The 72089-nt window shown below is 34.8% G+C and overlaps 1 protein-coding gene across 2 annotated transcripts; it reads right to left on the bottom strand.

Moving 5' to 3' along the window:
* Window positions 1–26734: 26734 nt before the first annotated feature.
* FAM174A (family with sequence similarity 174 member A) lies at window positions 26735–57480 on the bottom strand. 2 transcript variants are annotated; one of them, XM_033111288.1, is made up of 3 exons: window positions 56846–57480; window positions 41690–41824; window positions 26735–27293 (listed from the first exon to the last, which is right to left on the bottom strand). In XM_033111288.1, exons 1-3 carry the CDS (start codon window positions 57283–57285, stop codon window positions 27290–27292), a joined length of 579 nt encoding a protein of 192 aa, XP_032967179.1. In that variant the 5' UTR covers window positions 57286–57480; the 3' UTR covers window positions 26735–27289. The 2 variants fall into 2 exon arrangements, with proteins under 2 accessions (XP_032967179.1, XP_032967180.1); XM_033111289.1 differs by lacking the exon at window positions 26735–27293 and having other exon boundaries at window positions 41686–41824.
* Window positions 57481–72089: the final 14609 nt, after the last annotated feature.

The following is a 72089-nucleotide window of genomic DNA, read 5'->3' as shown; positions in this document are numbered from 1 at the left end:
TTCATTGTGACACTAAAAAAAAGAGGAAAGACAAGAAAAATTTACATTTACGTAATAGAATATGTGACAAAAATAATTACCTTACTATACAAATGTTGAAAAAATAAATGTATAATCATTATATTGACTATATTCAGGAAAAAACTGATTTCTAAAATGTACACGTTTTCTGATAAATATGAGGGGTTTTACTTATTTGTCATACTTTTTACTTTGCCAAAATGAAAGGTTATAGACTTTGCTATCTAAATTATGTAATGTTTAATACATCTTTATAGGAGACATTCCAAGTTATTTATATATTTCCCACTGGTACAGACACTGGTTCATTAAAAAAGAAAAAAGAAAAAACCTATAAAAGATGAATTAAGTGCATATGACTTGGTGAAATATTTTCAATAACAATTATAAACTAATAAAATTATATCCTAATCAAGTCACTTTTATAATCACAACTTTAAAAAATAAATTAATGTAAAAAATAAGAAAAAAAATCAATGAAATTAATGTACCACATCTGTTCAAGTGAAATTCCAGAAGGAAACTCTCGGTTTCTTCCTTTTTACTGAATTTATTTCTAATAAACAATATAACCAGAGCACCTTAAAATCTCTGGCAAATTTAAAAAGTTCTTTTATTCTGGGATGAAGAGATCATAAATCCAAGGCTCTGATGTGAAAGAGAGCATAAGTGGTCACAGTTTATTTAGCTGTAAAAGTCAAGATGCTGGTCTTTAAATAGCTTATGTAACTGGGTGGTCGCTTAGGAAGCTGCAAATATGTCATTTGCAATCTTTGCTAAGAAACTGCATGGTTTCTCCATGAGAATGTTTTTATTTTCTGTGAGAATTCTCTCTCTCTCTCTCTTTATTTATTTTTTTTATAACTTAGTGCTTTCTGATTATGATAGCTTGATAATACTCGTTTCTTCTTATAAAAATACAATGCACATATGTACATCTGCAATTTCATGAAATCTCCTTTTTCAGAAGTTATTACTGTTCCTTTCCCATGTATTTATAGAGACTGATTAGGAAAAACAGAAGAGATGACAGTTTCCTTGCTATACTCCAAATGAAGATAAATTTTCAGTAATTCTGAATAGATGTGGCAGAAGGGAACAGGGGATAGGGATAATTCAAAGAACTTTTTTTTAGGAATTTAGACATGGTGGTGCATGTAATTACATTTCAATTCAAAAAGTATGTGGAAATAATTCATGATTAGAAAAATCGTCCAAACCTATCCATCTATAGCATGTTTCAGAATGTAAAAGGTAAAGCATGAAGTGTGTGCATGTTATGTGTGTACATATGTGCTTGCAAACATATGTGCTGTATTGGGGAAGGGAGAATTCCTCCAATAGCCCTCTAGAATGCTGTTTGTCCTATATAGATAGTACACAAGTTTTTGCTCAATGTTTTAAAATGCCTGAACTGATATTTATAAGTAGATATGGCTAGAAAGGATAAGGAATACAAAAATAATTAACAAAAGTTACACTTCCAAAAATATAAAAGCATTTTTTTTTTTTTTAAACTGAGGAGCACTTTAAGCAAATGGAGTCTCCATTAGGATACAAGTGAGTTTTTAGCTCAGTATTTCTAATTCTTGGGAAATTCATTCATTCCATGGCTATTTATTTTTGAATAGTTTTTTTCTTAATTTTACAAAATGCTTTTCTGTATTGACTGAGGTAATCTTATGATTTTCCTTTTTTAAAATTAAATTTATTGGGTGACATTGGTTAGTAAAATTATATAGGTTTCAAGTGTACATTTCTATAATACATCATCTGTTAATATACATTGCATTGTGTGTTTACCATCCAGAGTGAGTGCTCCTTTCATTACCATATATTTGACCCCCTTTTCTCTCTTCTGCCATCTCTCCTCCATCCTCCCCTTCCCGTACCACTTAACTGTTGTCTGCATCTGAGATTTTGCTTGTTTGTCTTGTTCCTTTGTTGCTTTCAGTTTTATATCCCAAATATGGTGAAGCCATATGGTTCTCGACTTTTTCTGTCTGACTTATTTTGCTTAGCATGATAATCTCAAGATCCATCCATGTTGTCTCATGGCTATGTATCGAACCTGTTATATGTGCCAGACACTGCTAGGAGTGGAGGACAAAGCAATCACCAGGCAAAAAACTACGTGCAGTATACATTTCTGTGTGAGTGGTGAGAAGGAGATATGCAAGTAATATAAATAAATAAATAAATACGGAAACTAATTTTAGGCTGGGATTTAGACTGGGATTAAGCACATGAAATAAAAAAGACATGGTAATAGGGAGTAACTACTGGGCCAAGCGATGGGGAAAAATGCACAGAGAGACTTCTTTGGGGAAGTGACATTTAAATTGTACCTGAATTATGGCTGGACCTGACTAGTTACGTGACGAACCAGTGATAAGTTCTTCAGAGTGACTAACTTGCCAAAGGCCAACCACTCTGTTAGAATAAAGCCTAAACTCAAACTTAGACTTTCTCACTAGGTTACTCTTCTCAGCAGAAAACGTTTCTATAGACATACTTACATCCTATTCAAAAATTTCACATTCCTTGTCCTTTCTCTGTTCTCCTCACCTCTTAGTGTTGGAATGCTCCCAGACTTCGTCTTTGAAACTTCTCTCTTCTCCACTTATGCTATACTTACGCCCTTGGCCATCATGTTTCACCTCATGTTTTACGCACCAACTTCAGGATGATGACTTCTTAATGTATCTCTACAGTCCGGACCTTTTTCTGATTTTCAGACTTACATTCCTGATTGTGCACTTAGTAAGAGTGATGTCTCACAGACGTATCAAACTTAGAGTTTGAATTGAAATAGTGTTAGTCCTCCTTCAAAACCACTTTATCTTAGTTAAATGCAATTCAATTCTCCCATTTGCTAAAGTAAAAGAAAAAAGAAAAAAAATGGAGTTATTCTTGATTCCTCCCTTTCTTTTATAAACTGTCTCCGCTGAGAAAATTCTGTTAGCTATAGTTTAAAAAATTGTTCAGAACTTCATAACCAGGTAATATCATCAGATATATTTTCCAGTTTTAGCTATGTGTATTATGCTGCTTCACATATTGATGATTTTCTAGTTCTAAAATTGAATTTTTTTTCATTCCTATCAGTTCCATTTTCTTTCAAACTTGCCCATACAATTTTATTAATCATTTATTTCTTGCTTACCTTTGTGATTGTCTTTTTTTTTAATTTTTATTATTTTATACAAAGCCTCCAAAGTCCTCTAAATTACTTTTTGGTCAGCTCTTAGTCATCTAAATGATACTTTACTTATGTTGACTGTTACACATGTTGCCTTAACAATTCTTATATTTTATCTTTGATTGTGAGTTCATTGTTTTGTTTTAATCAATGGGAGTCCTGTAGGCCAAAATTGGGAAAACTTTTCTTAAGGTCTGATTCTGCTTCTTTGGGTAGCTGGAAAGCACCACCCAGATGGGTGGCCTTAACCATTTTCAGGTGAGCAATTTCACTAAGTCACAGCCTCCGTTCCTCCACCTCGATTCTGGCCCAAAGCTCCAGTATTCAGACAATTTTTCTGCTACTGCTATCCATCATGCCTCCACTTGCTGCCTGCATTTCCAACAGCAATTTACTTGTCCTGTTTTCTTATTTGTTTGGGAGGGGTTATCTTTGGAGATGCTGACTTGGAGTAATGACTACCTCATATGAGTTGTTTTGAAGTTAGAGGGTCTTTCATACCACCAATCTACTACAGAGAGCGCCAAAAAATGTATACACATTTTAAGAAAGGAACACTGTATTAAAATTGTAATAATATATACCGATAGCAAAAGATGAATAAAAGTCATCTTTGACTTTTGTAATTACAAGAGGTGCTCAACGTGGTTACCATCAGCGTTCAGACACTTCTGATTACGGCGAAATACTGCTTGAGCAACGTTTGAGCAAAGTGTCCACTTGTATACCTTTTTTTGGCACCCCCAGAATAATACTGGCCAAATAAGAAAAAAATCATATTTTTTACCTTTAATTTTTTAGAAATGAATATAGAAAACCTGATATGGTTTTGTTTTTTTCCTACTGTAATTGTCAGGTTTTACTTTGTATATTTCTAGGCTATCCTTTAGGTACATAGAATTTTATGATTGATACCTTCCTTTTAACATAAGTATTTTATGTCTTAAATAGTTTTTTCATATAATGCTACTTTTATTAATCTTTGCCTGGTGAATCCTTTTCCACCTTTTTATTTTTACCCTCTTTGTATTGTTTTAATATGAATGCCCCTCTTTTAATGAGAGGATAGTTACAAAATTCCAATCTTTGTGTGTCATAAGCAGTAATTTTATTTCATTTATTTTTATTAATACTAATGTGTACTTAGTCTTACTTTTGCAATCTTTTATAAATATCATGCTGCCTTTACTTTGTTTTCCTTTTACCTTCTTGAATTCTTAAGTTCTTCCTTTCCCGCATCACTCACTATTAAGTTATAAATTCCATTTCTCACTGCATGGATTAGCCTTAAAGATTCAACAAACTTATTAACTTTATGTTTTCTCACAATGTTCAAAGCGAGCACATAAACATATTTCACCTGCTTCCCATATTCCTCCTCCTTCCATCTTCTTCTCCTTCTACACTGGCACTTACTGTGTTTAACAACTTGCTTTACCAGTTAATTTTTTCACCATTTCTCCTTGCTTTTCACTCTTCTCTTTTGGGTTCATTTTATTTCTTCCTGAAGTGCACATTTTAATAGTTTTCCCCCTAGACTTCCCACAGTTATTAAATTCCTAATCATATTTTGCTTATATTTTATTTTAGAGTAAAAGAATAGCTGGATAGAGAATCTGAGGTTTGTAACAATTTCCCCTTAGCAGTTTTAAAATATAATTCTATTGTCTTCAAACATCTTTTATTATATATGAAGTCTGCTATAATTCAATATTCTTTTGTTAATAACCATGGTGTTTGGTAGTTATGAATTTTTTCTATTTGTCCTTGATAGTAAGTAGCTGTATTAGAATGTGTGAAGTGTACATTTTATGTTTTATTCTGCATGCTTATTATTTGTTTAGTACTCTAAGCTCTCTTCAATTCTCAAAAGTTTTAGCCATTATAACTTTGAATTTTATCTCTCCCCAATTGCCTCTCTGGGCTCCCCCTAGAAATTTAATTATATACTTGTTTTCTTTTATCTCTCTGTTCTAAAATTCTGAGCAATTCTCCCAGTTTTACATTTTAGTATACTAATTATGTTTGGATGTGCTCAGTTTACTGTAGAGCTTGTCTATTAAAATTTACTACATCAACCATTATACTTTAATTGGTTAATTTTATATTAGCCTATTATTGATTAACAGCCGCATGTTTTTATTCAATAATTCATTTGAGTCTGAGATTTCTAGATAAGGATTAGCAGACTTTGGGTAAAAACAAAATGGGCCACTCCCATACATGGCTCATAAACCTCCCACCCATGTTTTCCCATGCTCTTTCCACTTTCCTGTAGCCTTCAAAATGTTGATAAGAGCAATTTTTGAAGCCAAGTATTAAAGATGGAAGAACTATCTCCATTTCCAGGTCACTGAACAACTGCATGTGTCAAAGACAGCATCAAACTAAAATTTGTACCCTGAGAAGGAAATAAAGTTCTTGTACTTTATGTCAGTAAATCATAGCCTGGAAACTCTTCTTCAATTGTTTCTCTTTCCCACCAGATCAACCCTCTCTGTGCGGTATTTTCTGAGGTCATCTCAGCATAGCCCCAGGGATGCACAGCTCAGAAATAGGTCATTAGAAAGTGTTCAGAACATTAGATGACAGTATCCTTGTCTTAAAACAAGCATATGGCTTGGCCAGAATTCACGTTGTACTGCTGTCTCTTTTAACTCCCTCTAGTACATATAAGCAGCTTATTTCTCCCACAAGTAGGCAAAACTTTACCAACTTCATTCACGTACTTAGCCTGGCTTTGTGACCCAAGTGTTTTCTGTGTTCAAATGTAAGTGCTGAAATTCTAGATGCAAATTCTGCTTCTGAGCCCAGCCATCTGTTGGGCCACAGGGCTTCATTTTCCTGTTGCGATTGCCAAAATATTTCTTGCTCATATATTATTTTTTAGCACTGTGATATTGTTTTATTATTTCATAAACTATTTCTATATGTCTAGAAGTGAAGCAGTTATCCTTGCATACTTAATCTAACAGCATAACTTCTATAATATCCTAAACTGTGAGATCTATGTATATGTACATGGAGATTTATTTTAGCATTCTTTATAAAAAATCAGAAATGAATGGCTGACAATTGGGTTTGAGTAAATAAATTACACTATTTCACAGAATGGAGTATGTGGAGTCAGTAAACATTGTGTTAAAGTATCGACAAAACTAAACGTACATTAAATCAAATTGTAAAAATAGCTGTTTATACTACATTTCATATATGTATAGTTACACATTTGCATGTTTGAGTGTGTATGTACCTATACAGCATGTTATAGTGACAGGATATAAGGTTATTTTAAATTTGTGGGCTTAGAATTTGCATCCTCCAAAATGTTTATGATGAACATTTTCTTATTTCAGAAGACAGGGTAAAAAGTTGAAATTCTAAAGGTAATACTAGACTTTTGCTGTGAAAACCGAGTTGCTGTTAACTGTCAGTGTACCTAAAAACATAATTAAGGTATCATTTAGCTTCTGATCTGTTCCTTCTATTGTTTTTCATGCAAAAATACCTTTAATTATTTACAATAATCTAGGACTAGAATCCATGGTCTTGAGCCTGCTGTTTCATCTGGAATATGTTTGACAAACATGGATTTTCTATTACGCCCCAAGAGCCAGAAAACTTGGGTTCTTTCAAGCAAAATAGTAAATTGTTAACTTCATGTTTCCATTAATGACCTGATAAATCAGCACATTCATGAAATGTGTAAAGTATACTAAGTTAGTGGTGATGTGAAAAAAGTCAGTGAATACAAAGGCAAGAAACAAATTGATAAGAAACCATCAGTAAAGAGAAAATTTGCCAACACACACTCCCTGTAAAACCCCAGGGGAAATAATGAGGTAAATGGGAGCAGTGGAGAGAAGTACCAAGAAAGAATGAGTCTGAATCTTTAAAGATGTCTTTTTGATTGTGTACATGTTTAGAAAACAAAAATTAATATAGAAATTTCTGTGTTGAAACTATGTCTTAAAAACATGCATTTGAAACAAAATCTAGGGGGCTCGTGCAATTAAAAAATTACTAGACCCAATTGCTTTTAAAGCACTATATATAATCTAAGTTCCTTGAGGGCAGGAAAAATAACTATCCTTTTTACTTTCCCATGCATCAGCCTCCTGCTCTTCATGAATAAGTGATTACTAACTCACTGACAAATTGAGTAGAATTGAATAAAGTTTCCAAAAGTAATAAGTGGTAAAAACAATTATTATAAATGTGAAAAATGACAAGGATAAATTCAGAAAACCTACCCTTTATTTGATATAAATATTTTGTTCTTTACTTAACATTTCCATATGAAACTACCCTTTAAAAATTCTTGGATTTTAGGAGATTTATCCTTGCTTTAATTTTTTCCTGTGCCATTTACTTACTCTTTCCCTTTTTAAGTCTAAGGATAGTGGGAATAGAAATGGATATTTTTGTTCAAAGCAAAGCATTTTAAAAACCCAAAGTTCATAAATAATTAATACATCTTGGCATAGAATTTAACTGATATACACAAGAGATGGCCTACTCCATGAGGCTGACTTGTCCCTAAGCTTTAAAGGCAATAACAGCTTTTGAAGCTTTTTAGAGGAAGAGAAAAAAGAAAAGAAAAGTGAACCTCTTAGTTGGGAGCAGCTATGTTTATGAACTCTGATGGTTAGCCAACAGATATTTTTGCATAAAACAAGGCCTGCTAACCATGGAAACATAAACTGAAAGGCATGTTAGTCAGCCAGCTCTGATGGTTAAACACAGCTGTAATGTAGAGTCTGACTCTAACAATAACCTTGGCAGGCTTTCATGTTGCTTTAGCTAATATACATAGGTATTCGCTCTGCAAGGGAATATCCTAAGGACTAAAAGCAAGCTGCTAGGGTAGAAAGAAAAAAGAAAGAGGACATACAGATGGCAAACAGACATATGAAAAAAAATGCTTAACATCACTAATAATTAGAGAAATGTACATGAAAACCACAATGAGATACCATCTCACCCCAATCAGAATGGCTATCATCAATAAATCAACAAACAACAAGTGCTGGCAAGGATGTGGAGAAAAGGGAACCATTGTGCACTGCTGGTGGGATTGCAGATTGGTGCAGCCACTATGGAAAACAGTACGGCGGTATCTCGAACAAAAAGTTGGAAATGGAACTACCTTATGACTCAGCAATTCCACTCTTAGGTATCTATCCAGAGAAATCCAAAATGCTAATTCGAAAAAAAAAAAAAATGTATGCACCCCTATGTTTATTGCAGCGCTATACACAATAGCCAAGACATGGAAACAACCAAAATGCCGGTGGGTAGATGACTGGATTAAGAAACTGTGGTACATTTATACAATGGAGCATTACTCGGCCCTAAAGAATGAAATCTTACCATTTGCAAAGATATGAATGGATGTAGAGAACATTATGCTAAGTGAAATAAGTCAGATGGAGAAAGACAAATACCATATAATTTCATTTATATGTGGAATCTAAAGAATAGAATAAATGAACAAACTAATCAGAAACAGTCTCAGAGATATAGAGAAAAAAATGAGGTTTGCTAGATGGGAGCGAGGGTGGGGATGAGGGAGAAGGTGAGGGGATTAGAAAGTACAATTGGTAACCACAAAATTGCCACGGGGATACGAAAGACACTTTGGGGAATATAATCAATAATGTTGTAAAGATTTTGTAGGGTATTCAATGGATACTTGTCTTATTAGGGAGACCACTTCATGGATGGTGTAGATGCCTGATCACTGCATTGCACACCTGAAGCTGAAGCTGAACAATAATGAAGGTCAACTAATTATATATATATATACATATATACATATGTATATATATATATATATGTGTGTGTATATATATATATATATATACATCCACATATATATATATGTCCATCAAATATAATATTATATTACATATATATAGTCACAGGATATGGAGTATAGCATAAGGAATAGAGTCAGCAGAACTGTAACAGCTATATACAATGTCAGAGGGGTAGTAGATTGGGGGAGGGGTTATCACTTTGTAAGGGGTATAAATGTCTAACTATTACATTGTTTTGTACACCTGAAACTAATAATAAAATTTAAAAAATAAAAAAGAAAGAAAAAAAGAAACGAACAAAAACACAATTTTGATATCCACTAAGGAAAACAATTCTTAAAGTGTCTTCCTGATATCTGTCACATCAAATATCATCGCTTACTATTTCTAATTCTCTTTAATCAATTAAAATTTTTGGATAATAACATTCATTTTTTTAAAGACAATGTATTGGTGACAAACTACAAAATAGGTAAATTAAGTCCAAAGGGATTTCTTTATATACTGCATTTTTCACAGCTGCATAAGGTAAACATTGTTCATATAGCCTATATGTTACATACTTTATATCCTTTTTAGTATATCTCATGAAATATGTATTTATTCCCTATCATTATTGACTCAGGTACCTCAAAATCTTAGCAAATTGCATTTCAGTAGATCTCAACTCTTTAAGAGTTGAAAGCTGTCTTCAAGTCCAAATTTGTAACCTATAGAAAAAATAGTTTTGGGCCCTATGGTCAATTTTTAAAAACCACATCCTATCATAATGAGATAAATATTAAAAGACCAACCAGAATTAATACCATAGTCTACCATCCTCACAGTCACAATTTCGACTATCTCACAACCCAAAGCATCTGGAAAGCTTACTTTAAATACTATTCTCAAAAGTTCTGCAATACTTTGATTTATTCAAGATCACCAACCCATGATCTTTTCACTTTCTCACAATGCACCATGACTATCATGTTTTCATTTTTCTCATATTCTAGCTTTTCTCATATTCTAGCATTGTTAATCACTTTAACTTTTTTTGCTTATCTTTATTAAATGTATTGGGGTGACATTGATTAGTAAAATTATATAGGTTTCAGATATACATTGCTATAATACCTCATCTATATATTGCATTGCATGTTCACCAGCCAGAGTTAGTTCTTCTATTACTATATTTGACCCCCTTTACCCTCTTCTATCACCCCCCACCCCCCTTACCCTCTGGTAACCACTAAACTGTTGTCTGTGTCTATTAGTTTTTGTATCTTTGTTTGTCTTTTTCTTTTGTTGCTTTCAGTTTTATATCCCACATATGAGTGAAGCCATACAGTTCTCAACTTTTCCTGTCTGATTTATTTCACTTAGCATGATAATCTCAAGATCCATTCATGTTGTTGCAAATGGCAGTATTTCATCTTATGGTAATATTCTAATATCTGTATTTATATCTACATATCTATTACTATCTATATTATATATCTATATATAATATATATAGATATATAGATATATAAAACATATAAATATTATAGATATAGATATAGATATGTAGATATATCATAATACCTTCTTTATCCAATCATCTACTGAAGGACACTTTGGTTGTTTCCATGTCTTGGCCACCATGAATAATGCTGCAATAAACATAGGGGTACATATATCTATGAATAAATGTTTCCAGATTTTGGGGGTAGGATCCAAAAGAGAGATTGGTAGGTTGTATGGTAATTATATTCTTAACCTTTTGAGGAACCTCCACAGTATTTTCCAGAGTGGCTGTACCCATTTACATTCTGACCAATAATGCATGAGGGTTCTTTTTCCTTCACAGGTTCCCCAACACTTATTAGCTGTCTTGTTGATAATATTCATTATATCAGCTGTGGTGTGCTATCTCAATTGTGGTTTTGATTTGCATTTCCCTAACAGCTACTGAAGCTGAGCATTTTTTCGTATTTCTGTTGGCTGTTTGTATGTCTTCTTGGGAGAAGTGTCTTTTCAGGTTCTCTGCCCATTTTTTAATTGGAATTTTTTGTTGTTGTTGTTGAGTTATATGAATTCTTTATATGTTTTAGATATTAGCCCCTTATCAGAGGCGTTGTTTGCAAATATCTTCTCCTATTCAGTTGATTGACTCTTTGTTTTGTTGATTTTTTTTCTTTTACATAAGCTTTTTAATTTGATATAGTCCCATTCACTTATTTTTACTCTTACTAAGAAAGCACAAGTACTAAACTTATGGACCTTGGGTTCAGAGAGGATTTTATTAATTTAATCATTTAAATTTTCACCTGCAAATACTCACAAATGCCTTATCTTCTACACTTTTGACTCATTTGGTACAAACAAGCTAAACCTATTTCTATCCAACTATCACAATGACAGCTATATCATCTGTTTTTTTTTTTTTTTTAAGATTTCCTTATCATTTTCTTAACTCTACTCTTGCTGATTACTTTATCAAATCAGATATAAAATCCCTCATTTTTTCATTACTAATTTTTCAATACTCAGTGTCTGTGTCCAACTTCTGCTTTCCAACTTCTCCTTATATCTGAAGAAAACTTTGTCCTCCTACAAAATACCAAATCCTATCCCTGAATTCTAGATCCCCATCACCCTCACTTTCTAAAGAATTTTAATTTCTTCTTGAGTCCCATCTGTTCATTCATGTTTATAGGAAAAAAAAAATGTTTTCTATATTGCTCCTACTTCGTCTTAAATTCAGTCTTCAACTTACTTTTTCTGGCTTAAGTCTCCATCATAAGGCCCCCAATAAATCTCATGTTTCTAAACTCAATATATACTTCTATGCATGTTATTAAAACTTTCAACAGTTTCTGATACAGCTGACCACTCCATCTTTCCTAAAATATTTTCCTCTCCTAGCACGGTGTCACTATTCATAGTTTTTGTCCTATTTTAGTGTTCTTTCTTTCTTCCTTCCTTTCTTTCTTTCTCTCTCCTCCATCCCTCCTTCCCTCCCTCTCTTCTCTCCTTCCCTTTATTTATTTATTTATGTTTAATTCTTTTGTGTATCCTTCTCCACTAAGCCTTTAAAATAGAAGTTTCTCAGAGCTCAGTCTGGGGCCTTCGAAATCTACCTACTCTCTCTAGGTGACGAGTGACCTCATCCATTCCATGACTTTTTTTTTTTTCAAAATCAAATCTTACACAGACACATATACATACATACATTCGTTTTCTGTGATCTGTAATATAAGCCAAGAACACTCATAATTGAGAATTCCTCACAAACTCTGTTTATTGAGGTTCCTCGGACAGTGATCTTATGACTTCTCTAAATTTATACAATCTTCTTAAGTAATTTCATCTTTTACACCATGATAAATACTGTTTTTATGTTGATAATGCACAGTTTTTTGTTTTCCTTTTTCAAATGTCCAGACATGAGTCATGAATTTAGATAGCACTGCACTTTGGTAATACTCAAATGCATTATCTCACTGCCCTTCTGTTCCTGACCCATACCCAACTGTCTACTTGCCTATCTCATTGAAATCTTAAACATGAGCAAAATGAAAATCTTGACTTGTTGATCATCCCCAGAAAATATCTCAAACCTAATCTTTAGTTAATCTTTCCTATCTCAGAATACTACACCTGACCCAATTAGTAAAGCTAGATAGCTGAGTCATTTTGACTCCTTCCTTTTCTCTATCTCCCCCATCCAATCTATCAATCAGTAGGTCCTCTTGGTTGGGTGTGTGTCTAAATTGTATCAGATACCATCCATTTAAATCCATTGCATCTACCACTTCACTCTCAGATACCACTTATTTATTTCAATATCCTCCTCACTAGTTGCTCTAATTTTTATCTTAACTCACTCCAGTCTATTCATTGTAGAGCAGCCAGAGGGATCTTTCAAAACTCAAATTAGACTACTTCCCTACTTTAAACCTTTCCATAGCTTCCCATTTGCATTTTGGTTATAATAAAACCCAAACTTCTTGCCAAGCCTTTATAGCTCTGCGTAATCTGGCCCATGTTGGCTTTCTAACTTTGCGCTCGTCTTTCCCACTAGCTCACTAAACCCCAGGCACCCTGGTGTTCTCTCAGTTTCTATAACTGTTCAAATTAGTTTCCATTTAGGGAACTTTGAGATTCTAATTTCCTGGAATGTTTTCTTACTGTTTTTTCACACATCTGTCTCTTTTCATTCTCCCAGGTCTCATTTAAAATCTACCTTTTTGGGGAAGCTTTCTTGAATTCTATATTAAGGAGTTTATCTTGCCCCTACCAATACTTTTCTAATATAGCAACTAGGTATTTCCTTCAGAGCACTTGTCATTAATCATTTTACCTATATTTGTGTACTGGTTTATTGCCTGTCTCTCTTATTGCAATATACTCTATGGTGGTGGAGGTCTTGTCAAGACTTTTCACCTTTATGTGCAGAAATTCACACATAGAAGGTACTTAACAAAATTTTATAGCATTAGTGACTAAATATAGACTCAGCAACATTATCCATGATCCAAAGAAAAACGTGAGGTGATAAACTTTTACAGAAGGCTTTTACAGCTCTTCCTGAAAATCCTGAGACATTTTCTAATTGCAGTGCCTTAAATTTTCATGCAAACTTTTAAAATATTTTAATACTCAGAATTATTTATATTTATTTAAGCCATGTCTCATTCTAAAAAGAAATTTCAAAACCCTTAAATACCTTTTCAAAAGAAATATAGTATACATTTCAAATTGAGAAAAAGCTAACGTAGGAGACTGTTTCCAAGTGGAGATAATATATAATAGCCGTAACTATTATATTACTTAGTGAGAATTGGCTTCATGAAGATACTATTATAATAACTATTTGCACTACTTCATATAGTTAGAACGCTAAACTTATGTTATGGGATTATCCTAATTTCTCTAAATAGGGATACTGAGATTTAGAAAACTGAATACCCAAAGCTACACAGCTGGCTACTGTAGCATGAATGTCACTGAAGTCTGAGTGCTGAGCCTACTTACTAAGTTGTAGTCGCCATTATGCTATGTTATTTCTCAACAGGAAGAGAAATATAATAAAAATTAGGTGTTGCAGATTCTAGATATCTACTTATTCAACATCCATTCTTACATCCTTTTTAGCTTGTCTTTCTGTAAAATAGAGGCTGTAAAGTTAAAAACTGCAATACCCACACTGCTTTGCAATACCAAACAGAAGTTCCTCAAAAGAACAGAGCAATATGAGTCAGCCTTTGGCAGGGAGATCTGATCTTCTGGTGTGTCTAACCACAGAGGTCTGTTTTTCTGGGTCAGTTGTAGTAGTTTCTGTTATCCAGTTCCTAGTGTCATAAGTGTTAGGTGACAAGCACGGCAACAGTACTGTTTCCCTTTCGACAGTTTTTTTCTCTGGGCCTTCTGGAGATTGTTATAAATTGTTGCCCCTTAAATTAGTGAAAATGCATTGTTCTTGCGCTTAAGTACCATGATTGATTCAGTAATTGTTACTAGACATAAGTGCTCTACATGAAAGAAACTAAAGTTTGGAATTGGCTTAATGGAGAAAGTGGCGAGATGAAAACTCAGGTCTGAGATGCTTGATACTGGAAAACTGGTCACACGGTTGTACAATGAAAAATATTTGGTCAAATCGTCACCTGATGATCTTTGTGAAGGAAACTATATACACTGACAAAAGCTGTACTGTTGGAAAAAGTGGGGACTGATCAGAATGTTGGCTAGCGCTGGCTCTATTGTCACCTTTAGGAAAATCTACAAGAGCTAGGTGAACCCAGGTAAAAGGTAGAAAGCTTGCAAACACAGATGGGAGGAAATGCCACTTTGGTAAGAGAAGTACTCTCTCCCTACAGTCTGACATCAATATTACTAGAAAATCCTCTAATTTGGAGCCTTAGAAGGTTAAAAAATAAAAATACATTTCAGACCCTAAATAGAAGCCACTGCAAGAGCAGCAAAACCAGCAACCGCAGGAAGAGATAAACTGGTAGGCAAATGCAGCCTGTCTGAAGGCAAAAATAAGATTAAGCATTTGGCCTTCCCCCAGATATATTACTTTAATTACTGCAAGGTAACAACCATTAAGTTAAGGGAGGGAGAGTAGGAAGAATGTAAATGCCTGTCAATAATGGGAATATTCCCGTTTGCGAAAACCATCCTAGGGACTGGTTTGGTAAATGAGGATTTTTGAGGAGCACACAACCATTTGACTTTCCCAGGCCACTGTTCTACCCTAGATCCTGAACTTTCCGGCCTCCCACCAGCCTTACTCCCTTCAGACTGGCTAGCCCCCACCATCCAGACTGGCATATGCCAATAACTTAATCTATCCTGTTGCTACCGCTTCTCCTGACAGGGATTTTGTACAACTGGTTTTTCTATACTGACAAAGACTTAGGCTTTGAAAGCCAGAGGGCATTCTGTCCACAACCAAGGACTTCTGTTCATTCCATAAGGGGTTTTGCCTCCAATTGCAAGTTTTACATGCCTACCTGTCCCTAGTTTCATTGTGCAACTAAATGCGTAGACAGTTTACCACACCATAGATTCTCTTAATTCAATATATTCTGCAATATCTATAAGGAAAGTAAAATAAAATGAAAATTACCCATGAAGGAAAAAAGAATATTCGAAGTTCAAAACCTTGACTAGATAAAATCTTTAGCTACAGGATACAGTGACACCTACAGGATACTGACTAGACACAAATAACCTACCAACATTCTGACGGAACTATATCATGACCAAACACCCAGTCTGGATTGCAAAATCTTGTGACTGTCATTGCTCCACTAAAAAATGTTACAAAACAGTTCTCAGGTTCCCCAACAATTGCAGGCAATTGTTTTTGAACTGTATGAGAGCCTGAAGTATCATATCTGTGCAGTATCTCAGAAGGCAGAGCCATGGACGAATGGCTGACCCAGAGCTTACTCCTCTACTAGTTCTGGGAGTCCTTGCTATTCCTGATCAGCAGGATTTGAAAATTGCTATGAATGCTATTTCTCATTTTCTTAATCCTCTCTTTTCTCAAATGGAAGTTTTCATTATAGTTAATCTATCTTTTCCAATACTGTGCTTGTTTTGGACACAGATAATTTGTCTTTTAGTTAAACTTCCAGAGAACCAGGAGCTACAAGTGGTCCTACTGGTGAGATTACCCATCATCAAGATTACACCACTTGAACTTTGAGATGTATGCAGTAACTTGAAGAGAATTTGAGATGTCTCCACTGGGGAAGGGGGGGGAAGTGGTTATATTCTACTGTTTGGAAGAATGGTGTATAAAGAATGTTAAATAGCCAAGGTATGGACAGCAGCAAATGTTAGTCTCCTACCAAATACCCATTCCCTTCTTTCTCATTAAGGGAACTCCTATTTTTTTTGTGGGTTGGCAATGAACCCAGAAAAAAAAAAAAAAAAAAAAAAAAAAAAAAAAAAAAAAAAAAACTTCCTAGTCTCTGTACTGTTGCCTTAACAAACTCAGAAAGAACTCTGACGAATGAGAAAAGTTGAAGTGTGCTCAGAATTTCTGGAAAATTTTACTTTCCTGGTGTGGTAAATAATCTCCAAAGATGGCACCACAAATTCCTTCCTTTTCTTTACATGCATGTTCCTTAACATATCAAAAAGTAGAGTCCAATTCTTTTCATGAATCTGGAAATATTTTAGTGAATTATTTGATTGTTACAATACAGCAGAAGTTATATTCAGTAACTTTTGAATCCAGGTCATAAGAAACCTTTTAGTGGCAAAAAGTTTAGTGATAACATGCTGCAGTGAAAAATGGAAAATAGTCCTAATGAACTGATATATCAGGCTAAGGAGATTTCCAGACAGAATGTTGAAAGTGTCAACTGTTTTCTGTTAGATGCATAGGATAAGATACAGATAAAGAATGAGCTTAAAAAACAAAACAAAAAACAAAACAAAGACAACAAAACAAAACAAAACAAAATATTCAGTGTTTTATAGAATTTAGAGGAAAAAGAAAAGAGGTATGGCTTATTGGGCTCAGAAGTAGAACTATTTATCATCTTCAGTCTTTCCAGGCAGCAAACAGTTTCTCAAAATGAGAAATGGCCTTAGGGCAAAACTGAAACCCAGAGTATTTCCAGTAACACACAACAGGAGGGTAAAGTTCAGTTTAATAGTGCATGTGGAACACCCATAACTGACACCTAAGAACATTTATGGCAGGGCCTCAACCAGACAAAATGGCTTCTATGAATATCTCGAGTATCTTACAGACTTTCTTAACTAGAAAATAGGGCTCCTAAGAATCTTAAGGATTTGACCCCGCACTGTGAAGACTCTCAGTGCAAAGTAGAAAGGAGCCTCTCTGGAGAAAAATAAATAAATAAATAAATAGTGGGTGTCTTTGTCTAATGAAGTAAACCCCAATAAGACTGAACTGAAAGGGATAGAGGAGGTTTAAAAAAATAAATAAATAAATAAATAAAAATAAAAAAGAGCCTCCAGGGGCTCCAACCTTTTTGAAGGCAGAAAGTAGGTGAAGAAAGCTACTCAGCAGCAAACACAGCCCATTTCTAAATGAAAAGAATATAAGAGTGAGACTGCGGAGTCAGAATCCTAGAGGGCAGAGGCAAATGACACAGAGACTCATTTTTGGGGAGTACAACTCAACTCTAATCAAGGAAACTGGTGATTTGTGCTCAGCTAGACTTCAGACTTCCTGAGGATGAGTAAACATTATGTGCCTCCTGTCAGATACTGCTCCTTTTTAAAATTGGAGGGTTTTTTTTTCAAATTTCATACTCTTGGATCACCATCGTAATATTGAATGTGTTGACCAGATACTTTATTGAGTTATTATAGCTGATAAATTGTCTCTTTAGTTCAAAAATCTCCCATTAGAGAGAAATCATGCTTGAGCAACCACATCTGAAAAATTGGATCCTCACCTTCCCTGGAACCTGATTTAAATGACGAATCCTAGCTTTTAAACAAAAGCCATAATGGAATACAATTTGGGGGACAGTGGAAAGGGATTAGTCTATTTTGCATGTAGTCTATTTTGCATACTGGTAGCCAGGGTGCAGCCTGTGGTAGGTAGACAGGCTCCAAAAATGACCACCATTGATTCTTTGCCTCCGTGTCCACATGCCGCTTTTTCACACGACAAGGTAGGTTCCTTCCCTTGAATCTGAATACATTGTAGTTATTTTCTTGACCAATAGAATGTGACAGAAACAATATTCTCAAACATCTGAGAGCAGGTCATGAAAAGCTCTGCCACTTTTATTTTCAACACTCATTCCTATGAAGTCCCCCAGCGCCATGCTGTGGGAAGCCAGTCATGTGTAGGCAATTCAACGGAGGCCCTGCCCAACAGCCGGCATCTACCCAACCACATGAGTGAGTCACTGACTTTCAGCCTCGGGAAACCTGCAGATGCCTGCAGCCCCAGACACAATCTTACTGCGATTACAGGTGTGAGCCCCAAAACAGACAGTCAGTTAGCCTAGTCAATATGCAACCATATATGATGACAATGAATTGTTTTAACCTACCAAGTTTTGAGGAAGTTTGATATGAAATGGTAGATGGCAGGAACACCTGTTATCAGGACTATTTTTCTTCTGGTCTTTTCCTTCTTCCTTTTTCAAAAAGGCATGATGCCTGCGTCTAGGACAATCATCTTAAGACGATGAAGAAATATCAAGACATTTTAAGGGACTTTGACCTTGAAGGCTTTAAACTATAAAAGAAGCACTAGCAACTGCAAACTTCCTAACTTCAAGACATTAGAAGAAATAATCTCCTCTTTGGGCTTTTGGTCACACACAACCATATAACTAAACTTATACTCCAGAGATGAGGTGGATACACAAAATGATACCATAAAGTATTGTACTTTGCTAAACGGAGGCTGCTGTTCAGCTTTGACGTTTTTTTGGGGGTGGGGTGAGCGAAAAGAATCAAATGATTAAAAAATTGCCAGAGTATAAAAGTAACAATCACACTAGTTGCTCAGTGGGAACCCAAACATTTCGGATACCAAATTGAAGTAAACATTTCTCAGAGATTCTTAAAAAAAAAAAAAAAAGATACTGTGTGCTGTAGTATACGACTTACCCACCGCTAACAAATTAAATATAACCTTATACTTCACAGCTATATATTTTATAACATCTCTCTTCAGTGAAAGCAGCATGCCAGACGGTCTAAAGCAATTCTACAAAATGAAAAGTAGTGAAGTTTTACAGCTGTTGGTAGTCTGAATTAATCAAAGAATAAAATTCAGAATATAGAAGAATTGGTGGACAGTGATTGCTATTACCAATGTTTATAAAAATTTTTTGCTAGTAAGCTTTTGATATATCTGATAAACCCAGCAGTGCAAATATTGTATATAATTAAAGATGGACTCAAATGCTGATATGGAGATGGAGTTAGCATCCTCTTATGGAAACTGAAGAGCCTAAGTAGGATATGTGCCTGGCTGGAAGACTAATTCAATCCAGAGACTGGCTGAGATAGTAGCCAGCAACACCTGGCTACTTGATTTTCTTATAGAACATTTCTGTTCATTTCACAACAAAAATGGGCATAGAGTTATGAGCCCAATAATTTTAACCTGGAAAAAAACTGGGTACTGCCAAAGTGCCCTCTTTGATTGTGTGTGTGTGTGTGTGTGTGTGTGTGTGTGAACAGAGTGTTGATTTGGATATAAGAGGTAAGGAAGATCTAAGGAAGATTCATTTCTGGCTGGTATGCTTGAATGAAGGTTGATGGCCATCACTAGTCTGGGAATAAGGCCTAGTTTGGTGAGGATGATCATTAATTTGAGGGATATATGGACCACCCATGTGTGGGTGGGAAGTATATACAGAGGTGTGGATATACAGGTCTTAAGTGTCAGAGAACATCGAAGGCAACACATGTGTGAGTGTTCTGCTGACTGGAATGGCCTTACCATTCCATTCCCTCAGCCTGACTAAACTGACAGGCTTCTTCCTACTGCAACATCCCTTGTCTTTCTTTTTTAATTGCTTACTTTTGAAAACTTGTAAATTCTGTCTGCCCCTTTGAGATGTAAATCTTTTTTTTTTTTTAACTGTAGTTTATTGGGGTGACAATTGTGAGTAAAGTTACATAGGTTTCAGGTGTACACTTCTGTATTACATCATCTATATATCACATTGTGTGTTCACCACCCAGAGTCAGTTCTCCTTCCATCATCATATATTTGATCCCTTTTACCCTCATCTACTATCCCTCTACCCCCTTACCCTCTGGTAACCACTGAATTATTGTCTGTGTCTATGAGTTTTTGTTTCTTCATTTGTTTGTTTTGTTCCTTTGTTGTTTTCAGTTTTATATACCACATGTCAGTGAAATCATATGGTTCCCGACTTTTTCTGTCTGACTTATTTCACTTAGCATAATAATCTCCAGATCCATCCATGTTGTCACAAATGGCACTATTTCATCTTTTCTTATGACAAAATAGTATTCCATTGTGTATATATACACCATATCTTCTTTATCCAATCATCTATCGAAGGATACTTTGGTTGTTTCCATGTCTTGTCCACCGTAAATAAAGCTGCAATGAACATCGGAGCACATATATCTTTACGGAAAACTGTTTTCAGATATTTTGGGTAGATACCCAGGAGAGGGATTGCTGGGCCATATTGTAATTATATTCTTAATTTTTTGAGGAACCTCCACACTGCCTTCCATAGTGGCTGCACCAATCTGCGTTCCCACCAACAGTGTATGAGGGTTCCTTTTTCTCCACAGCCTCTCCAACACTTGTTACTCTTCGTCTTGTTGATGATAGCCATTCTAACTGAGTGAGGTGATATCTCATTGTGATTTTTACTTGCATTTCTCTGATGATTAGCAATGTTAAGCATTTTTTCATATGTCTATTGGCCATTTGTATGTCCTCTTTGGAAAAATCTCTCTTCAGGTCCTCTGTGCATTTTTTAATTGGATTGTTTGGTTTTTTTTGTTGTTGAGTTGTATGAGTTCCTTATATATTTCAGATATAGCCCCTTATCGGAGGTGTTGTTTGCAAAAATCTTCTCCCATTTGGTTGGCTGCTGTTTATTTTGTAAATATTTTTAAAAACATCTTGACAGTTTTACAATCCAGGAATGTCTTTCTTAGGGACCTGGAACCATGTTTTGGAAGCATAAATGATTTTCAAGGGAGCTAGTACCCTAATCTCTCAGTTGTTATGGGAGAATAAGAGCCTAACTTTGACAGGACCAAATTGCAAAACTATCTCCTATCATAAAGATATGAAAAGTTTATTTTTCCTTTGGATCAAGACAATTAGAAAACAGAGATGGCCCTAATATCTTTTTTCCAACTAGCTCACCCCAGTACTTAAAAACCCTTCTGCTCTTTGTTACAGTGGAATTGAGGTTCAATTGAGTTCTGGCCTCCCTCCACTACTGTAATAGCCTTGAATAAACTCTTAATTGCCTGTTTAATTTTGCCTGGTGCAATTTTTGCTTTGACACTGTCTATATATAATAACTGAAGTCATGAGTAATTATTCCTAGGAAGAGATCAGAGTGTAAAGAGGAGAAACCAAAAAGTAGAGAGAGCTACAAATAGAAGAGGACAAGCAAACAAGAAGATACCAGAGAAGCCAAGGAGAGTGATTCTTTTTATAGACTATTTTGGGAAAGGCTGCCTTAGATGCTATTAAAAGTCATCCATCAGTTAATATAAATCAGTAGATGGCTGTATATAAACAGGATTATTTTGCCTTCCTGTGAAATTAGTTTTACTGAATTATAATGGAGTGTGATGTCAGGAGTTTACATTAAAAGACCTTATAAGAAAGACGTGCATGATATACTTTGTGGGTTCACTGTAAAGATGTTGAGAAAAGTGTTCACTACTGTATACCAGAGGATCTCCATTACGTTACTCCTTGAAAACCTAGTAAAAGAAATTTCCCTCTGGTCTCTGTACTAGTAATAACGGAATAACTTTGCCTCTCTCTTGAGTGACACTTATGGCACAATTAGAGCAAGTGTATGAAATTTCATAGCATAGATGTGAGACAATAAAAATCATAGTATGACTTTATTTTCCTACCTTTTATATCCCTGTGCCTCAATTTCCTCACCTCTTCAAAATGATTCTATCTGTTCATTGTATGTACATTTATAAACAACCTTATCCTTTGGAAAACAAGCTAAAATTTACATTGGTAAAATTAAATTTCCTGAACTTATATTCAATAGGCCATTCTGCTCCTACCAGTTGTTGGATTTGGGGCAAATCCTTTAGTCTTTCTCAGCCTCAGTATCCTTATTTGCAAAATGAGGATAATCATCTTTCCCTCAAAGAGTTAGTGTGAGGATTGAATGAATTAACGAATCTAAAGCATTTAGTACATCAGTGTTCAATTAGCCTGAATTATTAGTTACATGTGGAGAACATGTGAGAAAAGAAATACTGAAGATAACTAAGTTGAGGAAAATGATGGAACCAGAAAACAGCATAAGGTTAGACTCTGAAGCTCTGCTCTTAATCATGATGTGGTTAATCCTCAGACTGTCGGCAGACGATCTCATTCTGAGGTTACACCTAGGTCACTGGTGGAGCTTGTCTAACGATACACATACTTAGGCCACTCCCTATGCCGATATGATGTGAGTGTGGGAACGGCACATGTATATACTTTTTTTTTCAAATTTCCATAGCCTAGGAACCATCACATTTCCTGCAGGAAAGAAATATTTTGCTCCTCATTATGTCTTTGAAGAGTCTCTGGTCCTGCTAAGTTTCGGGTTTCAGGTCCCCAGATGTAATTGTTTTTGATAACATATAAATAAAACTGCAGATATCCAGAGTAGGTGCTTTTGCTAGGAATATCGTTAAGTATCTTGCTTGACAGGCAACTAGTTCAGGAGGAATAAACAGATCGCAGTGCATGTGAGAAATAAGCTCAATTACCCTACCCCTGTCTGTCAACGTCTATTTTACCACAGGAGTTGGGAAATACTGTCAAATAAAAATCAACATATCTTGAAAATAGAAATTGAAATCTATTGGAAAGGACAAGACAAAGAATCGGGATGATTACTTTTGGAGCCTAGCTTGCCATATTCTAAGAAAAAATTACCCGCAGTAATGTCAAGAGTTTGTATTTTCGGAAAGATTGTACCTGTTGATTTTACTTCAGATACTAGGATTTCTTAAATCCATAGCTCCATGATGTTATCGCAAATATGAGTAAGCCAAAGGCAACTAATCAAAGATCTCATGTCTGTTGTTTGGAAATCTGCAGGCTGCCTAGGCCTCCCTGACTAAATTGGTAATAGTCTACTTAAAATTTAACTGATTTATTCAGGAGAAGCTATTGGTCCGTGAGAAACTTACTAGGTAAAATATAGTTGGAAAATTGGTCTGAGGGTCCAGTTAGGAGAATGTTCAAAGAGGTATTTTTTTAAGAGGCTGGGTAGGAGGCACTATGTAACCAGTTGCAAAAAAAGGGGAAAAAAAGAAAAAAAGGTAAGACCCTGTATGGATGAACAAAAGATTCAGTGGGGAAAATGCATAAAACAAGTCTGAAGCTTAAGGGTTGCCATTGTTCCTGTTTTGGAGATAAAGGATTAAAATAAAACAAACAAACAAACAAACAAAAAACAAGCAAAAACAAAACTGTTTGAGCTGCACTCTATGTCAAGAACTTTCTTCACATAAGAGGGTGAACAGAACCAAAGGATGAAATGAACTCCTAACCCTTTTTAGGTAATAACAGCAGGTGTGGGCCTACATTGCCTCTAAAAGTACCCTGAAAGATTAAGGGAAATAACTATCAGAGATGTTTTGCTTACTTGGCTTCCAACACCTATTTGCAAAAAACTACCTAATTTTGCCTTATCCTTGGTGATACAACATGATTACTGATGGAATTTATACAATAAGAATGGAGAGAAATCCAAATAAAAACAAATATTGATATACTGAGTCAGATACAAAAATAGAGCCAGAAACTTGGCTATGGATCCTATACTGTGGTTCTACAATAAGATCTTGAAATGGAACACGCACCATTGATGGTTTCTCAACCAGCCACTCCATTAGATTATTGCACTACATTCTGCAGGAAATGTGATGGTTCCTAGTCTCTGGAAATTTAATTTCTCACCTTCTACATTTACCTCTTATCTTATAACATGCTACTGGCATGGACAGATAAAATATATTGAAAACTGTGGCTTTAAAACATTCAACTTCTGACGTAGGGGATGATACTGTGAAATGAAATATTAAACATCTTAGTAAAGCAAGCATAGCATCTGTATTGAGAATAATTTCTGCTTGATTCTTACGAGTCTCTGAAGGTAAAGCTGTTTATGAAAGCCATCCTTGAAAGCGGTGGGGTAGCCAGAGGAGTATTTAGGGAAATAGGTATACTGATCATCCATGTTTATGGAATGGATTATTGCACTACATTCACCCCTTCAATCATTTTTTTTTTTTTTACCTCCCAACATGAGAGAAACAAACTATCTTTCCTTTCTTGCTTCATTTAGGAAGGTAAATTAGATAAAACTATACTGAAGAAGGGAAAATCAATAAAATGAGAACTAAAGTAGCAAAACAAAGAACATAAAAAAAGAGAGAGAAGGGGGAGGGAGAGGGCAGGTGATAAAAGGTAATAGATTACATCCTTGGTAAGGCAACTAAACCCTCAAACCAGCTGGAAGCTGACAAAGTGCAGGCTGAGTACTCACCCCGCCCAAGGTTACCTACCTAATAAACCTGAGAAATTAGGCAGAAAGAACAACTTGATTTTCTAGCTCCATGTATGGTTGGTCAGAGCTTCCAGTTCACGTGTAGAACATCTATGAATTACTTCAAACTTATCCTTTCTCTCCATTTACTCTTCTCCTGAACTAGAACGCAATTACACTATTGTCCACTGATCTCTAATTCCTAGGTTAGGCTCTTACCAAAAAACACAGCCAAAAGGAAGTACAAAATGGGAAAGGAGAATAGTAACATGCTTTCACAACATCTAAGTTATGACCAGCCATTTTATAATGTCCACATAGCTTTGTAGGCGAAAATCCTAACCATTTCTTCAGAATATTTGTTAGATACCTAATGCACCTAAAATTTGACATACTATGTGGAACTTAAATCAAAGTATGGCTTATGATGATTATAACAGTAGATTTGTAGTTCAAGAATGACTATGTGAAACTAATGAAATAAAAGCATTTTTAATCAGCATGCCAGAATTTCCATATTCAGTTGAAAAATATTACTTTTATAGTAGTCTCTAGACAAACTGTATATTTCTAATAACGTTGCCACCACTGCTTAAAACATTTTGGTAACATCTCCTTTAAAGCCAATTGGAAGATCACTTATGAAAATTACCATTACTTTAAATTATCTTAATAATTAAAATTTTTATTCTTCAGCAGATTTGATTCTTATTTCCATTTAGTGTTAACACAAAAGTCAGTTTAAATAACAGCAGTTATTAAATGAACGATCATTATTTCTAAGATACTATAGTATATGATTTACAAATATCACAAAATGGTAAGTATGGGGCTACATTTAATAAAAAAATGTGTTCTTTTTAAATAACATTTTAAAATGAGGAAACTTCATGTAAGAAATCTAGTCTTGCATCTCTTGAAAATAAAAACTAAAATATTTAGCAATACTGGGCAAGTATTTCCTCGTAGCAGCAATTACTGGGAGCTGAACAGCGGTGATCCCTTTAGAAGAGGTGATGTATTTCACTTAGTCCCTGCTTACACAATATATTCAAATACAATGGCATCAGGGGACTTGACTCCTGGCGGAAAGCCTGTCAGTACAAAGGTAAGACTAAATCAGCATTCTGGGGGGCCAAATACTCCAACTTACCTCATTGCTAGAGGATTACCTATCTTTGCCTTGTGGAACTCTGAAGTGGCCTTACGGTTTGTTTTGACCAATAAAATGTAGAAGCAAATGAAATATATCACTTTAGGGCAGAAACTTATGAACTAGCGTGCAGTTCACCATGTCTGGATATTCAGCTATGAGGACATTCCAGGTAGAGGTTTCTCCACCAGCCTTGGCTCTGGAGAAAATACAAGGGAGAGCAGAATCACAGTCTATAACAAGTGGGCAGCATGTGTGAGAAGTAAGTTTTTGTTGTAACCCACTGTGATTACCACCTGTAACTACTATACGACCTAGCCTATCCTGACTGATAGATACGCATTTAAATGACCTCCCTGGCCCCTCCCTGTAAGCAACTGAATTTGTGACCCATGCCTTTCCTATAAGTAAATTTTTAAAATGTGAAAAACTGAAGCTCAATAAGGTTAAATGAGTTGTTCAGAAATAATGAAGCCAGCCTCTGTATCCAGGTCTGTCTGATTCCAAAGTCTGTGCATGTACTTTAATTTCTTGTTCTCCTACACCATAATATGACCGGAATGTTTTTGCCATTATTTTTCTTTCACAATACGGTAAATAAATAAATAAAATGGCTGTGAAATTCAATAGCTTCTCAAATATCTAATCAAAGCAGGTATCTTAACAAGGAATTTGCTAAAATATGATAACCCTTTTTAGACAGATTTTTCTAGAAATCATACAAAATATGTAAGTTAATATATAATTCTATATAGTGTTTGAGTTTGTTTTGTAAACACATTCTGTCCGTACCACTTTAAAATAATTTTAAATCATATTTATTGTTTTGCATACAACTCAGACATTTATTAGTATTTAAAAAAAAACAAAAAGGAAAGTGATAAATTTGACTTCTTCTCCCCACAAAAATGGGAAGTATACCTTGGTAAAGAAATTTTAAAATTATTTTTCCACACCACTTAGTTGCTGGAATTTATAGTTCCGGGAAAAAAAATATAACTAACCAGAAAAAAGAAAACAACAAAACACTATCTGACTAGTATATAAAACAGTTTACAATAATATGGTAAGCAAAAAATAAAACTGATCAGTAAACACTGCTTTAAAATAATTTTCAAACAGATTTCTATTATAGTACAGTTTACTGCCAATAACTCTAAGCCCCTTAAGAACACTTCTATACATACAAAGATATAGCAAATGATAGCAGTGTTTACTGAAACAACAAATTAAGGTTGTCATAATATATGTAACTTAAATACCCCCCCAAGTGATAAAGTGGCTTCTTATTCCTTAAACATAGAAATTCTGCTCTTCAATGTAGAAAGATGAAATCCTCTCATCAAAAGGCACATTCTTATCTGCAAGAAAAAAAATATTATAAATGTTCATCCTGAACAAATTTAAAAATATTCCTTAAGATTTGGAATGGCAATGAGATAATGAAAGTATTTAGTCTAAGGGAATTAACAGTGAATGGCACAGATAAAACGCATGATTACTTTGTCTTTATTAATTATATCAGATATCATCTTTTAAATTATAATTCTAACTTTTTCAAAGGGATTTTATATGTAACTAGTGTGGGTAATTAAAGACTATTTCAAAGTCGTGCTAAAGTGATACCCTCACATAATATTCATTAATGACTTTCATTAACAAGTATACAATATAGTTGTTTCCCTAGTTTCTGTAAATATAAATCTTAACTGATCCTATTTCTAATTAATTGATTGAAACTATAGGCCTAGAAGTATGCTCTATGAAACAAACAAACAAAAATACTTCTAATATTTATAACACAATAACAGAATTTATCCATACAGAAGATAAGGTTTTTCATAAACATATACAATGGGATAAGTTTGCCCATTTTCTTACTTTATTGACTAGTTTATGGTAATACGAAGTTATAGTTTCATCACACACATTTTTATAGACCTTAATCCTAATTATACACCAGACTTTACTATCCAAACCATAGCTTGCAAGAAACTATGGTTTCTTTAATGGTTAATAAGAGCCATTAAAACAGAAAGCATTTAGTCAAACTAAAAGAATAGCCAAAGGTATGCAAATTTTACTAACTTAATACATCTTCCTTTGTAATCAACATTTAGAATTTCATGAAAGATATGTATGAGAATGAGCAATACTTTCTACAACTTGTTTTATCTAAACCTTTTGCAAGCAATCTATAATAGATCTCTAAATGATCATTAGATTTGTATAAGCTAATGACTTTTAATATATTTTAATTTGAGGGTAAATTTAAGCTTTTTAAAAAAGATATTGAAAGTTGTTAAAAAACAATAACACTTAGTCCTCATTTTATACAACCCTTGTCCTTTCCATGCATAAAACACTTAATCATCTTGATAACGAATTGTGGACTATGAAAAAATAAATCAGTGAAATCAAAATTGCAGTTTCATTTAGCAGAATAAGAATATAAACTCACAAGCACTTAATCCAACTCTATCATTATATAGCCTTTTGAACTATGAGAACCTAAGAAACGTTTAGCAATGGAACTGTAAGATGTTTTGTGGTCGAGAAGTATCTAGTACATGAAGAATCTCTTAATGTAGTTTCAGAAATGCATTTTTGAAATTCATAATCTCAAAACATGTGCATATGCATCACTGTCTATTATGATATATTATATTACTTATCCAACATTTTCTTAAACCTATTTATATGTTTCAGACTGTACAACCTACTAGAGTATTACATTCCTTGAGTTGGGATTTCCTCAATTTATCCCAGATGTTTCACCCTAACACTTACTATGTGCTTTGTGGAACACCCATTCTCTCGTCCTTCCCTGGCATGACTAAACTATAGACCAAACAATACTGAAGAAAACATTCTTTCTCTGAAGCCTGATAAGAAATATTTTTAAGAATCAAACCCATCAGCCTCCAGCCGTAAACCTGGTCTCCTGGTCGTCTTAATTCAAATAATGAAACGCCATCTACCTACCTAGTCATTGTCGCCAGTGGGAGCCCTTAGGTCCTCTTGGACTACTTCTTAGGCCCTACGTTCTGTGGAAGTACTATTATCTTGTCAAATGTTCTCATTTCCTGCCTCTCCTAAGCTAGCCTTTACTTCTGCTTCCGCGCCTCAACTGAACAACTGAAACAACTTCAAAATACTGGACCTTAGTTCTTCCCAACTCTAATTCATCTTTTACCAAGTTACCAAAATCACTTTCCTAGAACATGAATTTTATGGCATTTACTCCTTTACTCCAAAGCAGCTGATGATTTATGACCATTTTCACAAATAGTGAAATCCAAATCCTTAATATGTTGTTTTTTAACACGCTCTTCTTGATTTGGTCCCAAATCTGACTGATTTTCTACGATCCTAGCACATATCCTGTGTTCTATAGAGACTCACCAACATATACACACTGTTTACAGGGCATCCCTTGTCTCATGCTTTCAACTTTGCTTGAAATGCAGCGTTCTCCCCTTTCATATGTCTCTTATTTGAATAACTTACATATATTTTTAAAATAACTACAACTCAAGTGTCACCTGCTCAGTGAAATCTCCTATATTGCTATCCCTAACTCAGTTTCTCAGAGATCCCACTGGCAGTTTGAAAAACGTGGAGCATGAGCATGGCATGGCGAAAATAACCAAGGATTCCTGCTGTCTGGAGAGGTAATACAGAAGTTGTAAAAGGTGGACTGGCAGATTCAGGGAAGCTTGGAGACAGAACCAGGAGTACATAGTATAATCTGTATGGACTATTAACAAGAGGCTTTTTGGGCAGAAGTGGCAGGGATAGAGGCTAAAGCCCCCAAATCAAACAGGACCGCAAATACACCGTCTCCTGGGGAAAGGACTATATTTCATAGCTTCTAAAACACACATTTCATATATTAACATCTTTGATGCATCTTTGATGCATCTTCCAATGATGACATCTTAGCGCTGTTGTCAGGTGGTAGTTCTTACACAGTTGCCATTGCCAATGTGTGCACAAAATTGGCAAAGCTCTTTGTATTGTTGTCACTTCAACTGAGTTATATGCATTGTTAGTATTATAAAGAATGGGTTTAATGTTTAAAATATCTTCAAAAAGTAATCTCATGAAGCAGCGCTGAAGCAAAAGTCATTGTATATGTAGAAAGGGATGAAAAAGAATAGTAGGCTTTAATTTATATCAGTAAGCAAATGTTTGTCATTGGTTCAGTGGGGTGAATTCTATATTTTTTGCCAAGAAACAACATCTTTTAAAAATGGGAAGACATTCCAGGTAGACAAAACTCTGCTAATTTCTGTTCTGAGAAACTATTACACACCAAAAAACGCATTTGATGGTGGAAGAAATTGCCATTTTTTTTAGAAGGGATAAAAAAATGTAGAAGTACTGAGAGACTGGTGTGTATGATTCCTAAATTAGGTAAACTATAATTATATTATTCCATAATTAAATTGACAGCATTTTTTTCCTTAGTTTTACAGCTTAATAGTGTCATGGATTAAATGAATAATGGTGCAAATCTCCATAGAACTTAGATCAACTTGGAGTGAAGGGAGGGAGAAAAAGGAATACGGAGAATCTTTAATTATGATGTTTAAATCTTGAATTGACAATGTTTATACTGGGGATAACTACTGAAATTGACAAGTTCAGGTTCTTCATCATTAGAATTCAAGATGTAAAGAAATTAAGAATGTTACATCCTTGCTCAATCACATTCTACGATAGTGACATACAGAACCAGTACAACAGATCTATTTCAAATACATAGTCACATGAGAAAACAGACATAGGTAACCTCAACATTTAATGCCTTGATGGATTCCAGTGTATTTAAAATAGGGTATGCAACACATTGGGTTATGTGTGCTACTGAGTTTAATAGTTAAATATATATTTTTAAATGATATTCATTCATTTAATCACTAACATATATTGAACTTTCATTATCAGCCAGAAATATCTCTTGATACTGGCAAGGATAGTGATAACAAAAAAGAAACAAAGAAGAAAAACAATAAACATAATTCCCCGTTCTCTCATTACAGAACCACAACTAAAACCTAGAAATCACTCAAAGGACAAAAAACTTTGGCCTTTGAAAGGAAGTCTGAATTCTAGTACTATCTTAGTCAGTTATTCACTGGATGCTCTCAAGTCCATTTTCTTAAAAGGCGGATGAAACAGTTTCCAAAAGAATATTAAGGATGTCTTTTCATGGAAAATGAAAACAGACAACCATTACAGGGCCCCCAAGCTGGGAAACAGTTTAGAGATGCAATCCAATCACATTATTTGACAGGTGACTTGGTAAGGAGGAAGAGTCAATATTCAAGGGACTAGAGTAATCTTATTCAGTTATCAGGGACAGAAGCTCAAGAAGCACTGGAGTCTATACAATCATATTCTGCTGCTCCTTATTTTACTAAGACTTCTGAATCATGAAGGTTTAGTCACTGAAATCTAAAGATTAGATCAGATGTCAAATGCTCTACTGTTAGACCACTTACAGAATTCCCACTGTACTAAACAAACAAACAAACAAACAAAAAAAGCTACTCTGGTATGACAAGAGATTCCTACTCCTAAAAACAAATAATCACAACATACTATTGGCATGTTATGTCCTATCCTACAATCCTATTGTCCTGAATACTTCTTGCTTCTCTGCAAAACTGCTCCTCATGAACAACAATTCTTCAGAATTCATGCCTTCATTCAGTGACCCTGCCCAAACCCAAACCCATTCCTCTCTTGCCAGTTGCCAAGTTTAACCTTAGAAAATACTTTAAATAGCCAGGGTGATATATTATAAACTGTCTACTCAACATTTATTCTCTCTCCTTTTGGTTTGCTAATAAAAATAACAATTTTTGACTTCCCTTCCTTTCCTTTCTCCTCCCCTACCCTCCCCCCTCTTTGTTTGTTTGTTTGTTTGTTTGTTTTGGCGAGCTAAAGGTGGGGAGTGGGTCAAAGTCTTTTGGGAGGAAAAGGACAGTTCTGAGAAATTTTGAATTTCTGATAAAGACATAGGCATAGCATGGGTTCTTCCCTGCCACCCCCTTGTTGCCTGGAACATGGATGTGATGGATGAAAATACAGCAGCCATACAACCAGGGTAAGACAAGCATGAGAAAAGGTTTGAGAAAATTGCATAGATGTAGATTCTGTCATCAAACAGCTATTGAATTGATGAGCCAACTATTGCAGAATTATGATGTAAGAAAAACTTCTGAGTCTTTGTAATTCTAGGTTCCCTATTACTTGTAGTAAACAGTAGTCAGGCTTATAGAAGCAGGGAGTAGAAGGGGGACTGCCAGGAGCTAGGGGAGAGAGAAATGGGGAGTTGTTGTTCAACTGGTATAAAACTTTTAGTTATAAAAGATGACTAAGTTTTAGTGACTGTGTCTGGAGTTAACAATACTGTATTGTGCACCTAAAAATTTAAGAGACTAGATCTCATGTTAAATACCCCATCCAAAAAAAAAAAAAAATCGCCATGCTTTTCTATGTGTAGTATTAATAAATTTTATGGTAATTTCCATTTTTTCAAGCTTCAAGAATGCACTGTCTCTACGCATTACACAATGATACAATAATTTTTAAAAGACGCTATTTTCAAGGACAACTTAAAAGCCAACTCGGAAAATCTGAAACTATTAAAATGGCTATAAATCCAAATCAAGTCTGAGAGGAAAAACTGTTCTAGTGCAGGCAAGGGCATTGTTACTTTTTGTTCATTTGAATAAATTTGCAAATACTAGATTCTGTTTTTGTTTTTTTTTTTCTTTCTCCTAGTTCTTTTTTTTTTTTATTTTTAAGAAGATATAATATCTGTGGATTTTAGAGAATGAACTCTATCGGAGAGAAGCACTGGGAAAGGTGCTTCATAATTGTGTTTAGGACTTTTCCTGTCTATAATCTTGAGGTCCTCGTTCCTGTATTATTCTAACCCCATTCACATAAACCAACCTTATGGGTAGTTATGCTCTGCCACCCATGTCCATCTATCCAACCATATTCCTTATAGAGTCTGCAATCCAAACATTCACAGCAGAATATAAATCCTGAACCAAAGCAGTAGCATTTTATTAAAGGAATCAATTGCTACATGAACAGAAACTTGTAATTCAATTGTTGTATAAGAGTTTTTATTTAAGAGAATCAGTTTAAACTAGATCAAATATGTTTACTCTAAGTCTGTGCTGTCCACCACAATAACCATTAGCCAAATCTAGCAATTTAAATTAAAATTTCAATTCGTTAAAATTCAGTAAAATTAAGAATTCAGTTCCTCAGTCACACTAGTCACAGTTCAAATGTTCAAGAGCCACATATTGCTAGTGGCTATCAAATTAGACAGGACAACTCTAGACCGTGCACTGGGATGAGAAAATAGCATTGCCAATCAGAATCTGATATAACATTTCATTTGTTAAAATAATATACAAATGATTCATGTTAACCAATAAGCACATTGTGATGTCTAATTATTATTAATGGAGCAAGGTTATTTTCTTATAAGGCCCAATGTCCACATTGAATAAAGTAAAACAAACAAAAAAACTCCTACATGATAGGTTCTCTTTATTACCTATTTAAGTAATGAAAAAGACGGCATAGTTCCCTTTAAGTGGATAAAATACAGGCTATCTCACTAGTAACACACCACTGGGTATGCTAAAATACCAATTTCTATCTAAAATAAACATTTGAATAACCTTAGTGTTTATTGTGATAATACATTATGCTCTACGTTGAAAGTAGTGTTTGAGAAATTGAACTATTTTCAAATTGATAACTGTTTAAATAAGATCTTCTTAATGAGAGTTTCTGGTTAAATTATATCAAATCTGCTTTCTGATTTTGATATGCTGATGTTAATAACCAGAAAATATTTACTGGCCAGGTAACATTAAGTAAAATGAAATGAACACATACAATACAATATTAAAATTAATGAGGCAGAACAGTGGTAGCTAAACAGCAAATTTAGTGTATTTTAAATTACATACTTGGCAAAAATTATTAGAATAGCCTTGAAGTGATAGAATTACTAGCTTTTAGAAACTGCTATCAAGATTGTCAAAATGCCCTTTACCATTACAAAATAATAATTTTACTGTTCAGTAGAAATCAAACAGAATAGCAAGAAGGTATTGTTACTATTTGTTGTTTTATGTTATAAAGCACTGTTTTAAACTGTGTTTTTGAGATGGGTTATAAATATTTGTTTCAAATATTTTTTAATTATATTCAATATATAAAATATATTAAAACATATTCTCAGTATTTGATTTGAGAAAAATGAAGATAATTTTTAATCAGTATATGTTCTCAGATTCCTCATTCTAAACGAAAGGGCTGAAACATCCTACACAATAGTTAAAGAATTGATATTTGTTTTTGTTTTATAATTCTTTTGTGCAAAATGTCTCAGTAATTAAACAAAGAGATACCTCTAATATACAAAATTAGGGTATCGATAGTAAATTCAAGAGGAGTTGTATTAACCAAGCTGCTTAAGTTATTTTTTTCCACATACTTACACATTTTTCCCAATCTGACTATATTAACCTCAATGCTTAAATTACTATAGTGGTAATAGTGGTTAACTGCTCAGTATCTATCAAGCCCCAAAAGATAATTCTGAACTAATCATGGTACTTCCATTTTTCTTCCCAGGGTTTAGTTTAGTAATGATCACACGACTAATGAGATGGAAAACAAAAACAAGTAACAGTAAGCAAGTCATTTCCAGAAAACAACTCAGTTAAGAGTTTCTGGGGAAATTTTTCTCATTTTTAAAGAAGAGGTACAAAAGAGCTAGTGTGTAACTTACACCCACAGTTACCATTCTGGGTGTGATTATAGAATCTGCTGGTATCATTGTATTATCAGCCTAAAAATGAAGCCGACACATGAGGATGGGCAGAACCACGGGCATCACAGAGAAGAGAAGCCAGAGCCCTGATATACCCTACCTGGAGTCAGCCCTATCTCTGACACACTTTTATATAAAATAATAAATTTCCTTTATGAAATTCAGATTAAACCATATGTTGGCAGTTCATATGATTCAATCTAATAGAAACAGTGAAAATAATTACCCCAAATCCTAACTACCAACTACAATCATTATTAAAAATGCGATGTATTAAAAGCCACATTAAAAACATCCCTCTCAGAAAGAGTTAATTACAAAAGGATAATTTCAGGCTCTGTTAAAATTGTAAGCAAGGAAATCCATTTACCTCTCTGGAAATGACTTGCTTCCTGCTATTTTGTGGATAGAATTTGGAAAATGAAGAGGAACTAATTTTAAAAGCACTTAATGAAGGCAGCATCAGTAAGAGACGATCCGACAAGAATTGCCAGCAGTTATACTGTAGACTAATATGATTCTGCATTGTAGTTGACAAGGTAGGCAGATGAAAATATGTGTATTCCTCGTTTTTAGGGTCCTCATTTGGAAAGGAGTGATAGCGAGAGCTGGTATACGTGACAAAACGAATAAAATTTAAAATTATTCTCTTCATAGGTATAAATCAAATAAATATTTTAAAAATGAAATGAGACTGAGGCAGGAAGAGATGCCTAAATAACTTATGAGCCTCAGTTTTCCTATGTTTAAAATGAAAGCAATAGGAAGTACTTTGCAAAACTTGATTTCATAGTACATGCAAGAAGCCTAGCAGGCACATCCAGTACTACACAAAGTAGGTATTTACTAACCAGTGACCATTACAATCACTCCTTTTGTAGTTCTGTTACCCGACTCTGTCCAGGCTTCCCTTCGGCTCAGTAACAGGACCCCTGATGTAATCCTTCGAAAGACATTTACCACTATCACCCATTGTTTTTTTCTACCATTAATATGACCATTCTGAGAAGCCCTTGGTAAAAGTCCTTTTTCAGAATCAAGACCTTATAATACATTCTCCACTTATAAGTATTGATTTTTTACCTTTATTGGAAGAAACAAATGTCGTTAACCATCATTATCATCTGTTATTAAAATGAGTCATGATAAGATCGATATGCATCTCTCCCACAAGATAAATTTGAACTGTTGAATAAATTGATGGCATAACGTATGTTTAATCTCTAACACCAGCATCAGAAAATCAGAGAAAGTCCTGCTCATAGAATCAGCTTCAAATGAAGTAATGAAGTTTGGACTGCGGTATCTCATCACAGAAAATAATCTCTAAGCAACACAAGGTAATGTAAATGCTGACTGGGAAATACGGAGGAAATGCTGAAGTTGGAAAAAATCATTATTTTGCAACTATCATAGTGAAGATTAGATCAGGCATGAATCATGACAAATGAGTGCTAAACCTAGGGGGAAGTTTTAATGAGAAGTAGAATCTTTTCATGATTTAAAATGTCTCCTTGTTAGTTGCAAAAGGGAAAAAAGCAGTAACACACTGGAGAAATTGGACAAACCCTTGAACAGGTGCACCAAAATTACCAGTGCTAATGATGGATAGATGGGAATCGTGTCTCCAGATATGAAATCCTGAGAAGGAAAAAGGATGGTCTGCAATATTTCAACTAAAAATGCATAACCTGAATCCAATTATGAGAAAACACCAGAACATCAGGTAAATATAAAATGAGGGAGATGCATCCTTCTGTATATTACGAGAGAGAAAGACCACACAGGAGAACAAATGAAGTAAAATGTTAATAGGTGAATCTATATAAAAGGAAAAAAAAAAAATCACAGGATATTCTTTGTACTATTTTTATTCTTATAACTTTTCTGAAGATTTGAAATTATTCCCAAACAAAAAGTTGTTTTTAAAGTAACACATAAATATATGCTCTTCAAAGAAACAAAAATCAAACAACAACAGAAGGATACAGAAACAACAGGGAAAATGAAAATTAACTGTCAACCTCCCATTCTCACCTTTTTCCCACTAGAACCTAAACTTCACAAAGTCAGGATTTTTTTTCCTTTTTTTTTTTTTTCCCTTTTCTGTTTTGTTGCTCTAATGTGTCCCAAGCACCAAGACCAGTGCCTGGAACTAAACAATTGCCAAATGAATAGCTGCTATATCACTCATTTATTGGATGGATGAATGCATGAATGAACAGGAAAGCACAGTTTTAGACATATGTATATTAAAGCTTTTCTATAAGATTAAAAAAAAACAACTAAAAATAGTTGATTCAAGACTTAATGGGAATTATCGTTGATAATTATCATAATCCTTACCTCTGACACTTGCTTCCTTCATTATTACCATCTCTCCCCTCCACACACTCCAAACACGTTACCTAAATCTGGTTGACAATACCTTTCAAAGCCTCGTGGATAATTTACTCCTATTTCTCTCGCTGTCACTCTAGTGGCAGCCACCCCATGTACTTGTACTATCCTCCTCATTACCTAACTCCTATCTTACTCTTCTCCGATCCACTGCAGAGTAATCTTTGTTTCCCATCCTAAAATTTTCCAGTGGCTTTTCATAACTTGCAGAATAATTTTTAACTAGTTAACATGGATCATGATCTGTCTTCTGATTCTTTGTGCTGCCTTACCCATCATGCTTCCTTTTGGATTCAAAGCTCAAAAACCGTTCATTCACTCATTCATTTATTCTCCCATATGGTAATGTAGCATCTACTTAACTTCTTTTAGTTCCTTAAATTCTCTAGTCCCTTTTGCCTCTGATACTTTGTGCCTGCTGTTCTCTTTTCATCCCTCACCCCTATATTCACCTTTTATTTTGCTAATTTCTACTAATTTTTCAGGTCTCAATTTACATATTACTTCCAAGAGGCTTTTCTGGACCATTACTTTTTGGTTAAGTGTCTCATGCCCCTGCTGTAAGTTCTTACACCACCTGTACTTATTCTTTCTCCATTTATGTAACTCTTATTAATGTCTAGCTCCCGAATGGAAGGCAAGATTAATGAAAAGTAGGGCATAAATTAAAGATAACTATTAGAGAAAGGTCTGTGATGAGGCAGGATACAGAATAAAAGATGGCAACAGGTAATTTTATCTCATGGAAACTGTCCCTTCTCTATGCCCTTCCTATCTCCCCTAGTTCTTTCCCTTTTCTTTTCCGCTAGGCCACCCCTCTGCTACTACAAGAGGTATTATTCTATTAAGAAATCTGATTATGCGATTGTATGTACTCCCAACAAATAGCATCAATAGTGCTCCAATGAAAGCAGGGTAATAGCAAACTCCGTAGCAGGTTACAAAACTCTGCACCTTTCCCTGTAAAAATCTTGCATTCGTGTCCTTCACAGCAGCTACTCTTCCCAACCTTGCATAAATACATGGGCACACAAAACAGGCTGCATTCTACACATGTCCTGTTACATTAACTCACACACTACCTCTTTCACAACCTCTGAGCTTTGGGAGTTGCTTCTGCCTACAACAATCTTTGTCTCCAGTAAGCACACTAGAAACAGAATAACTGGGTTTCAAATTTAGTTCCTCTTTGAGAACCGCGACTTCCTAAGTTAGCAACTTCCTTTTTGTCTTCCCATTCTGTGTATGTACAGAAGAGGTACCTCATGTGCATTTTTTTTGTTGTTGCTGTTTTTTATTTTAATACTATAAATACTATACTTTTTAAATATTATGAAAGCTTTGCAGAAAATTAAAAGAAAGTAAGAATTATATATAAGTGAGACTCCATTTTCATCCTACTCAATGACCACCTTCTGGAGGGTAAGCCCAAGATGAGAGAAATGATGTGCCAGTCACCTTGTCAGTCTCAGTTTCCTACTGTATTTCACATTGTTCTGACTATGGTTCTAATATATAGATAAGTCTCCATTACACACAATGGCTCCTAAATGCATGCCAGCAACTTTATCTGGTTCACAATAAAGAAACAGTCAACCACTGGCAATATTAGACTTAATGGGAATCGCGCAATATTTGATAGGCAATTTAAGGGTTTTTCAGAAGGTATATTTGAAGATTCTAAAATTTTTTTGTAATGCATTTTATTCACATTTGTTTTCTCTAAGAGACTGAGTTGCTAATGAACAGATACAGTTGTTTTGGTCATGTTTTTATATCCAGTCTCTATATTATTCTAACTATACAACAGGCATTTCATGAATGTATTTTTATTAATTGAATGAATTACCAGTAACTCAAAGCTCATATAGATAAGAGTCAACAAACACATTTTTTGTTGAGTCCTTTTTTTAAATCCCAGATTTCTGTATTCTTTGCATTTGTACTTGATTCTGTCTGGAATTTAGTTTTCCTTCACCCAAATAATTATCCAATATGTCCTTCCCTATTGAGTGGAATCATACTGCCTTCTTTGCCCATTCATATGCACTGAAAGTAATTCTACATCCATGTAATTTCACTTATCCAAACCTCTTAGGAAAGGTTTTAACACTCAGTGAGACTAGATTGAGAACTGACATTATAGCTACACCATAGACTATCCATCCCCTAATTTTGCCAGGAAGCACTATTTACAAGCAGAGTAATCCAGACTAAAACCAAATATCTTCAGAATGCAAAAAGAAAATCAATTTTACTAATCTTTCTTTCTCTCTCTCTCTCTCTCTCTCTCTCTCACACACACACACATACACACACACACACACACACACACACACACTTAATACGCATTACTGGTATGCAACAGTTTAAAGAACAACTCTCCCATGTTCATGGGCTGGAAGAATCAAGATAGTTCAAATGGCCATATTACCTAAAGCAATATACAGATGTAATGCAATACCCATCAAAATCCCAATGGCACTTTTTCAGAGAAATACAAGAAAAAAATCATCAGATTTGTATGGAATAATCACGAAGACCCCAAATAGCCAAAGCAATTCTAAGAAAAAAGAACAATGCTGGAGGTATCACACTCCCTGATTTTAATTTGTACCACAAAGCAACAATAATCAAAACGGCATGGTATGGGCAGAAAAATAGACACACAAATCAATACAAGAGAACTGACAACCCAGAAATAAACCCACATATATATGGACAGATAATTTTCGAAAAAGGTGCCAAAAACACACCATGGAGAAAAGAAAGCCTCTTCGGTGTTGGGAAAATTGGAAGACCACGTGCAAAACAATGAAACTAGACTGCTGTCACAATATAAACTCAAAATTAACTCAAAATGGATCAAAGACCTAAATATAAGTCCTGAAACAATAAATTGCATAGAAAAAAGCATAGGTGTTACACTTAAGGACCTTGGGTTCAGATAAGATTTTTATGAATTTGACCTCAAAGACAAGGGAAGTAAAACTAAAAAAAAAATGAATGAGACTATATCAAACTAAAAAGCTTCTGCACAACAAAAGAAACCATCGACAAAATAAAGAGGCAACCAACCGAATGGGAGGAGATATTTGCAAATAAAACCTCCAATAAGGGACTACCACCCAAAATATATAAAGAACTCATACAACTCAACAACAAAAACAAAAAATAACAATTCAATTAAAAAATGGACAGAGGATCTGAAAAGACACTTCTCCCAAGAAGACATACAAATGCCCAAATATATCAAAAAAAAATGCTCAACTTCACTAGCTATTAGGGAACTGCAGATCAAAACCACAATGAGATACCACCTCACACCTGTTAGAATGGCTGTTATCAACAAGACAAGTAATAACCATTGTTGAAGAGGCTGTGGAGAAAAAGGAACTCTCACACACTTGGTGGGAATGTAGATTGGTGAAGCCACTCTGGAAAGCAGTGTGGAGGTTCCTCAAAAAATTAAGAATAGAATTACCATATGACCCAGCAATCCCTCTTCTGGGTATCTACCCAAAAAATCTGAAAACATTTATCTGCCGATATATGTATCCCTATGTTCACTGCAGCATTATTCACAGTGGCCAAGATATGTAATAAACCAGTGTCCTTTGACAGATGATTAAAGAAGGTATGGTACATATTGGTATATACAATGGAATGTTACTTGGCCATAAGAAAAGATAAAATACTGTCATTTGTGACAACATGGCACAAATGGACCTTGAGATGATCATGCTAAACAAAATAAATCAGACATAAAAAGTCGAGAACCATATGACTCTAGTCATATGTAGGATATAAAACTGAAAGCAACAAATAACAAGACAGACAATCAAAGAAACAAAAACTCATAGACACAGAAAACAGTTTAGTGGTTACCAGGGAGTAAGGCAGGGTGATAGAAGAGGGAAAAGGGGGTCCAACATGGTGATGAAAGGAGAATGACTCTGGGTGGTGAAAACACAGTGTGATATATAGATGATGTATTATAGAAATGTACAGTTGAAACCTATGTAATTTTACTCACCAATACCACCCCAATAAATTGAACAAAAATTAAAGAAAAAAGAAATTGGATGTGAGGGGAAACTTTTAATTTATAGATTTCTGTAGTGTTTAAGGGGTTTACAACAAGAAAAAAATATGTATATTTCTTGTGCAGTGAAAAATAAAACATCAAACCCTTAATTTATTCAAAAGTAAAAGAAAAAAAAAGGACAAATCTTTGCAAGAAGATCTACAATAAAGATTTCTTTTTGGCATGGTATGCCACTGTTTATGTTTATTTTAGCAAAGCAATGTGAATATGAGCTATTGGTTGGATAGTACAAAGAACTTGATTAAACAGAACTGAATAAAATCGGTTAGGGTTAAAAACTGTTAAATGAAATTGTACTTAATTTTTTTAATTTACTTGTCTAGGACTTGCCTCCTGATCATGGAATTACACTGATCAACACCTACCTTCGAGGATGATTGGCATCAAACAATGTGTTATCATCTTCCTCATCATCCTGCTCTAAAGGTGTCAATTCCATGTTTTCTATGTTAGTGTCCAAAACTCCATATCTCCTCGTCTTTCGGTTTCTCCTTCGCATCCTATTAAACAGAACATATTAATAAATAAAATGTACTTGAATATAGTACAGATGATCTTTATTTTACATTTACTTGTAACCTAAAAATAAATTATCTCCTCTGTTTCAGACATAGGAGACTCTCAGTATCAGAATGGTTACATTTCAGAAATGCAGCCTATGTTATCTGTGACACAGCACCTACTCCCTACATGTTTGTGTGCCATCACCATTTCTTCTGTCTGGCACGCCATCTTCTGTCTCTGCCAAGTTATGGTGTTTAGAGATATGCCTTTAAGTCTAGTTCAGGTACTGCATTTTTACTGAAGCCTTCTATTCCAGCCTTTCTCCATCCCTTCCATGCATTCTTAACACAGTGCGTGCAGGATTAGATACTTTCTGCCCCACTAAGAAACACGGCATGTATATACATATTCAAATTCTAGACTGGGTAGCTTACAACCCCAGCTGCACATCAGAATCACCTAGGGCATTTTAAAAAGCTCTATACCCAGGTCATATCTCCACACAATTAAATCAGAATTTCCAGGTACAGGAACTAGGCATCAATATTTTGTTAAAGTTCTACAAGTGATTCAAAAGTACTGAAAACTACTATCCTAGATCACTGGTTCTCAAAGTGTGGTTCCCAGGATCAGCAAAATCACAAATATGTAAAACTTACTAGAAATGCAAGTCTTCATGCCCATTAGGACCTAGTGAATAAGAAACTTTGAACGTGGGGTCTAAAACCCCACATTTTAACAAACACTCCATGTGGGTTTGACGCATGCCGAAGTTTGGGAACTACTGCCCTGGAGGAATGAAAATATTTTAGGATGCTAAATATTAATTATGTGCAAGTGTGTGTATGGAAGGATTTAGAACCCTACTCTCTGCTTCTTTCTAAAATAACTTGTTCTTTTCCTTCAAATTATTTACTTCATTTTGCATTTAAATGTGCTTATGCATGTGACTGAGTATGATTGTTTATTTGCCAGTCTTTCCCACTAACTTCCATGAGGGCAGCAACCGTGATTGCCGTGCTCACCACTGCATTACTACTTAATGAACCAGAACAGTGTCTGGTCCATTAAGATGCTCCTTAAGTGTTTGCTGAGCATCTGAGTGATATCATATTCTAGCTCAGTGATCCAAATCTGACCCTGCAATCAAGGCCTAAGTCGTCTCCAATGCAACAACCTTGACTCCACATACAGGAAAATGTTTCACAGAAGTATCTAGAGCAGTTTAAAAATAAAACAGAAGATATCTCAGCAAGTAATGACAAATAAGTTTACTGAAGCTCTGATTTCACTTTCATGTAGTAAGATAAGTCTAAAGAAATACTGTGACTACACCACCAACTACAAAGAGCAATAAAAGCTTCTGCAAATTACTGTGGGGACCCCTGAGACACAAAATGTCCTACACATACATACATATGAACATACATTCAATAACTCTTAGAATCTTACTGAGCATCAGGCGTTGTGCTGGCTTCTGTGTGTAAAGTACCTGGTCTCAGTGATCAAAATTTTAAAACTATGACTAAGCCTGGACAAAAACCAAGATAATTTCCACTAATCACTGCCCCGAGATCTATCTATATGACCCCCCAAAGGGTGCTAGAACAGATAGCAGAGGTTTAAGAATAATACAGTCTTTAAAGCTACAAATGTAACCAGAAAAAGAGTAAATAATAATAATGTAAGAACTAATAATATGAGGAAGACTGGTGGTAGTATATGCTAGATTTTGTTTGTTTGTTTGTTTTTCATACAGTGAAAAAATAAATATGTTTAGGTTGTTAAATTAACAAGTATGTATATATGTGTGCATGTTTGTATATATGGGTATGTATTCTCTCTCCCTCCCTCTCTCTATCTCTCTCTCTCTCTCTCTGGACCAAGGTCTAAACGTTTTCAGTAAAAGACCAGATAGTAAACAGTTTAGATTCAGTAGATCATATATGGTTTCTGCACATATTCATCTTAATTTCTTTTTATCATTGATTTTTAACAGCCCTTTAAAAAATTATTGACTCATTGGCCTTAAAAAGCCAGTCAGCAGACTGGATTTGCCCTATACGTCATCGTTAGCCAAACTTTGACTTAAGACTTATAAAAGTAATTTACAGAAAAACTAATAACAGAAATGATAAAAGTATTGACTCTGGAAATAGAAATAAAAACATGCAGGGGTATTACAGTTCACTATTGGTCTTTTTGAATGAACCACACGATTTAACAACATTTGCATGTATTCTTTTGATTTAAAAAAGTTAACACACAAGAGTGAGGGAAGCAACGTGGCAGCATAAGTTAAGGATATTCAGTTATAATTTCTCCTCTTGCTTTTTGCCAGTCTGCTGCTCAATTTTCGAAATCATATGGCTTTCCAAATATCCATTTTCAGCCAACAAAGAAGAAAGTAATGTCACGGAAAATTATTTTTGGAAATAAGCCAGATTCTTCCAGGTTATATGTTATACATCAAATTGTCAGTATGTTAATAACCTGGTCATTGCTGGGCATAGGATGCCTTGGCAAGTCTTAAAAATAGGAATAGGAACACAGAACTTAAGGATTTGTAAAACTGAGCTGCCACTCTTCTCCACTCTCGAGGTCTTCATCATACAAATGGATACCCGATCTTTAATGAGTGGCTAAGCAAATAACACGATTTTCTCTCATCTGCGTACAGTATAAACATTTGACTGGACTTGGTGAGTATTTGGTTATTTATGCAGGCTTGTATTGTCCTTCAATTATATATATATATATATGTATATAGATAGACATAGATAGATAGATATACATATCTATCTATCTATCTATCTATCTATCTATCTATCTATCTATCTATCTATCTATATCTGTCTTCCAAACATAGACAGATGTTTAGAAGCTTGGAAACAAGCTTCAAAGATAAGAATTTATTCATATACAGAGATAATGCATTGTTATGCACCGAAGAAATGGGGGATATCAGTTCAATTTAAATTAACTCAGCATTTTCGCAAATGTTACTAATTTATATAAGAAGTCAAATAAAATAACTGTACAGTGTTAAATAAAATATAAACTTGAAATGAACTTCCTTAAAAAATGTCTTTCCTAAATCCAAAGATGGAGGCAGTGATGGCTACATGGTCATGACAGCTACATGGCCATGAAAACACTGAATGTATTAAAACACACATGCATCCATATGCATTGGTTTTTCTCAGGGAAGGTCAAAAGCACTTGTAAACTTTTCAAATTATTGGGCTCATTCAATGAACCATCTACTTAAAATACTAGCAAACATTATGTGTAACATACAATACACATAAAAATGTACTGAAATTTTAAAAAGGCTACTTTTATCTTGTAATATGCAGTGTATATTATTTTTAAATAAGAGTAAAGGAGGCTTTAAAATCCATGCAATTTTTTCCGTTTTTTCCCCTTTTCTTACAAATAAATGGTTTCATTAAGCTCAAGATACCCAAACTTGTCTATGTGTGTCGATAATTACATACATATAATTATAGACACACACTTTTCTGCTAGACATAATAAGTGCATATAGCAATCTGGAAACAAATTTTCTTTGCTCTTAGTTAATAAAAATACAGGGACTTTATTAATGCGCAGAAAGGAAAATATGGAAGCCTAAGAGGGCAAAACAGCTATTATCATTCACTGTATTGAATTGTATTCACTGACCACATGGCATACACAGTCAAATGATCAGCTTTCTTCTAGGAATTCAAGCTATTGTTCAAATAGCTATCTGATACAGATGCAGATTCCTCAGTGTTCCATTACACCCAGGTTGGTAAACATTATTTCTATTTAAATAACATGCAAAAGCTACAGCAGAAAAACTAAAGTACTAAAGTAAGCTTGATAAAATTTTATATAAAAAGGTATGATGCCACATAAAATAACCACAACAGAATAAAGCTTCATTTCATTTTACTACTCGATGAAAGGGAGAAAACCGACCAAGGTAACTTGCTATAACTTGCTGTACACCAGTCTGATTTTATTCTTTTTTTATTTCTTTTCTTTCTATTTGTCTGTGGGGTATTATTAAGTATAGATTGACATAAGTAATATTATTCTTTAATTTCTTCTATAGCACGTTCAAAACTAGACTAACAAATGCATTAGTTTACTGTATATTTTATACACATACACTCCCCAATGTGATTAGACATAATGATAAAACAGAGTAAATCTTAATAAATAAAGGTACAACTGTTGATACAGATTTTTTTGCCTTGACTATCTTTGGCAAAAAAGTGAATTAGTAACCAAGAATGATTTTTTTTTTTGACATTGTGACGTAAGGAAATAAAAATTAGTGAACCACAAGTTTAGTTGTCTATGACTTTCATCATGAAATCCAACCCAATTGGATATATAACATATAATAAAAATCATTTCTCTCATCTTCATCTCCCATTCCCAAAATATAATCCATCGTTTGTCATTTCAAGTTCTTCAAGAAACTGGTAAGAGATAAGAATATGTTACTAGTTGAATTGTGTCCCCTCCCAAATTCACATCTTGAAATCTTAATATTTAACCCCTAGCTCCTCAGCATGTGACCTTATTTGAAGATTGGTTCTTCACAGAATCAGTGGAGTTAAAACGAAGTTACAATCACAAAATCCTATTGCTTATACTTCCTGAGAATCACTGAAGTTCACTCACTGTGCTATCAATTGCCTTGACTATTAAATAGCTTCATACCTGTCTTCCTCTGTCTATTCTGGTCACCCACGAACTCTCCCTCCATTCTCTAAAATCTCCAACGGATTCCTACAGCTCAGCAGGAATCATGAGGTAACGACTCTGTAATATGGCCTACAAAGTTAACACAGGATGGCTCATTCTTACCTCTCTAGCCTCACCTTGCTCTTCACTCTCCATTCTACTTCACTTTCAGCACTCCAGCCACAAAGCCGTCTCATTCCCTTATAATGGCGATGCTTTCTCTGTCACTGGACTCATACTCTTCCCCACCCACCACCACAATACTGTTGTATTAATGTCTATTTATTTTTCAGCTCCAGCTCAAGTTTTACTTCCTTAGGGAAGCCTTCCCTGATCAACCCAGCTCAATCACAAACACCTATTACTAGTTTCTATAGCACCATGTACATCTCCTTTAAAGTACTTACCAAAGGTCTCTTGTATACTTATTTGTGTAACTATTTGTCTTTCCTACTAGACCATTAGTTTCATGGAAGCAGGAAATAGATCTGTTCTTGCTCACTACTATACAGCACACAGGGATTGGCATAAAGCAGATGCCTAATAAGTATCTGTTAAACAAATTATTTAACAGAAATATATGGATCCACAATATATCTTGCATTTTCTATGTTTAACAAAGATACCTACAATTTTATGTGCAAATCACCATCTCTAGGATAACAGAAGCCTGAAAAAACATGTCTAGAAACACACCACAGAAAAACTTAGGGGAGCTAGGGAATTTTTAAATTATAATATGAATAAAAGCCTTCTGACTCAGGACCAAAAAAAAAAACCTTACTAGAATAATTAAACATATTAAATATGCATTCACTCTAGGACTCTGAAATTCTCATTTAGGATGTTTTAGGTAGTACCCAGGTGATTCTCACAGTCTACCCAAGTTAGAAACACCGATATTCAACTTATACCCCGTGCTGTGGAGTTTCATTTTCATCTTTTGGGTATGAAAATTTCCCATATGGTAATATGTAGTTATCTTTCATTTACTCACTAAATAAGTTTGTACTTTCAAAAGCTAACTGACTTTTTGCTTTTGTCTTTTAAATTCTTAGCATTCTACATGGAACCATATCCAACGCTAGTGATATTTCTGCCTTACTATACAGGATAAAATGAGTTAATTCGACTCTTTTTGATTATTCTACTGTGATGTAAAGCAATGATGTTCTCAGGAACTATTCACCCCAAGGTGAAGTTTTCAAACTACTGTGCTTTTGAATTCCATTGGCTTTTTTCATAATTATTCTTGGGGTCCTCTCTACAGGCCTATTAGTTACCAAGCTCTGTCACTATCTCAATCTTGGTCAAGTGCAGCACTAAACAGAAGATTCCCCGAACAAGGTACCCTGCCATTGCTCATCTACAGGAAAACATCACTGCTAACACCCAAAGTTAAAAAGGGCAAATGCATGCTCATCTATGTCTAGAATATTTCAATCTTGCTTTCTTTGATAGCCTTTATTCACCCAGTTCCTTGTAGGTTAGTGCATACAACCAGTTCTTGTGCTTAAATTTGGCTCCCATTTCATGGTATCGTGGTGCCTGTGCCCAGGTGAAGTAAATTCTAAGTAAATGTCACAGAGCTTGGCTACAAAGTGTACTATAATATCAAAGTGAATACACAGCACATAGCTCCCTTGTCACCTCTCCTTTTTGTCTTTACATGGGTTTCCTAGTATTCTCTTTCAGTCCACAAAGCTTGGGATGTGTGGCTTGGTAATTCTTCTGACCTCCATTTTTAAGAGTTCAGAACAGGTTTATTTCCCAACCAACTTTAAAGTACTATCTACAACTTAGAACCTCCAAGATTCATCCCAGCTTGCCTCTAACTATATGACCAACACCTCCAGCATATTTCTCTCATAATCTCCTTTTTTTCGCCTTCCTATCTATATCTAGGCTTGTTAGACTTACCCTCTTTCTGATTATGTAACAGTTTCAGAGGTCAGATACCACACGGAATATGATATGGGGGAGGTATTAGAAAATATAGTAAAACCCCCAAATATATTCCCATTCCAACTCTAGATTTTTTTTTTTAATTTCTAAAAACAATTACTGAATGTAAATATATCAAACACTGAGCTAAGGAGTTTACAAGCATTACCTGATATCATCCTCACAACAACTTATAAGTACCCTCATTTTTATACATAGAAAGGCAAAGTTTGGAAAAAAATGAAATTTGGGACAGTAAATGGCAAAGCTAGGATTCAAATACAAGCAATCTGACACCCAAGCCTAGCTTCTTAAATATTAAGCCATCATTGTCTTCCTAATGAATCAAAGTCATTTTAACCAAGGTCACAGAAGCGGTTTACCCAAGCAGTCTCGTCATCCCCAATACAATCATCATACATTATACCAAACCAGACATATTGTTCTGGTGAACTGTATTTTCTGGTTAATCCTTCTGTGGTAAAAGTAATAACTTAGTAGCCACTTGCATTAATAAGGGCATTTATGTTCTTCTGGTTAGGCCATCTCTTAGTTTTAATCACTGTACCAGAATCTGCTTTGTTGATCCAAAAGAAAACCCTCTTATTCCCCCCTAACTGGACCATAATTTTATTTAGAGAGCAACTGCGTCCAGCCCTAAGAAATACAAAATGATCATAATAATTGGTGTAAAGCAATCATAAAAAATGTAATTTTCCTTTTCCCAGTCAGTGTCTAGGGTTGAGTAGATGAAACAGTTCAGACAAATGGAACAGAAGGGGATGCCTCAAGTGGGATTTCCAGGAAAGATTTTTCTCCCTGATAAAAAAAGAACACAGGAAGAGAAAGCCTCTGTTCAGGGCCCCTTCTCTCTTTTCTCGTTGAGACACTATTGTGTGAGGACATAATGCTAAATCTGAGGTAGGTACCTTATGGAGAAACAATGATGGAAAAAGCCAGAATTCTTGATAAGTTCACAAAATTATTGAACAAAGCCTGAGCCTGCTCATATTCATGGTAAATAACAAAATAATGTCCTTATGTTAAAGTCACTTTTAATGGAACTCTATTAGTTATAGGCGACTTAGCATCTTGGTGCCTTGGTGCCAACCTTTCACTGCCCACGCGTATTTCCTTCTGATTCTCTTCTTTTTAAGAATCGTTCAGGAGGTTCTATTAGCAATGACTCCACCCTGAATAAATTAACCACATTTTTTTCTGGGAGGTTTTCAATCAAAAACCAAAGTGCCACTAAAGAACCTACTCTCTCCATAGTTCCATCCTATACTTGTTTTTTCAGCTTCGCTCAGTGGTCCCATCTCCATCTAGCTCATCATATCCTTTTCTTGCTTTTCTCTCCTCAGATTCAGCAGCCCAAATTCATGAACAGAACTGGTTTTAAAGCAGACACCTCAGAGTCCGAGGCTTCAGTGGAAGTGCTGCCAATCAGCACAGTGTTGCTTTTAGCCAGTTTACATATTGGGGGCCCTACCACTAAACAGATAGAAAATAGAATAATGCACAAGGCACGCTATCATGGGATCTGTCAATGTCCACAGTCCCAAGTTCTCCGTATAAAAAATTACTCTATATACGCTTTATTGTTTCAAGTCTTATGGTTAAGTCTTTGATCCATCTTGAGTTAATTTTGGTACACGGTGACAGACAGCAGTCCAGTTTCATTCTTTTGCACATGGCTTTCCAGTTCTCCCAGCACCATTTATTGAAGAGGCTGTCTTTTCTCCATTGTATGTTTTTGGCTTCTTTTGGATCAAAGATCTAAATATAAGAACTGAAGCAATAAACTGCATAGAAGACACCATAGGTACTAAAGTTACGGACCTTAGATTCAAAGAGCATTTTATGAATTTGACTCCAAAGGCAAGGGAAGTAAAAGCTAAAATAAATGAATGGGACTATATCAAACTAAAGAGCTTCCGCACAGCAAAAGAAACCATCAGCAAAATAAAGAGACAACCAACGGGAGAGGATTTTTGCAAACAACACCTCTGCTAAGGGGCTAATATCCAAAATATATAGGAACTCATACTACTCAACAACAAAACAACAAACAATCCAATTAAAAAATGGGCAGAGGACCTGAAGAGACATTTCTCCAAAGATTACATACAAATGGCCAATAGACATATGAAAAAATGCTCAACATCACTAATCATCAGAGAAATGCAAATAAAAACCACAATGAGATATCACCTCACCCCAGTTAGAATGGCTTTCATCAACAAGACAAATAGTAACAAGTGTAGGAGAGGCTGTGGAGAAAAAGGAACCCTCAAATGGCCAATAGACATATGAAAAAATGCTCAACATCACTAATCATCAGAGAAATGCAAATAAAAACCACAATGAGATATCACCTCACCCCAGTTAGAATGGCTTTCATCAACAAGACAAATAGTAACAAGTGTAGGAGAGGCTGTGGAGAAAAAGGAACCCTCAAATGGCCAATAGACATATGAAAAAATGCTCAACATCACTAATCATCAGAGAAATGCAAATAAAAACCACAATGAGATATCACCTCACCCCAGTTAGAATGGCTTTCATCAACAAGACAAATAGTAACAAGTGTAGGAGAGGCTGTGGAGAAAAAGGAACCCTCATACACTGTTGGTGGGAATGCAGACTGGCGCAGCCGCTATGGAAGGCCATGTGGAGGTTCCTCAAAAAACTAAGAATAGAATTATCACATGACCCAGCAATCCCTCTCCTGGGTATCTACCCAAAAAAATATGAAAACATTTATCCATAAAGACATATGTTCTCTAATTCATTGCAGCTTTACTTACACTGGCCAAGACTTGGAAACAACCAAAGTGTCCTTCGATAGATGAATGGATAAAGAAGTTGTGCTATATATATCCAATGGAATACTATTCTGCCATAGAAAAGATGAAATAGTACCATTTGAGACAACATGGATAGATCTTGAGATTATAAAGCTAAGCGAAATAAGTCAGACAGAAAAAGCCGAGAACCATATGATCTCACTGATATGTTGTATATAAAACTGAAAACAAAAAAAGGACAATGCAAACAAATGAAGACACAAAAACTCACAGACAAAGACAATAGTTTAGTGGTTTCCAGAGGGTAAGGGGGGAGAGAGTGGTAGATGAGGGTAACGGGGATCAAATATATGGTGATGGAAGGAGAACCGATTCTGGGGGGTGAACACACAATGTGATATATAGATGATGTAATACAGAATTGTACACCTGAAATCTATGTAACTTTACTAACAATTGTCACTCTAATAAACTTTAATTAAAACAAAAAGAAATTACTCTGCCTGTAAGCTCTTCTGAATGGACAATGATGGCTAATCATGTTTTCTACCATGCAAAATCCCTTACTGTCAGCTACAACTAATGTGATCCTAGGATGGGCACCTTTTCTAAACCAGAGCTATCAGTCTCTAGATTGAATCGTGACCTATTTTGTGGCCCAGCCTACAAAGCTAAGATAAGCCAATCAGAATATCTGCTTTAGGAGGTCCATGTGGGAGAAAACACGTGCACATATATGCAAACAGGAACACAAGGCACCTTGAAGAGGTGAGCGATTAAAGGATTCATGGAGCTACTGCAAGGCAGAGTAACAGGAATAATGGGTCATAGTAGATCTAAATTACAAGAAAGTAAAAAGCATAAGCTTGAAGTTATGAAGTAGAAAACGAGTCATAGTGAATAAGTGAGCCAGTTAAAAGTAAGAAGAAAAAAGAATGGACAATTAAAGAATAGATAAATTTTGTTAATTTCATATAGCAACATTGCATTTTCAAGAGTTGAGATAGTTTTGCAGTGGGTATCACTGTGCATCCATTATAGTGTATATACTTTATAAGAAAGCATGGGGAAAACGTGCAGACCAAACTAATTGCAAAAGCATTATTTAATTGCTTATTATTTTCGGCATAATAATAAAGAATTTGTTTTTATTATTCTGTATAACACAAATTCATCCAATGAAAGAGTAAAAACATAATCAATAATTCACTTCAGAAACTCACTGAGAAGTATAGAAGGAATACCAAAAGTAGAATTCAAACTCTGGGTTCTGCAGGATCTTGGGTATTTTCCACTTATATGGCCTTTGGAGTTATCACCTCATATGGCAGACATTACTAATGCTTGCCAAATCGGAACACACACACACACACTCACTTACAGGTCTTCATACAATTAGACTCATTTCAAGGCTGACGCTGTCAAAAGGCCCTGTGTGCTCTTTAAAAAATATATATTAAATTTATTAAGGTGACATTAGTTAATAACATTATATAAGTTTTATGTCTCTCTTACCAACTGTGAAGGGCTTATGCCAGAATGGTGAAACCTCTGAGCTGAACAGATGATTTTATTTGTTAACACATTGGCACTGATATGATAGGCTAAATATTTTAATCAGGGCAATACAAGTTATGCTAAGGTAACAAACATTTTTGGTCTCAATGTCTAATGCAAAAAATGTGTATTTCTCCACTATGAAAATTCAGCTGCAGGCTTGGACTATCCTCCAGGATAGCTGTCCTCATGTGGTAACTCAGCAACTTGGCTGGCCTTAATCTTAAGTTTTCTTTCCTAGAAAAATAATAACCTTATTTCTTTTTTGCTTCATAGATTTTACTGTGAAAAGAATCTCTGACAGAGAGAAAGTAAATCTAAATATTAGTTGAGATTTTCATTATTTCTTTGTTCTATCAATAAGTACCAATGACCCTTAAATTTCCAAATCTTTACTACCTACTTATACAGCAACACAAAGAATTAACGAAGAACATTCATTCATTAGGCAACCACTTATTCAGTGCCTACCATATGTTGTATATAATGTTCAGGACTGGGGATATAGTAGTGATAAGGCAATGAGCTTCTTCTCATAGAGATTACGTATTAATCTTAGGAAGTCTATTCTGTTCCTACTGTTCTTTGTATGTATTTTTCAGTTTCTACAAAGGGAATCTAATCGTTTTTTGGAATATTTCCAAACTCAAAGTGGATATTATTTCTAGCCACATATCCATTATAGCAGAATTAGACTAAAACAAAACAATTTGGAAGTTTAATGGAGTTCAAGTATTTTACAAGTAAAATACTCTCAGTGTTATATCATCAGTTAAGGAAATGATTATTGGCCCATTCCTCCCCTTTGGCACAAATAACTAATGCCGGTGTGCTGTCACACATACTTTGGAAGTGGGGGGCCAAAATGGGCATTCACCGAAATGAATGATTTTCATCCCACAATCTGGAAGCAAAAAGTATATGAGTTCTATCATTGTTAGGATTGATGCCCAACAACAGACGATTGGATATATAAATTATGTTACATATATACAATGGAGTATTACTCTGCCATAAAAAGAATGAAATTTTACCATTTGCAACCATATGGATGGACCTAAAGGGTACTATGCTAAGTGAAACAAGCTTTTTTTCAGACTGAGAAAACAAATACCATGTGATTTCACTTACATGTGGAATCTAAAGAACAGAATAAATGGGGAACAAAAATATCAATTATAAAATGGCAATGACTATGTCCTATCAATAATCACCTTAAATGTAAACGGATTAAATGCTCCAATCAAAAGACATAAATAAACAAACACAACAGAAAGAGGCTCATGGATAGAGAGAATAACTGATGGTTGCTAGAAGAGAGGTGGGGCTTAGAGGATGGGTGAGAAGATGAAGGGATTAGGGAGTACAAATTGGTAGTTAGAAAATAGTCATGGGGATGAGCAATACAGTATGGGAAATATAGTCAATAACACTGTAAAAACCATGGTTTTAAAAATTATTCATGACTACAAACAGCTTATATTTATGTGAATTATATATACACATTAATATAATACTTAGTATGTTAATTAAACCAAAAATCTATCATTTGATTTAAAATAATAAATCCATTGCATGTTAACATACCTTTTTTCATAAGAAACATATTGTCAAAAAGAAAACAAACAAACAAACAAAAAGGTGACAGAAGGGCACTGACTTAGATTTTTTTCAAATCCCTTTAATGTCTGGCTTAAACAGATAGAACTAAATAGAAAATAGAAAGACATAGAAAATAGAAAATAGGTAAATATTTGTATTTGCTTCTGCATTTAATCATTTGCAATGTGTTTGGTTGAAGGATATGAAAAAAATCTAGGTTCACATAAATATGAACTTGGAAAAGGGAGGAGCATTTTAATCTTTTCAGATGCTAGTATTCTTTTTTGCTACTACACCAAAACTCAACAAGAGGTAGTTTCTTAAAAATTAGCTGTGATGTAGAATTTGAAACTGTATCAATGAACTTCTTATACCCTATAAACTTATAAGATAACGCATTATTTTGAAAATTGCTTTGGTCTTGCAGATTCCTTGAAGGGCTCTCAAAGAACCCACCCTCCCACCTCCCAAGGTTCGCTGGACCAAATGTCTGCTACGAGTGGCTTACACTGTTTTTTTGTTTTGTTTTGTTTTGTTTTTTAATAGCTATTTAAGCCAAGGGATGTTGGTTTTCTATTCATGGAATAATAAATAGATTTATTTAAAATGTAACTTTTAGTTTAAATAAACATATTTAAAGAAATGTATGAAATAATAGAGGGTAGGTAGTTAAGGGAAAAAATGTGACAGTTTGGAAAACAATAAATCAGTGCTTTCCTGAAAACCTAGCCTCTATTTTATTAAGGAGGAAACTATTGAGAGAGTGCTCCCTCAGCTCTTTTCTTGGCTGACTGCTCCTAATATTGACGTTTTGGCTCTATATTTCAGCTCTTCAGAACATGGTCCCCAGCTAACCCACTAAAAGAGGCTTTATTATAGATTTTCCAAATCAGTCTTATTACATGGTTGGAATATTTTAATATGATTGATGTCAGAAGCCAATTTTACTTCAGTGATAAAGGAATGCATCAAATGGAGGTTACTGATAATAATAAATATCTCTAGTTGGATTATATAATTCCTTTTCTACTTGATAAGGCATTAGGGTATTAGAAAAATAAGTGGCAATTGTCTATTTTTATTCATAGTATGTCCAACATAATGACCTGGTTTACTTAATAAAAATGTTGATCATAGGTCAGGACATAGACATTTTGTTAATTGGAAAATATTCAAACAAAGCAAACAGTGGATTGTACAATCATAGATTATTATTAAGCTCCATAGAATATCAGATACATCATTTTACCCTCTGGGTCAATTTCCTCACAGGTAAAGTGAAAGGTGTCATTTAAGTGATCATATCTGTTCGAAATCTGAAATTTAAATAACTCAGCAATCTAGCATTCTGTAGTTGGAATAGTCTTTAAAAACTATGTATTTCATAAATTTAAATTTTTGAATGACAGAATTGTTATTTATAGGTGAATTCATTTTAGAAAGTTTGCACGTGTGTGTGTGTGAAATATCAAATTTATCCATATATGAATTCAAATATTTGTAAATTTAAAGTCAACATAGTGAGTTTTCTTAGGATACTAAACACTTGCTATAATATTAAAATTGGATCATATTTATAACATTTTTCCTTTGCTTAATAGGTTATCAGTTTTCCATTTTATCACGCAACTGGTAACACTTTGCATTGAAATAACCGTGCCATGTAAAATGAATGCTAAATATTTCTGATTAATGGGGAGTACGACACACATTGAAAGTGACAATACAAAATTGTATTGTCAGGTAAAAAATGGTGGAATGCAGGAAACTTCATAGGGTACAATCTAATTGCTTACGGGCAGATTAAAAGGCCAATACTAAAAAAATCTCTGGTAAGGAAGAACTCTTTTTCTTTTATATTTTATAAAATTACCATAATAAAGTCCTTCTGCATTATTATTAATCCACTTAAATAAATATTGATTTCCTATCAAGTGGCGGTATTGTACAAGGAACTCTAGGGCTTACAAACGCTACTAAATAGGAATCCTGCCCTTAAGAAGTTTTCATTCTAATAGGCAAATTGGCAAAGTATACAGTACAGAATAGAAAGCGAAGTATTGCAACACATTGTGGTCCAATACAAGATTACTTCCTTTCAGGGAAAGTATGCTCTTTTTGCCAGGTAAAGGGATTTGGAGGCGGGTACTATGTATAATTTATAAATGAAAGGGAGCAGCTACTTGGTGGTTTCAATTCTCTCAAAGGTACCACTGTCTTTTGACAGTCATCTTCACAATCTCACTCAAACAGGCACCCCTGATACTGGGAGAGGAAGGTGGGCAACGCGAGGTTCCAGAAATGTGCCTTGCTAGGTCAGCGGGCCCTGGGGGAAGGCTGATCGAGGCTTCGCCTCACCTGACAGTCCTGACGACGAAGTACACCAGCACCGCGCCGCTCACCACCATCAATACGGTCAGGGCCCGCTGGGTCATGGGCTTCTCGCCGGGATCGGGGCTCACAGCGAGAACGCCACCCACTGAACCTTCTTCCCCCGCCTTCCCGGCTGGGTCCTCCGCCTCAAGCCCCGCACCGGGGCTGCTGCCATTGCCACCCTCAGCGCCCCGAGGCCTCGCGGCTTCGGCCTGAGCGCGGCCAGGGGACCGGGCGGCGGTGGGGCCAGGCGGAAGTGGGGGCAGGGTCCGCGGTCCACGCTCCAAGGGTCCGGAGTCCCGAGCGGCTTCGGCCGCTTGCAACAGTACCGCCATGGGCCCTCTTAACCCTGGCAGGAGTAGCAGCAGCAGGAGGGCGGACGCCAGAAAGCGGCTGAGGCAGCAGCTGCAATGCAGGGCCTTCATCGTCCCCGGACCGGCCTCTCACCACGCCGGAGCCGCCGGGCCCGCCGCCCTGGCTCCAGGAGGAACCATGGGCGCAATGGAGAACGAAGAAAAGGTGACCAAATCCCGGGCTGAGACCCGGCCGCGGCAGGTGTCAGAAGCGACAGCAGCTGCTGGGAAAACCGGAAGTGCGTACATTTCAGCCGCCACTGCTGCTATGGACGCTTTCGGTTGCTAACAGGTAGCGGCAGGCGCGTGCAGTGACGTCCGGCGCGCAATGCCTTGTGCGCACACGCTCTGCCCGGAGGAGCTGAGTCCGCTCTACGGGTGGGTCATCATTAAGGAAGTAAACAAAAATGTGTAGTGTAAAATGTACAGAAGCTCTTTGCATAAGGAAAGCTCGAGAGAGCGGAGCTCACCGTTGAGTTCCTTTGTGTAAAACTGCAGAAACACAGTTAAGACGGGCTTGACGTTTCTCTTAGCTCAGGTACAAATTGGAGACAAATGTCTTCCAGTCTCCAGGTCCCTGAGCTTCCTTTCTTGAGAGTATTTACTGTAGAAAATTTGTAATTGTAAATTCATCCATTGCCCTTTTGAGGTATATAATAAATCCTTTAAAAAGCTCTTGCCAGTTTTACAGCCCAGGATTGTATTAAGGACCGGGAGACATTCTTTTGAAATGTAATCAAGGCAGACAATAGCACCCCTATCTTTCCAGTCTTTGTGGAAAGGTAGGAGCCTAACTTAGGCGGGCACCTTGTTCCAACTTGTAGAACTACTTCCTGTCACAAAGCTAAGAGAAAAAGTTAACTTTTCCTTTGAATAAGGCCAATTAGTAAACACAGGTGGCCTGTGATGTTCCCTACTTCAACTCTTAAAAGCGCTTCCATCTCTTTGTTTTTGGGTAGTTGAGCTCAAGAGTTCTGGCTTTTGTGGTCTATTATGATAGTCTTGAATAATGTTTTCTTTACCTTCTTTGACATCTTACATGGAACTTTGGTCTTAGCAGATACTAACAAACAGTAACAACAACAACAACAACAAAAACAAATGAAAAACCTGACCAGAAGCCAAAGTTAATATTTGTTCTGTTTAAAAAACGTATTCACTGAAAAAATTGTTTTGAGTTTCTACTTGCTTAGCACTGTGTGAAATTATGAGTATGGGATAGTAGACAAATCAGATGTGATCTTTGCTGTCATAGTACTTAGGCTCATATGTAGATAAACAATTGGGCTCATTCTGAATTCTGAAGTATGTTGTAAATGACAAGTACAGGATCTACAGTAAAAAAAAAATGTAAAGGACTATTGTAGGTAGGGTGGACAGGATAGTGTCTTTAGGGGTAATAGAGTAATGCAATTACTCTGGTAGAATTGTAGGGACTAGGCATCTTAATTAATGTTGGGTTCCAGTGTGCGGAAGACCATTGGTGACATGCCCTAACTTCAGCTTCCAACCTGGCATTTATCAGTAATAAGATGGTTCTTTGGATATCCTGTCTCCCTTATTCACAACCTTATTCAGAGCCATACGTGGAAGAGGGTTCATATTTAATGCCACTCACTTCCACCCTTTAAAAAAGTCCAATATTCAACACATCAAAAAAAAATAAAGTGCACCATCTTTCCTTCCTTATAATATCACATTTTACTGTTGTGTTTCTCATCTTGATTACTAGCATTATTCTTCTCCAGGGTGATTAGGCATAAAACCTTGGCATCATCCTTTATCCTTGGCTTCCCATCTGCAGCAATCCTTGCCAGTAACTGAAACATGAAAAGTGCTAAGTAATTCTGAAATAGCAGAGTCAAATTAATGATTGCAAATGATGAGAGCATATTATGTTCTAATGTTTCTCCAAATGTGACTCTCCGCCACCTGAATCAGTATCAGAAATGGAATTTGTTAAAAATGCAGGTTCTAGGTCATTATTCCAGAAATTCTGAGCACAATTTTTGGGAGTGGGGATATGGACTATGTATCCATTTTTCTAAGCTCCTGGGGTAATTTTCATTTACACTAATGTTTAAGAATCTCTTTCCTTTCCCTTACCACTTGCATCTAAATGTTGTCAAATTTTCTCACTTCCCTAACGTCTTTTTCATTAATCAACTATTTTCTGTTCCCTGCTTCTGACAAGGAATTGTTTTTATATTTCTAGGGCTATACACTAGTCTTCTTTGCTCTCAGCCCTTTCTACCTTTGCTTACAGCCATGGTAAACTTTCAAGCTCAGATCTCTCTTAAAATAACAGATGAACAAATAGATTTCCTTCCAAAAGACTCTTAGTCCTCAACATCAGTGATCTTAAGCAGGCACAGCACCTGCAAATTAATGTGTTCTTTGCAGAATACCATATTATCTGTAAAGCATTATGGAACAATATTTTCAGTTCCATCACAGGAAGTGGGAGCAAGTTTCCTGGGAGAAAATATTTTGCCTGTGTAATATAAAATGAAAATTTTGAGCACGCATGTCTATTTATAAGACAAGTTGTCAAACAAAGTATAATTGGTTTTTCTGAATTTGTTCAATTAATAATACTACTACTTGTGCATTTACTAGTTTTCAGTTAGCCTGCTTAAAAGTTGTGCCAATCACTAGAGATTTAAAAACATAGGGGAGAAAAATTCTTAGAATGTGGAATTTATATTGATTTACTTAAATTAATCTGCATACTGGGAAAAGTCCCTGATAAATTCTAATTTATCAGGGAACCCCCTCAGATGACAGACACCAGTCTTTCTTGGAAATATGGTTAAAAACCACTGGCCGCCTGAGTAAAATCCAAACCCCACAGTGGTATTGAATAATAATTTTGAATATTGATTAAGCATCGTGTACCAGATATCATGTTATCAAATGTTAAATGATTATCTTTGTTTAATCCTCATTAAAAAAACACATTATTATTCCTATTTTACAGTCAAGGAAACTGAGACACGGGGTAATTAATTTGGCAAAAATCCATATGAGTGAAAACAACAGAGCGGGGCAGTGAATCCAGGCAGTCTACCAGCATTTTATCTTCTAATTAAGAGTTTTCATGATTTATGTCTAGCTTATTGTCTCAATCAGCTATTGCTAGAATAATGTTGTATAAACAATAACCAAAAAGATCCCAGTGTCATAAGCATTTATTTCTCACATGTTTTGGGTCAAGCTGAGATTGATTTAAGCTGACCTTGTGTAGGCTTGGTTCCAGACCACAGGTTTAGTTCAGTTTTACTCCAGGCACCTCTCATTCTTCTGGGATCATGTCTAGGTCATGTTTATGTTAAATCTAAGGTCAGAACTTCCTGAGGCAGAGTGAGTGAGTGGAAGGGGGATGGGGGATAAGCATAAAGAGAAATGAGCCATGTGTGTCTTGTTTTGTTGTTTTTTTAAACAATGAAAGCAATTGGTTACCCAAAGCCCCATCTTTTGCTCTTGACATGCAGCTCATTGGACAGAGGTATGACATGGTCATTTCTAGGAAACTGGAAATTTTAATATTTACATGGACATATTCTAACTCTAGCCAAATTGTGTTTATGTTAGCAAGTAAAAAGAAAAAAAAAGGTTATATTGATAGGCATTTCATTTTCAGTTCAATCTAAATAATAGAGACCAAGGCTCAATAAGTATGCCCTGTTGTCAGAATCCCCTTGCTAGTGCAGTAATGAGGAGGGAAGGCAGGAGGTTGGCTCAATTGTAGTGGTCACATTTGACAGAAGGAATCTCTTACACATTGAGTGGCATCACATCAGGGGACTATCTATACTCTAAAGTCCAAAAGGAAACAGAGTTAAATAATCCAGAAAAGAGAGTATGAACTGATCACCAAACCAGACAGCCAAAAGAATGTATGCTAAAAGCTAGAATGTGAAGGCAGACTTGGAATGCCATAGAGACAACTTAGAAGGGAGCAGTGCTGTTGGGGTAGGCACCGCATGCATAGTCAAGTAGGAGCACGAATAAATGCTAGCATTAAATATCTAAAAGGAAATGACCATACAAATGGGCTATGGTTCCTGAGAGAAAACAAACAAGTTGTGTCCCAGTTTTTCTGGTTCTCTGCCTCGGGAAAATTTCCTAGCTGCAGTGCAGTGACCTGGAGTTCAATCAGAATATGGAAGTCTCTCTATCTAAAAGGCAGAGATCAGAGTTCTAGGCTTTTGAAGTGATGGGAATCTATGAAGCAGGGCATTAAAATAAAGAATCTGTGGAGGTCATAAAATTCATGTGGTGAGGGGGGTTTCCCACAAGTTCTTGCCTGAGCGCTGGACAGTACAACCACAGGCATGGCCACCCAAGGCGTAGTGGCTGCTGCAGAGGGGACAGCAGAACCGAGGTAGCACACAATTAGCAGACCCGGGGACTTTAGAATTATGGCACAGACATACTGGTTAGGGCTCCTTAACACTTCCTGAAAATGGGAATCAGGATGAATCACTTTTTATGATAAAGGCCACACCCAGAGAGAGGCCCACTCTAGACACACTTTAACAAAGCTTAAAACCAAGCCCTAACAAGATTGATTGTTAGAGGAGACAGAATTTGGAGATTGAATCTTGCCAATTTAGAGGGGCTTGGGAAAAAGATACAGAGAAATTCTATAGTCTCGCGAACAGAAATATAAAAAGATTCAAGAAAAATGAACAGAACCCCAGAAACTTACAAGACAGTATTATACAAGTCAATATATGTGGATTGGAGCTCCAAAAGAAAAATCAGTATAATGAGGCAATGAAATATTTTTGAAAAATGATAGCTGACAAATTTTGACTTACAGTTCCAGGAAGATCAGAAAGCAATAAGCAAGATAAATACAAAGAAAACCATATTTGGGCATGTCAGAATCACAGGAGAGTCACAAATATCAAAGTCTAAAACAGAAACTCTTGAAAACAGCCTTAGAAAAAAAGATGCATTACATACAGAAAAACAATAATACAAATGAAGACATCTCATCAGAAACAATGGCGACCAGAGACAACGCAGTATCATTTTTAAGGTGCTTAAAATAAAGCTATCAGTCTTGAAATCTGTATCCTATAAAGTTATATTTTAAAAAATATGGCAAAATATGATATTTTCAGCAAATGAAAGCTGAGGAAACTCATTCAAGCAGACTGCACTACAAGAAATACTAAAGGATATATTTTCAGGCTGAATGGAGGTGATACAAGATGGAAATTACAATTTACGGGAAGGAGAAATTAGCAAGTGGAAATTGAAAATCAGTGTTTAAATACAGAAACCTGTTTTTTCAACTTTTAATTTTATTAAAAGGAATTTAATGCCTTCTAAAATAATAAGGGCACTCTTATGTGTGTGCCAATAAAAATATGGCAACAGAGCATAAAGGTAAAGGACAAGGGAGTTGTGGTAAATGGAAATATACACTTTCCCATTTGCAAAATATAGTATGCGAAATGTGAAGTTTGAAATGTCAGTGGGAAGTGAGAAGTTCGATATTTATAAATACAATTATGCTGTTGTAAGGCTATCACATTCGTGACGTGTGAGGTGGAAAATGTCAGGTGTGAAGTGGGATTTATGAAGTAGGAAGCTCTATAAATTAGGGGTGAAGATTGAAGTGACACAATATTGATGCTAAATAGACCTAGTTAAAATAATAATGAGGAATAAGGAGGAGCATTGTTAGACTTACAATACCCAGTAAAAATAATGAAAAGAAGTATATCTAAGAAAAGATAAATAACTATAAATAAAAATCATCCTTGTCAGGTATTTCTTACAGTGGGTCATGAAAATGGAATTTTTCTAGTAATAAAAGTGATACATTTATATTATCAAAGTTTGGAAATTTACAGTGTGAAGAAGCAATAATTCTACCATCCTGAGAATTTCCTTTTAATATTCCAATATTATATATGTATCTGTGGGCATACACATATATAATTTTGCTTATATATTTAGAACAGTAGAGTATATATAATTTATATTTTATTTCAGTATTTATATTATAACGTATCTGTCTAAATCTCTTTATGAACATGAATTTTAATGATTTATCATGTATTTACTAAATTGGAAAATTACCCTTCAACTAGAACATTATTCCTATGGTATTATTTTATGTAAATATTTTCCTCATCTCTTCCAGGGAATTATTTCTTAAGGGATTGTATATCAGTGCCTTTATTTAGGGTTTTATGTATAGAAGTCTCTCTGCATTGAAGATTAAAAAAAAAAAAATGCTTGTGTCACTTGGTGGAAAAGCAGAAGTGGCTAGAGCTGAGGCAAGTACTAAACGACACTCATTGGCTGCAGCGGAGCCCAGCCCAGCAAACAATAACTGTGGGAAGTAAGCCCAAGACTGTGGTGGAAGTACAGGCGAGAACCCAGGACAGTGTTTGAAAGCAGAGCCAGGTATGCAGTGGAGTGATGATAACACCTTTGATTCCGACTCACTTCCATCAACACTTGAGAGAAGCTTAGGCCTCATAGAGGAGGATTATATTAATGAACACTTCATCCTCTGCCGTAGTTTAGTGTTCATAAGATGAAGGATAGTGTATTGGCAATAAACCTAAAAGAAGTCAGTATCAGGTTTGAAGGGAAAATGGAAAGAGATCAATATTTTTCAGACAAGGCAGTTGTAACTGGCTCTGTATGAGCACTGCCCAGTTTTCCTTAGCATGAGTGTTACCAGGTGGGTATAAAACAGCACTTACTGGGCAATGGGCGTTTACTGAGGCACTGAAGAGTTATTGGGATCAAAGGGCCATGGGGTTTATCATCTGTAACAGATATGCCGGCAGCTTATGTCTATAGGGCCGCTTCAATGCAGTGTGAGTTTGGTGGTTGATATTAGAAAGAAGCATGGGAGGTAGTGAAGTTTTAAATTCAAATTACAAAGCCGAGAAACAAGACAGACATCTGAGAAAAGAAAACCAAGTTCAGCAAGGAAATTGAATATGTAAGTTTTTGTGAACAAATCTTGCCATTTTTTTTTTTTAATTGAGCTGAGGCCAAAGTTGGGATTTGTTGGAGATACCGTACTTGTATTTTAATTCCAAAAAGAGCGTATTATATCTGGATAGTAATTGTTACAGTTAAAAATGTTTCATTAATTTGAATGGATATACTTGATACCATGCAAGAGAGAGAAATGCTTCCTAAAGAGAAATTGCCTCCATATTATGAAAATCTACTTTATTTTTCAAATAAATATTAAATTCACATAGTTCAAAATTCAAAATGTGCTAAAGGATATTTACTGGAAAACTGTCTTTCATCCGTATTCACCAATATACAGTTCCTTTCTCAAAGACTGATAATGTTTTCAGTTTCTTGTGCAACTTCCAGAGATAGTCATATACATATACAAATAATATAAAACTTTCATTTATATATGCTTTTCTTTTTTTGTTATTTTTAAACATACTTTAGAGATCATTTCACATTATGTCATGATATTTGACATACTGTTTTATTCAGGGCTGATTTATGATTTTTGTTAGCCCTAGGCACTTTTGCATTCTTTGGCCTCTCTCCATTAATAAAAAAAGTTATAATTTATGACTATGTTTGTATAAAGATGAGTAAATCCAGGCTAGAATCATTATTATTATTATTATTTTATTTGTTTCCTCTAACTTTAAAAGAAATTAAAATTAACGCATTTTCATGGGTCCATAAAAATATTCTAGGACTTAGGCACTATGCCTTGTTTGACTAATTGAAAGAGAATTCAGCTCTGGTTTTATTACTACAAAGTTTTCCATAATAATTTTAATCAACTCCCCAATGATGGATGTTAAGGCTGTTTACAAACTTCTTGATGTTTTTTAATGGTAAGTGAAATTTGCAAAGCGTAAGTTAGACAAAAACATGCAACCAAACGTAATTAATATTTGCATACTCATTTAGAGTAGTACCTCTTTCTAAACTAAAATTATTATTTTATTTTTCTGCAATTTTAAATTTGGTCATAAACAAAATAGCTACCAAGTGTTAGCTGGGCAGGTAAAGTAGCCCTTGTTAATCTCTCTATCATGATTTTTTTTTTCTTTCTCTACATGTACCATTTTCTTCTCCTTTTTTCCTCCTCCTTTTGCTCAGATAAATATTACTATTCTCTGTACACTTCTTCCTTTTTTCCTATTGGTTCTTTAAGCTAGTTCTAAAGGCTTATGTAAACACTTTGGTAGAATTCAAAGATGAAGGAATGGCCAGAATTTACTCCAATATTTTTACTATTTGAAAAGTACCTGCATAGAATTTCCTTAGGCTCAATACATAGATAAATAACCTAACACAAAAATGAATCCACATGATGTGAAATGGCTTATAAACCAAATTATTAAGTTGTCTTATATCCTAGATTCTAATAAAGCTCATCAAATGTATTATGTCTTTATCCTGTTCTTTAGGCCTAATTCTTGACAAAATTATCTCTTAGGTATATATGTTGGCTATCTTAGCCAATTCTCACAGCAGACTTTGTTCGGTACGTCTTCTCTCAGTGACATATTTTCCCAACTACTTTTATGTTTGCAGACCAGGGATGAAAACTAAATGAGGCCAAGAAGGGTAGGTAAATGCATGTACAATCAAGTGGGGAATGATAGTCCTAACTAAAAGTAGAAGTTGTACTTTTAGTCAGTTTTCATCAGTAAGAATAAAACACGTAAGTTGATTTTTTCCAAAATAAACCAGAAATGCATATATTTATGTTAAGTCACTTTCAATTAGCAAATAAAAAATAAATATCTAAAAATAACAGACACCATGCAATCAGCACTGCAGACCAAATCAAACATACCTATAAGCTGTGGAACTCATTGATAGGCAATACAAAACTTCTGTGTAAGCTCTATAAAGGCAGGAATTTGTAATTGCCTTGGTATTGAACAGGAATACCTGCACATGGTTGGTGTTCAATAAATATTGATTAGTTTACAGAATGAAGAAGAAAGTAAAATTTCTAAGTTTGAATAATATTCATAATGTTTCTTTTATTCATGTATCGCAACTCTCTGAAAAATAAAAAGATGGAAAGACATAATGCATTCTTCAGGTTAATCAACTTCTGTTATTTGAAAGAAAACATTAACACTATATAGAGTTCCATATGTTTATAGAATCTTAGAACTATAATGGACCATAGAAATAAATGTAATCCCCTCAATTTTGTAGAAGAGAAAAGGAATGTCTAGAGAGATTGTATAATTTTTTCTAGTGGACAAAAAGCTACTGAAAAGCTTTACATTTTGGTTTTAAAAGTGGGCCCTGTTTCCTTACACAGTATTTTCTAAGCTGTCAGTAGTACTATACCTCAGCAAATAATTGGATAGTAAGGATTTACTCCCTCACATCCATAACGGGTTTAGATTTTTTTTGTTAATTGAAACTTCTTTAGTGAGAAGAAAACTATAAAAATTAAATGAACTTCATATTTTAAAAGGAGATCATGTAACTATTCAATATATTCAACCAAGTTTGATGTTTTGAATATGATACTATTTGAGATCATTTAAGCCATAATGAAATCTGTAACTGGGATATGAAAACCACTTTTACTTCCTGTTTTATCAAGTAAACCCATTTTTAAGTTGAAAATTATGTAGCATATGCATAACGTTCATCTCAAAGGATGAGAAAGGATATCAAAGAATGGCAAGGAGTATAGGACAAATATATAAATTTGCTTTTTAAAAAAATTAAGAATTTGTCTTTGAAAGTTCAGCATCAAATATATTTGCTATATAAAATTTCTTCTGAAATCCTAATGAGATTCAGACTCCCGAGCTCATTATCATCCCCAACAATCAGCACTGACAGGCCAAGAAGGGGAATCTAGGTAGGTTTTCAAAGAAGTAGTTTCCTCCCACTAACAGTATTGCAAGCTCCTAATTTTGATTTTGTAGAAATGATACAGTAAAATAAAAGTATTATGCCAGCTATCCTGTAACCTCAGGAATGTTCCAGAATGTGTACAAATCTGCTGGGTGAGCCCTAAAGGTGAGATAGAGCGGAAATTATCATATATCTAAAATATTAAATGGAGCTAGGTGATCCATCCACACACCTTGGCACATCAAAGAAATAAACACAAGCCACAAGCTCATGATAAAGTTCAGATATTTACCCAGCATTACTCTCCTGCTTATGGAATCTGCCTCTTGCTCAATCACTCACTTCTGGCGTGCTTCTTGGTTTTGTTTTACTTATATTTGTTTTACTCATACCTGGAAATGTTTATTGAATGGTTAAACATGTAAAAACTCAGCCATGTTTTCTGCCATGTGGGCTAGGGTGTAGGCAAAGCTTATATGAATATTGAATTAAAAAAATGACTTGATAGAGAAACAAAGATGAGGAGTCATTAGTGACTCTAGATTTGTTTGCTTTTGCTCGTTTTGTTCTATTGTTTTTGACAACAAACAGCATTCTAATTTCCAATTCTGGAAGTTTTCAAAATCTGGCTACTTTCATATCATTATGTTTTTTGATATTGTCCCTTTAGTTTTCTTGTATTGATTTGCTATCCTTTACTTGCTTCTAAAACAATCCCAATTAATATTAGCTCTGAAGATAAGCTATTGTGTTAGACATTGATATTTTAAATGAGATATAGTCCCAACTTTTAGGCACTCACAGTCAGATGAAGGAGCTACATATATTCAGTAATACATATATTCAGTAAAATTAAAATTGTAATGAATTTCTAGAAAATAGTTAGGGGATGCTATAAGAATACAGATGGAGCTATGCTGTTGTGCAACATTGGGTTTAAAGTTTGCAAATACTAAGTTAAAGTAATTACCTTTCAGTAAATGCTTTTTAAAAATTAAAAATCTTGTTATTCATATGACCAAATAACACATACAACTATTCCATGTAATGTAATCTGCCCTAGCTAATTTCAACAACATTACTGAATTAAATTGGACTGAAATCATCACATCTAACTTCTCTGCCAGTCTTTGTAAAGAAAAACAGTAAATAATAACAATATATGTGCTTACTTATGACACAGGTAGAAAATCACGAAGCTGCAATAAAAATAAAAATAATAAATAAGTTACTGTGGGAATACATGATCTTAATTTTATTTGGTTAAATCTAAATCCCATACAGTATAGTCTAGTATAGATTCTCTTTAAAACAATTCCCCCCAAACAGGTACAACAAGAATGCCTAATTGTGTGGAACATTTCTGTAATATATATAGACAAGTCAGAATATTCTTATATCATTTTATACAAAATTAATGCCCTCACACAGTACTGCTAATAAAATGGGACAGTGTTACTTGAGAGAGATTTTAATATTTCTAAACTCAGCTCTTAAGAGTTTTAAATTGAAAGTAAATTGTTTAAATTATATTCATTCAAGAATGCCTATGAGAGTAAATGCATCTTCAGGATTAGGGTTGCAAAATATTTGAATCTGAGAAAACTAAGATCTCTCTCTCTCTGTCTCTCTGTCTCTCTCTCTTTTTTTTTTTTTATTTGGGAAGCTGAATGGGTTGAAAAAATCTTTGTACAACATAATGATGAAAAGTCTTTCCCAGTAATACTAGTATATTATTGAAAAAGTGGTAGTGAGGGAAGAAACATTTAGGTTTGGGAAATTTAACTCATTCTGGAAAAGAATCTTGCAAATTCTGCAGGGTTATGCTTTGGAGTAACAGATCTTGAGTGTCTGCAAACTGCAGATTCTTGTTATGTTCAAATTAAAGCAAGATTAAACATTCATCTGACATCACTAGAATGTGGTCTTTTGTTAAAGATAAAGGTGTATCTCTAATGGATGAATTAGGAGAAATTTAGAATTAGATTTTAGATCACTGTAATGAAATCAAAATGCCTATGAAGGGAATTGTTCATCAGAAAAGGATACAAGAAATGGTGAAAATATAACTGCTTTCAACTTGTAAATGTTCATTTAAAAACTGAGTTATTAAAGGGCAAAGCAGATATATTAGTTAAGAAATATACATAGTTTGTGCTGGTTTTCTATTTCTCTGATGAGCCAAAAAATCATTTTTTATACTAATCTAGAGCAGACATTGGGACAATGATCTTTGGGGTTCAAAAGTGTGGTAACAACCAGTGAACCCCAAGCCACTCCCATTTCCCCATTTTATATTGTGAGTCTTTTGTACTCGGGAACTGCCATTCTCCCATCTTCATCCCCCACTATGTTCATGTAAAGAAATAATTTGATTTTATTAATAGAAGTAACATCATTGAAAGCTGGGAGGAGACACTATGGAGTTAAATTTTTAGTGGCCAATCTGAATGAATTACAGGTTTTATATCTAGATCCTCCTCTCACCTCCATATTCATTGGGTCAATCCTGATGTGGTCTTCTCTTTGACTGCTCTTCCCTTTGACTGCCTCTTCCTCTCTTAGAATCAAATTTAAAAGATTCTTCCTCTAGCATATCTTCCCTAATTAGTGTAGTTAATTTATGTCTTTTGTTCAACTTTTATCAATTTAACTCTGCAGATTTGCAGATATGAGCATACACTATCTGTGCCCTATGTAATGTACTTTGGTTATCCACACTTCTTCCAAAAATTCATTATGCAATCTATGAAGTTAAATGCACTATTGAAATTTCTATCATTGAGGTGGCTCAATAGAAAAGCATAAATTTGGTGAAAGTTTCCCATTAGGATAAATAAAACTTTTTTTTCCCCTTTCTTTTCAAATAGGGAATCTTGTCAACTTTTTGTGGTGAGGGGAAAGGTGGGGAAAACTTGAACACCCTAATTACATAGTTGTATAACACCTCCATCTAATCTATCTCTAAATAGTATTTTAAACTGGGCAAAAACAATTATTTAAGAGCAACTACCTTTGAACTCCAGAGACGTATTTCAGGAAAATATTTAATTGACTATAAAGGACAGATTTTTACTAAAAAGAACAAGAATGAATTGCATTAAGAATTTTATGGTCTGAAATCAGCATGGTGTAGGAAGATAGGAATCTCTCCATTCAACTGAACTCTGTTTCTGTTCGCCTCTCATTGTGGAAAGCTTTTCTAAGATGACTCTTTTTTCTAATGTTTAAATGTATGTGTTTTTTAACCATCAGGGCCCCTAAATGCAAAGCAAATATTTAATCTGTTGTAACATGGTGTACATACCAAGTAATATAATATTAACTTGCTTTACAAACACAAAACAAAATATTATGTTGTTACGAGCATTTTAAGGGGTTTTCAGGAGTAATTTCAAATATTAAACAGATTTTCCCTTTAGAGACTGAGTTCAGAACCTAATCCTCTTGTAAAATGCAAATCCACTGCACCTATATAAAGGATAGGAGTCTATGATTTTCTATTTTTGTGCTATTTTTGTCAGTGTTAGGTGTCAGGGTTCAGTTACTTTTCTAAAATAAATTGTAAGGCATTTCAAAAAAATCTATACTCTTAAATATTTTAAATAACATGGAATAAGAAACAAAATAGATCATTAACTTTTCCTTTTGTTTTTTTATAATTTGGTTTATATCTATCTATCTATCTATATATTTTACATTTTTCAATCATCTCTGGTAGTTTATGCTACCATATATTTATTCTATATATATATTTCTAAATTTAATGTAATAAAATTTTGTTCCTTTATAATTTTTAATCTTATTGTTATCTGCCATTATATTCTTATTATATTCATATTGACAATGTTATTTTTTATATCTGTTACTATTTTTCCTTATCAGGCTTACTAGAAGTTTGTCTAGTTTGTTGGTCATTTCAAAATTCCAGCTCTTAGTCTTATTAGTCATGCTAACTTTTTTTAATGTAGCAAGAACACTTAACATGAGATTTATTATCTTAAAATTTAAATGTACAATGCATTCTTACTGATTATAGGTACAATATTATACAACAGATCTCTAGAACATATATTCATTTTACTCAACTGAAAATTTATAACTGTCAGTTAATCACTCCTTGTTTCCTATTCCCCTCAGTGTTTGGTAACCATCATTCCAGTCTTTGATTTTATTAATTTGACTATTTTTGATAACTTGTATAAGTAGAATCATGCAATATTTCTCTTTCTATATCTGGCTTATTTCATTTAGCATAATGTTCTCAAGGTCCATCTATATCGTCGCATATTGCAGAAATTTCTTTTTAAAGACTCAGTAGTATTCCATTGCATGTATATACCACATTTTCTTTATCCATTCATCTCTGTCCATGAGTGTTTCGGTTGTTTCTACATTTTAGCTATTGTGAATAGTGCTGCAGTGAACATGGGAGTACTAATATCTCCTTCAGATCCTGATTTCTTTTAGATATACACCCAGAAGTGGAGTTTTTAGATCACATTGTAGTTCATTTAAAAATTTATAAATAACCTCCTACAGTTTTTCATAGTGGTTGCAACATTTTTCATTACCACCAATAGTGTACAAGGGTTCTAATTTCTCCACATTCTGTCCAACACTTGTCTTTTCTTTTTTTAGTAACCATTCTGACAGATGTAAGATGGTATCCCATTGTGATTTTGATTTTCATTTCCCTGATGATTACTGACGATGAGCACTTTTTTTCAGATACTTGTATATTTTGTTGGCTATTTGTATATTTTCTTTGGAGAAATGTCTATTCAAGTCTTTAGCCCATTTTTAAGTCAGGTTATTAGTGTTTGTTTGTTTTTTGTTTTGTTTTGTTTTTGTGATTAAGTTATAGGACTTACTTATATATTTTGGAAATAAACTCATTATATGATTTGCAAATATTTTCTCCCACTCTATCAGTGCCTTTCACTCTATTGTTTCCTTTGCAGTTTTTAAGTTTTATGTAATCAAAGTCCCAAAATCATTTTTTTGCAAAA

The sequence above is a fragment of the Rhinolophus ferrumequinum genome, chromosome 7 (genome assembly GCF_004115265.2).
Source record: "Rhinolophus ferrumequinum isolate MPI-CBG mRhiFer1 chromosome 7, mRhiFer1_v1.p, whole genome shotgun sequence".
Lineage (NCBI taxonomy): Eukaryota > Metazoa > Chordata > Mammalia > Chiroptera > Rhinolophidae > Rhinolophus > Rhinolophus ferrumequinum.
The sequence above is the reverse complement of the archived record's forward strand: the minus strand, read 5'-3'. Positions and strand labels throughout refer to the sequence as shown.

Excerpts from the sequence above, each read along its gene's own strand:
- FAM174A (XM_033111288.1), bottom strand. The coding sequence starts at position 57,285 with ATGAAGGCCCTGCATTGCAGCTGCTGCCTCAGCCGCTTTCTGGCGTCC. Across the intron at positions 41,825-56,845 it reads TTCGTCGTCAGGACTGTCAG|GATGCGAAGGAGAAACCGAA; the intron begins GTGAGGCGAAGC and ends TCTGTTTAATAG.